This window comes from Salvia miltiorrhiza, chromosome 5 (genome assembly GCF_028751815.1).
Source record: "Salvia miltiorrhiza cultivar Shanhuang (shh) chromosome 5, IMPLAD_Smil_shh, whole genome shotgun sequence".
In the NCBI taxonomy this organism is placed as follows: domain Eukaryota; kingdom Viridiplantae; phylum Streptophyta; class Magnoliopsida; order Lamiales; family Lamiaceae; genus Salvia; species Salvia miltiorrhiza.
Window position 1 is genome coordinate 25,121,573 of NC_080391.1, and position 71,921 is coordinate 25,193,493.

Consider the following 71,921-nt stretch of genomic DNA (forward strand, 5'->3'; position numbering starts at 1 on the left):
CCTCTGCTTAGGAAAGGCGCTGCCATGGATGTGATCCATAAGAATAGGCAAAAGCCTGCTAGCTCGAGTGGCGCGGTTACAGATGATGTCTCTACCGCACGTGTCCCGCACTCGACTCGTGTTCCAGCTCACAAAAAAAAGAGGTCTGCTGAGGTTGACCTTGCTTTGTCCGACCAGGTGGACGATCATGTCAACCTGTCCTTTCCTAATGTATCGGCGCATGCCCAGCTTGGTCCTATCTGTGGGGTGGCCGAACAGCTATTACTCCCACGTGGGATTACTTGAAGAAGATGGGGAGTAGCAGTGTGGCTAGTGAGCTCTTCGATCACGCATTCTTGGTAAATATTTTCGAGTATAGATTATTTTGTTGATTTGAGAATTTTTCTAACTTGTTGCATTTTCGTGTTTGTTGTAGAGTTTGCAGAAAGCCGCATTCCTCATGGATAGAACTGGTGCTATGGAGGCGGAACTTCGTGAGTTGAGGGCCGAGCGGGAGAACTAGAAGTGAGAGATGGCGGCCGTCAAGAAGACGCGTGATTAGGCCCGTCAAGTTGTCAAGAGGTTGGAATCTGCCAGATTGGAGGATGCTCGCCGGCTGGAGCGGACTGCAAGGATCTCGAAGCTAAGGTTGTTGCGTTGGAGCAACAAATCCTTTATAACAGCTGTGAAACGGAGGTCCGCGTTCGGGGCGAGATGGCCCTGGCATACCTGGAGAACCAGCCCCCCAAGACTTGGGATGTCCAGCAGTATGTGAATGAATTTAACGAGTGGAAGGCTGGCAGGGAGGAGCAAGAGGCGGAGCTAGCTAGCAACTTAGCTGGGATGACCACTGAAGACGACCATTCTCAGACGGGCGAGTGACTCTCTTAGGCGGAGAAGGGATTTTGTTGTTTGTTCGCTTGTTTTTATTATTTTCTTACATTGCACTTATTTGAGACTTGACTATTTATCCGGCCTTCTGTGTCGGCGTATACGTGCTTTATATTCAGCTTGGACTTTAGACCATTGGGTCCTGTTTGAGCAACTTCTATCTTTATATTTGAAAAACTCTTGGAGAGTTGAAACTGTCGACCATTTGTGATATTTGCCTTCTTCTATAAATCAATGTGGTTTGTTGAAATCTTGTATAACCATTTTACGTATAAATCCGTTAAGAGCATACATGCACCTTATTGAAATCACAATTTCAATGTCGCATGGATTGGTACAAGGTAGCTTGTATACTTGAAAAAACATCAATATGTCGAAGAGATGAATGGATGCAGCTTGTCCTTCACACCTTCATTTCGTTGCACCAACCTGGACCGGATGTTGGAGAGTTCATTATTTTTTTAGCAAGGCCAGGCTAGATTTTGATTTTCTTTTGGTTATACAAGTTAGAATCGATTGACCTTGGTCAACTTTTGATTGTGTTTGACTTGGGCGAATTGTGCCCCATCTTGGTGTGTTAGTTGATTTAATAATTTCATTCAATATGCCAGCTTAGGATTTTTGAATCAAAATATGGAACCGTAGAACTGTTGGCTCTAATTGCCCAAGTAAAATATATGAAACTGAACCAAGTTGGAATTCATTATATTTGGATCGTACTAGCTTCGACCGGCTGTGGCTAGTACAAATGTGAACATTTGAACAAGTGGTTAATCCTGACTTTATAAAAGATAAATGTTTACAAACTTCTTCTATCTCGTTGATTGCTCCAAGCTGGGTGGTTCATTCAACTAGATGGCTAGGGGCCAATGGTCTTGAATTTTATGTTGTGCTGATGTTTACTTCCTCAATGATACAGGTAGGTTTCGACAATGTAGACGAGTCATCGTTGGCGACTTGTGTCTCGCAAAGTGCTAGCATCGTGGAGCAAGTTGAGACACGTCAATTTGAGGTTGGTGGCTGCACTCCGGAGAGTTGCCTAGATACCTCTTGCGAGGATCAAGCTAAATGTAGTTCTTGAGTCGGACTGGGCTCCGTAGAGCCATGCTCCGTAGAGTTGCCTACATACCCTTTGACGGGATCAAGTCCGATGTAGTTCCGACTTGGCCTGGGTAAAATTGTTAGTAACAGTGTGGAAAAAATTATAGACTTAACGAAAGGATAAACAATCAAATGAAAAGTTTAAAAATGATACGATCGAAGATGGATGGCATTCCAGCTATTGCCGATGTCGCGCCCATCTTTATCCTGCAGCTTGTAAGCGTCATTGCCGAACACCTTGGTGATCAAGTATGGACCTTCCCAGGTTGGACCCAACTTGCCAGCTCCGATCTCCTTGGTGTTTTGAAATACACGTCGGAGTACCCAATCGCCCCGCGTGAACGATCGAGTGCGAACATGCCGATTGTAGTGTCTGGCGACACTCTGCTGGTAGGATGCAAGTCGTAGTCTTGTTGTATCTCTCTTTTCATCCAGTGTGTCAAGTTCGTGACATATTGCTTGGTCGTTCTGGCTCTCTAAGGCGATCTCGGTCCGGGCGGTGGGTACTTTGCTTTCGGTTGGAATGACTGCCTCCATCCCGTATGCTAGTGAGAATGGAGTTTCTCCCGTCGAGGTTCTGGTGGTCGTTCGGTATGACCAAAGCACTCCAGGTAGTTCGGCGGCCCATAAGCCTTTGGCTTTTTTTAGCCTTTTCTTCAAGGTGTTTATTATCGTCTTGTTGGATGATTCAGCTTGGCCGTTCACCTGGGGATATCTAGGCGTTGAAAAGCTGAGCTTGATGTTCCAAGATTCGCAGAAGTCTTGGAAGTCGTTGCTGATGAATTGGGAGCCGTTGTCGGTTATAATCTCCGTTGGTACTCCATATCGGCATATCACATTCTTCCATATGAATCATTTCACCTCTTTATCCCGGTCTTTGTGGAATGCTTCGGCTTCTATCCACTTGGTGAAATAATCTGTTACGACCAGCATGTACTCCAGTTGTCCAAGTGCCTTGGGTAGCTTTCCCACGATGTCCATCCCCCACTTCATAAAAGGCCACGACGATGTGACTGAGATCAATGGTTCAGGTGGAAGGTGAGATAATTGGGCGAACCGCTGGCACTTGTCGCATCGTTTGGCGTAGTCGGTCGAATCTGACTTCATTGTGGGCCAATAATACCCACTCGTTAAAGCTCTGTGAGCTAGGCTCCTCCTGCCAGAATGATTCCCGCATTCTCCATCATGTAGTTCGGCTAAGATCATTTCTGCTTCTGCATGGTTAATACATTTTAAATATGGACCAGAATATGATCATTTGTACAACTTACCTCGGATGATGGAGAATCGGACAGACTGAGCTTTTACTCGGCGTGCTTCATTCTTGTCGTTCGGGAGTATGTCTTGCTCCAGGTATTCTAGTATCGGGGTCATCCAGGTACGTCCGTCTGATATGTTTGACACCTGTTCTTCTTCTTGCTTCCAGACTGCCGGCCATTGAAGGTAGATAACCAGAATGGTTTTGGAGACGGTAGTCTGGATGGAGGATCCCAGGTTGGCTAAGGCGTCTTCGTGGCTATTATCTTCTCTTGGTACCTGACTGACTGTGAATTCTGCGAAGCCGGACTGCAATCACCTTGATTAGGTAGGCTGTCATCTTGTTGTCCCGAGCCTGGTAGGTTCCTTGCATTTGATTTACTACCAGTTGAGAGTCGCTAAAGACGTTGATCTTCTTGGCTCCCAACTCCTTGGCCAAGGCAAGACCGGCTAGCATTGCTTCATGCTCGGCTTCATTGTTGGTTGCTTTAAATCCACATCTGACTGCTTGTTCCATTTTGTCACCTTGGGGTGATGAAAGGACTATCCCGAGTCCACTTCCATGTCTGTTACTCGACCCATCCACGAAGAGCTTCCACGCCCCTAGCGCTTCGTCCTCAGTGAGGCAACAAATCTATTTGTCTGCCTGTATCGAAAGGTTAGGCGTAAAATCATTTATAAAATCGACCAATACCTGTGATTTTAGTGAAGTGTGCGGCTTGTAAGATATGTCAAATTCGCTTAGCTCGACCGTCCACTTGGTTAGTCTGCCGGACAGCTCCGGTTTGTGAAGGATGGCCTTCAAAGGATATGTGGTGAGGACCACTACCGGATGGCACTGAAAATATGGACGGAGTTTCCTTGCTGCATGAACGAGTGCTAGGGCTAACTTCTCCAGCAGGTTGTATCTTGTCTCCGCATCTAGTAATGATTTGCTAACATAGTAGACTGGTGACTGCTTGCCCTCATCATCACGAACTAGGACCGCGCTGACTGTTGTTTCTAACACGGCTAGATACATGTATAATATTTCACCGTCTTTTGGTTTGGATAGAAGTGGCGGCTTTGTTAAATACTGCTTCAGCTGGCTGAGTGCTTCCTCACATTCCGGTGTCCATTCAAACGTTTTAGATTTTCTCAACGTGTTGAAGAACGGGTGACATCGCTCTGATGACCTTGAGATGAACCGGCTAAGGGCCGCCACCCATCCTGTAAGTCTTTGCACATCTTTGATACATGTTGGAGATGCAATTCTTTGTACGGAATTGATTTGGGCCGGGTTGGCTTCTATTCCTCTTTGGGTCACCATGTAACCAAGGAATTTACCTACAGTCACACCTAATGAACATTTAGTCGGATTAAGTTTCATGTTATACTCACGAAGTATATTGAAGGATTGTCGGAGGTGGTCGATGTGATCTTCTGCTCGTAGGGACTTCACAAGCATGTCGTCTATGTAGACCTCCATTGTTCTTTCCAATAGTTCTTCAAACATCTTATTGACCAAACGTTGGTAGGTTGCTCCAGCATTCTTCAGTCCGAATGGCATATATTTGTAACAGTAGATGCCTATGTTGGACATAAATGACGTCTTCTCCTGATCGTCGGGATGCATCAGTATCTGGTGGTACCCGGAGCACGCGTCCATGAAGCTAAGTAACTCGTGCCCGGCTGTAGCATCGACAATCATGTCTATGTGGGGTAATGGAAAAGAATCTTTAGGGCACGCCTTGTTCAGATCTGTGAAGTCTATGCACACTCGCTACTTCCCGTTCTTTTTCTTTACGACAACCACGTTGGCTAGCCAGTCTGGGTATTGAACCTCTCTGACCAGTCCGTTGTCCATAAGTTGCTTGATTTCATCGTTGATGACTTTGTTCCTTTCTAGGGCGAATTTTCTTCGCTTTTGCTTCCTTGGAGGGTAGTCGGGATCGACATTCAACCTGTGCACAATAATATTAGGATCAATACCAGTCATTCCACATGGGACCAAGCAAAACAATCATAGTGCTCAGAGAGAAATTGAAGGAGTCTCTCTCCGAGAGAGGGTTCCAGCTGTGCTCTAATCCGGACTTTGTTGTCCGAGAAGTCTGGATGAATGGAGACTTCATCTAACTCCACTGCATCAGGTTGGTCAGGCTGGACGGGCTGACTTGGTTGGGGGTCGGATGATTCCTTTTGCTGTAATTGCTATAAGACAACTTGCTTTGCTTTCATCGTTGTTTGATAGCACGATCTGGAATCCCTTTGGTCTCCTCGAATCTCCCTTATTCCCCACTTTGTCGGGAACCTCAGGACTTGGTGGTAGGTGGATGGTACAGCCTCCATCTCGTGTATCCATGGTCGACCTAAAATGACATTGTAAGCGGATGGAGAATCCACCACTAGGAACCGCGTGCATAGGTTGACCCCTTCAGCATAGACGGGTAGCTCAATTTCACCAAGCGTGCTTTTTTGCTCTCCGCTGAAGCCAACGAGAACGGTCATCTTCCTTATGATCTTAGTTTCGTCGATTCCCATTTCCCTGAGAGTAGACAAAAATAGGACATTGGCAGAACTACCATTGTCGATTAGTACACGCTTGGTTAAACAGTTTGCAATACAAATTGAAATTACTAAAGCATCATGATGGGGATTAAGTAGCCTGGTGGATTCGGATGTGGTGAAAGAGATGGTTTGTGCCGGCTGGATGGTTGCGTTTCTTTCGGCTTTGCCATGTTCAGCTTGTAAATGTCCAGCCTGCCTGGTGTGTCTCCTAGCTGCCGAGTAAGTGATTCCACTAACTTCTGATCCGCCAGTTATCACGTTCACCGTTCGATCAGGTTGCGGTGGTCTAGGTGGGGTGACATCTGTGTTACTTTGCTGACGATCTTGGCCTTGTTGCAAGGTTCGACATCCCTTGTCGGTAAGGAGGTCAGTCAGGTGACCTTGCTTTAGTAAGTGCGACACTTCTAACTTCAATGCGTTGCAATCTTCTGTTCGGTGTCCGTGATCAGCGTGGAAATCGTACCACTTTAACTTGTCCCTCTGATCAGCTGGTGTCCTCATCTTTTCTGGCCATTTGACCTTGTCTCCGAGACCCTTAAGAGCTTCGACCGCCTCGGCTGGTGAGATAGACAAGTTGTATTCTGGTATATTTGCCCTCTCATGTGGTCGTGACTCATAAGAGTGGTCATACTGTCTACTTCTATATTCTTGTCGTGGGCGTGGGTAAGGCTCAGACCGCCTGTCACTCGTCCGTCTATCTACCCTGGAATCTCTTCTAGTATGTCTGCTTGGTGAAGATCGATGATGGCTGTATTGATCTTCCTCCCACTTGATTTGTGCCCATGCCTTGGCGAGGACGTCTTCCATTGTTCTATAAGGATATTTGGTGAGGTCTTTGTAGAGGTCCGAGTCGGGCAGGAGACCCTTTTGAAAGACGGTGATCGCTGTCTGGGTGCTGCAATTTGTGATGGACACCTTCTCCTTGTTGAATCGACCTATGTAGTCTCGAAGGGACACATCACGTCGTTGGATCACGGCGTAAAGATCCTCTGATATCTTTTCAAGTTTCTTGCTACTAGCATATTGCTGCACAAATATATCGGTTAGTTGAGCAAAACTTGAAATAGAATAATTGGGAAGGTTAGTGTACCACTAGAGGGTCGGTCCTGTCAAACTAGAACCGAACCCCTTACACATGCAGGCCTGCCTCAATTCACGAGGAATTGCGGCAGTGAACATCTGTTGCTTGTATTGAGCTATGTGGTCGGTCGGATCCGTTGTTCCATCAAACATTTGCATGCTTGGAAAGTTGAACTTGACGGGCATTTCAACTAGAGCAATTTCATCCACAAATGGCGAGTCGGCGTAGCAATTCTCTGAGCTTTTGTGGATGGGTGCCAGGACACCAGGAATTCGTTGGATCAAGGCCTCCATTTCGGCCAACTTTCTTGCCAGGTCCTTATCTCTGATTGCATACGGGCCGATCGCGGTTGGTTGGGCGAATTCATTTCCAAACAGCTGTTCTTGGGTGATCTCCCTCTGACTGGGTCCGTCCACCTGTTGGTTGGCTTGGCTTGGCACGACCGCCAGGTTGGGCCCCAGTATAGTAGGGTGTGTGCCTCCTATGACGGCATTGCTCATTGCTATGCCCGGGGTGGTGAAGTTGGTTCGGGCGAGTTGTCCTCCGATGGTGGTTGTTCCATCCTGTCGGAGTGTTCCTGCATTCAAAGTAGCACGGCCTGGATCAGTCAGGTTACTAACGACATTGCGATTTCTTACCGAAGATGACGGATCCATCATGAGATGGTTGGATCCGTCCTTGCGAGTGATCGGTGTATCTCCCAGGGGTTGCATGGAAGACACTTGGGCTCGGAAGCCGGGAGGTTCGATGATCTCGATAGGCTCCATGGCTTCGAGACGGTCATACAAGTTGGCGTTATCCTTTTCTAACTTCTTGCACCTCTCTCGTTCCTGATTCATCTGTTCAGTTAGTGCGGCGATCTGGGCGGCTAGGTCAGCCTGAGTAGTTTGAGCAACCACGTAGGGTGCGTCAGGAGTTTCAGATCCGTCGCGACCGTCAGACATGATTGATGCTTGTAGAGATCTACGGAAAGTGCGTTGATTCGCTTGATTGCTAGGGCCCCACGGTGGACGCCAAATTGTAGAGGCAAAAATCTACAATTGAGGATGACGTCTGCACATTCGGATAGATCGGGAACTAGTAACCTGTCAACACAAGAACACGTAAGAGCCCTAGGTTGAGCACCAGGAGGGGGTGTCGACCGTAGAGCCTCCGACGCTCAAGTCAGTAACGGAATAGCGAAATAGAATGATAAGCAAACTGAAATAAGAGAGGAAGACAGGTTGAAACGCATGGTTATTCCAGGCTGTAAGCGGCGTCGGAGGGTGGAAACGGTGACAATGTGTTGTGATAATGGAATATAGGAGGCGGAGATAGGCCAAGTTGGCTAGGCGGCGGAGTAGAGAGAATTCAAGGAGTCGAGAGCAAGTAAGATTTTTTCTTCTCCTTACTATGACCTAGTCAGGCTGTTTATATAGTGGACATCCGGCCGCTAGGGTTTCTACAGTCTGGCCTCGTCAAGGCCCTTATCTCCCAGGTCGTTGCGATTTGGACGGGATCACAAAGATTTACCCGTCTGACCGCATGAGCTTGGTGGGAGACGTGTTTTAGGGTTTGACGGCTGGGCCTTGTAACTTTGTCATTCTAGGCTGACAATAACCATTGGGCCGTATGCGATATATCCAGCTTGGTTGTGGACTCAAGTCGGTCTATAGCTTTCCATGCAAGATGGACCAATCTGTTGGACCAATTGGACTTTTTAGGATCATGCCAGGTTGGCGAACTAATTTGATGGGTTTGGGCCAAGTGAGAATTATTCAACCGAGCTGTTGAGGCAAGTTGGACTTGAAGTGGGGTAGTCGTCCTGGGTCGGTCTAGATTGATCTTGAGATAAGTATAACTTGACTTATCAGGCTGGGCAAACAAGTTTTCTTAAGTAATTGGGTCAGCCCCGTTACTGATCCAAGTTGGTTCGAAGTTTGTCGGGCTGGATTGACCGGGCTGTTTAGCTTTTTGTTCCAGCCTGGAATGTTAATTGGGCTTGAGTCAAGTTGACGAATTTTGCCCACTATATTTTATAGGTTAAGCTTTGGTTTTATTTTAGCGCAATCCTATATATATTTATATATATATATATATATATAATTAAATATGATTCACCTTTTGATTTTATTCGATTTTTACAAAACTCAACCGAACCGAATTGAACTGAAAAATTGAATTCTTTTGAAAAATCAAACTGAATCAAATCGAAAAAATCGAACCACATTTCAAAATTTTAGTTTGAATCAGTTCAGTTATTCGATTTCGGTTATGTTGCTCATCCCTATGTACAATGCAGAGAGCCTTCTTGAGACTTCTACAGAGATGAGCCTTTCGTTAGAACCACCCTCTCTACAATGGAGACTTTATAGAGGGGTGTATAAATGTTAATATTATTTTGTAAAAATTGAATTTTAGATAAATACTATTAAATTTTAAATTACTTTTTATTAAATTTAAATTCAAAAATCATAGTAATTAAATAAAAAAAAATAGAAATTACAATAAACAATAATTAAAGTAAAAAAAAATAGTAAAAATTATATGTTGGGTCCCGGAAGGTCACTGAACTGGTGTATGCGGGGGAGGGGGATACACCAGTGAACTATTTTTAAAAATCTTTTGCAAAACTGAAGTGAGTATCAACTAATACTGAAAGAGTATAGACTGAAGTCAACAGTCAAAGATATTTTAGTTTAGAAAGAGGTTTAGACTGATACTGAAATTTGATTTCAATTCAGGCACAGAGCATAAATTGATAATCCACGTAAGGTTTCAGTCTAGAATTTGAAATCAGATGAGTGTTATAAATCTTACTGACTATCCAAGGATTTGTTAGTTAGACTGATAATACCAACAGCGGAAATAAACTTTAGAAATAGCCTTTGTGATTAACATTTTGTCAGCTTTTAAGTTTCACTTTTCAGTTAACTAGTTTCAGTTAGATAAGGAGTTTGAACACATCAGAAGAAAAGAATTAACTAAAAGTGACAAACAACACATCAATTTTTACGTGGTTTGGAAAACAAGTTCCTACGTCCACGGCCAGCTGATCAAACTGACAATCACTCTGGGCTTGTGCTTACGGGTGCACAGCAAACCTTAAACTGAAACAGCAGGGTTTCAGTGTCAATACACTGGATTGAACTTCTCGTCTCCTTCTCAACTCGCAGTTGCAAAGACAACAGACGTCTTGCTTGCGGGGGCTAAAAATTCTTAAGTTCGGACAATAGTCTAGAACTCTCTCTCTCTCTCAAACTCTCTTTTCGCTCTTTTAAAAAGGGTTCGAATAACAACTAGATTACTGAGAACAGACTCTCAGTAATCGAAACTTAGGCTAAAGGTTTATAATGAAATTGCCTAAGAATGTAAGAGAATTTAAATAAACAATAAACATCTTGGAACTTCAGTAAATTGTCTATTAAATATCATTTCATTACATTTTAAATAAAAATGACATTAGTTTTTTATATTGGAGGTGAGAATTCACATGAAATAGCTACACCACTTGAAAAAAATTATTACTTGTGTTTGTGTTTAAGTGTTTGAGTATTTTGAATTTGTGATGGTGAGTGGTGGTCGGTCCTCATATATATATATATATATAGAATCACTATTTTAAATTCTTCATTTAAGATCAATTTCAAGGAAATTAATTGCATTTTATGTGAATATACATATTGATATTTCACATCATATTTTTCATTTATAATCAATGATTTTTTTTTTTTAAATATGGCCAATCGACCGGCCGGCCAGATGTTTTTCACGGCTGACCACGTTTTTTTTCTTCAAAAGTTTGTTTCTAGTGCCAATAAGAAAATATTAATTTTTAATATTTATATTTGATTGATTAGGGTGTTTTATTAGTTCATCTACAAAGGTTTGATTTAATTAAAAAATAAACAATCATAGTGTCAATGGATCATTTTTTACTTTTAACAAATAGTATGCACATTAAATATTACGATGCGTATAAATTATATTATGCGCATAAATCGTATTATAATTATAAACATACCATTATGCGTATAAATCGTATTATGAACATTTTCCTTTTATAATATTAAAAGTTACCAGTACAATACAAGCTAGTTACCTATTAATATTGATATTAGTTTTAAGTGTTATTTATAAAATAATATCATAAATTGCATAAAGCATAATTGTATAATATACTATTATACATCAAATAGTATTATGTGCATAAATAGTATGCACATTAAGTGCTCGTTTGGTTCAAGTAGAGGAATGGAAAGGGAATGGAATCAAATAAAGGAGTAGAATGGTAACAATAACCATTATTTTTATTAAGTGTTTGGTTTAACAATGGAAATGAAACATTAGTGAGGGATTCCTTTTCTTTTGTTTCCCCTCTATTTTGAGGGGTTACAAATTGGGTGATATGATTACCCTCAAGTAAGGGTAATGATTATCTCATTATCCAAACCAAACAACAAGTAATGAATTCAATTACTTGATTTCTTTTCCAATCTTTAAAAACATCCAATCAAACGTGAGCTAAATATTTACAAAACGATGCGCATAAATCGTATTATACACATAATAGTATTATGGGCATATTACTTCCCGCATAAAATAAGGTTTTTGTCAAATAAAACAAATGACAAGCATCTCTGTACAATGAAGTTTTCAAATTTAATAATCAAACTCTCAATGACTTGTACTTCTATGACACAATCACAAATTTTACATTCCAGATAAATAATACTCCCTCCGTCCTTATAAAAAAAGTATTTATTTATAAATGGTACGAATTTTAATAAAGTAATTGAATATGTTGTAAGTGGAGTAAATGTATCACTTTATTGTAAGTGAAAAATAAACTGAATACATTTTATGACAACAGAGGAAGTAAAAAAGATAAAAATGTATGAAATGTAACAAATTTAGAAAATGGGAATATTTGGCACCAAGGGCGGAGCTAGGGGTGGGATAGGGGGGTCACTGGGCCCTTGAGATTTTAAAAAATAGTAAGGGTATTTTCGCAATTTTATATTAAAAATAAAAGAAATAGGAGTATGATGTTATCTTCATCATTATCGTGTTGAGCTATTTTATATTATATTCTGTATTTGCACTATAATTTTCAATATTTAGTAATTTTATTGCAAACTACGTCGTAATATGAATATTACGTGGATAACTAATTCACATAAACTTCAAGTCAACAATTCGATGACCGAAAAAAATGGGGGGACGAAATTGCGAAAAATTGAAAAGATGGTGATTTAATTCGTCACATTTCAAAAGTCACGTAATTCGAAATAGTTCATTATTTTATTTGCCAAAACCCCAAGTTTTATCCTTATTGATTTTTTGAAGTTGTTTTATATGAACTTGAAAATATGTTTGAAATATATTTTTTGTAATTTAAATGATATTATAATTACGTTAATGATTATTATTTATTTTTAATTTAATTCATTTTATTTTTTTATTTTTTCTTTTTTTAATAATTTAATTCAAATTTTTTTGTAATCCCCCTAAATCGAAAGTCAAATCAAAAGTCTGGTTACATTCACAAAAATGGGTAATTTAAAAAGTTCTTTTTTTTTGTTCAAGACATAGTTCAAGTGGTAAAATTGGGGCATTATATATTAAAAACCTCTTTCGATAAAAAAAAAAACTCTTTTTCTTTCTTATTAACAGATTATTTATCTTATTTAATATATTTATTTCCTCAAAATTAGGTGGAAAAATATTACATGATGCACGGTTACTGTGGATGGCAAACTGAAATGGACAGAAGTCTACGCTTACTATAAATATGATTACTGTGCAACCTGAAGAGTGAGCACTAAACACACTGAGCTCAAGCAATTGTTTCCCTTTCTTAGCTTCTGTTCGATAAATGCGCTCCATTTGAATCGGATTCCAGTTGCATCGTGGAATTCGCATATCGCCTTTTTATCTAGGTTTAATCCGACGCTTTCTTTGAATCCGAATCGATCGGCGAGCTGAAACGATGGCGTTTTGGTGGCCGCTGGTGGTTATCGCCTTTGCCTTCGCGATCTGCAAGTTCCTGCTCATGCTCATTCCGCCAAATGTGCCTTCGATCGACGTCGACGCCTCCGATGGTGAGTGTTCATGCTTGATTTTATCTTTGATTTTGGTGTTTTTTACTCGTAGTGCTGTGTTGTGCGCGGAGCTAATCCCTTATGCACGGTTTTGTGGTGGCAGTGCTGGACGATGGGAGTCAGACCAAGGAAAACAGCTTCATCTATGTAAGTTTTACATATGACGTCGCCACCCCCCCCCCCCCCCGGTCCGCACCACAATAGTTTATTAGTTATTTGTATTTTCCATTAATATGTTGCTGTCCACTTCTTTTAGTGATTGATTTTACTGTCAAGAGATTCGATATTTTCTAAGGTTTTTTGTGGAAAAGAAAATCAGATTAGTTTCTGAATTTGAAACCAGAAAATTGTATTTACTGATCTTTATGATCAGAGAATATTCTGGCGGTTCAGAAAAATCGAATTAATATCATGTAAATATCATTTGAGGCAGTACCAGACAGACTTCATGTATTGAAGCCTCAGAATTATTTATAAGCAAATATTCCAGCTAGACAATTGTTTATCATTTCTCAAAATTTCTTCTGAATTACGAATGAACAACAGAGGAACTGTATTTACTGAATTTCTACTACGCACACTTGTGTTTTGGTTCTACACTACATTAGGTTGTGCCACTGGGCCTTCATAATGTTCGAAATATTTATTGTGTGTTGTTGAATTTGAGTGATTCTGACTGCTGCCATGCTATACACTCAAACATCAATTCTCATGTAAGCTGTCAACCTATTGCAGATTCCCTCAAGAAGACAGACAGATAAAGTCCAATGCTATGAGCCTGCAACAATGAAATATCTTGGCTATTATCCTGCATTGAAGACTGATGAGGTTGTTTTGTCTGGATAGTGTTGACTCCATTGACTTCAATGTTTAATTTAGACACTTCAATTCATATTGAAAAATGTGAACTGTTGAGTTTTTGGCCCTTCTACTAGAATATAAACTGCTAATTGCTAAAAGAATGTGTGGATTTTACTGATCGACTTTGACTTGAGTCATTAACAGGCTCATACATACACAGACAATTTTTTTTAATTGAGATTAGCCTTCCAAGTTCCAACCTAGTGATATTTACTGGAAAACTTTGAGCTTTTGTATTGTGAAATTGTTGCCTTTGCTGGATTATCTTGTTTGTATTCTTCGTTAGATGTATAAAAACTTGCGAGCACATTGCAGCATAATAAATGTTTCGCTCAAATTGACCTAGTGAAGAAATGTGCTTAGGTGAAGGAGCGTGTAGCACAGGCTAGGAAGGCTCAAAAGGCATGGGCGAAAAGTAGCTTCAAGAAAAGGCGCCAGTTTCTGAGGATACTTCTGAAGTATATTATTGATCACCAGGCACTTATATGCGAGTAAGGGCTCTTTTCCAGCCTTTTTTAAACTGATACTGATGGAAGTTAGAGCTTTGCAATGTTAATAGGAATTTGTTAGGATGACTGCATCTAAAATGTTGATTGGATAATTCGAATTGTAAGGTTCTAATGTGAGAAGTCAGTTAGGCTTGAAGTGAGAAATATCCTTTTCAAAACAAATTCATCAGTGCATAAGTGAGAATATAAGGAAAATTGTTTCTATTTTAAAGAAGTTGTACATTATAAACTTGTTTCATCGAGGATATGATGTGGGCTGTGAATTTGTTGGTGAAGTCTATTCTGTGAACTTCACTAAGAAAATTGAATAGCTCTGACTGCTTGGAATCTATTTGCTCTTTCTAATTTCAGCATTATCTCAGGGGAACCACAGTTCTGCTTTTATCTTTACTCTTTTTCATTGTTTCCTGTTTCTCTATTCTATGAACTTTATTACTTACTTGTGCGACACTTCAAATAGAGTTTCTTCACGCGATACTGGAAAGACCATGATCGATGCTTCTCTAGGAGAAATTATGACTACCTGTGAGAAAATCACTTGGCTTCTAGCAGAGGGTGAAAAATGGCTAAAACCTGAATATAGGTACATTACTTTCCTGTTTTTCTTGCTTTTCTGGGTAATAATTAATGTATCAAACTCTTGCTTCTCTGGCGAAGTATTAAACTTGAATTGTCTCATATTAGGGCTTGATGGTGATCACTTGATCTTGCTTGACACTGTTACTTCTACAATCTTTTTATGGTTGCATGATTGTTCAACTATATTCATATGTTCTGACCATCCAATTCAGATCTAATGTTAGTTTAAAACTAAGGTCCTATGGCTCTAAGGCTCTTAGAGTTTTCATTATCTTACTGGTATTCAGGAGCTTAAGATCATCCATTTATATTCCATTTTTAAATAATAAATGCAGGTCATGTGGAAGATCAATGCTTCACAAGACAGCCAAGGTGGAATTTCATCCCCTTGGTGTTATTGGGGCCATTGTTTCATGGAACTATCCATTTCACAACATATTTAATCCAATGCTTGCAGCGGTATTCTCAGGAAACAGCATTGTGATTAAGGTATTTTCTCTTTTCGTTTGATTTTCGAGTATGTGTATTTCTGTCACATATTCCAAGCTTCTGAAGTGCTTGTGCATCTATTACTTCCTCGTTCATGGTTTAGAAACTTCCTTTGAAAGCACTAACTGATTTTATCTAGATTCTGCTACTTTTGTTTGCTAGTCTCAAGTTCTTCCATTACTTGTAGAATATTTTTTTCACATAATCAGAGTAGGCTCCAACTCCCCAGATGTACAGAAACTTTAATTATAATTAAAGACTTTCGCCTGTAATTGTAGATTTTAGTTATCATTCCTCTGCTTCATGGGTTTCTTCATAGTTTGTCTGTATAATTAAATGGAAGGTTTAATATTATCAGAGTGAGTCCACCTAGGACCCGAAGGACTGATGTCAAAACTTCGATCTAGTGCTTTATTACTTGCCTGCACAAAAATTTACTTCCTCCTATAAGGGGACACAGCTGATTACAATATCAACGCTACAAAACCTCCTTATCAAAGACTTTCTCTTGAGGATGAGGGTTTTATGCTGTAGGTTTCAGAACATGCAAGCTGGTCAGGATGTTTTTATTTGCGTATAATCCAAGCTGCCCTCGCTGCTGTTGGAGCTCCAGAAAATTTGGTTGAAGTTATTACAGGGTATGCTTCTGTAACTTAGTATCCTAGAACAAGCTTGTTCTTGGTTAATTTAATGTGGATTCCAATTTCCTGCCAGGTTTGCAGAGACAGGCGAAGCTTTAGTTTCTTCAGTTGACAAAATGATATTTGTTGGATCACCAGGTGTTGGTAAAATGGTTGGTATCTCGTGAGAAAAATCCTTAATATGTAACAAAACTACATCTATTCTCTTAGCCAGATATGTATAAAGTTATTTACAATAACTTAAAAATTTCTCTATCACCATCATCATCATCATCATCTTTGTTGATACTGCAGATAATGAGAAATGCTGCAGACACACTGATACCAGTTACCCTTGAGCTTGGCGGAAAAGATGCATTTATTGTTTGCGAGGATGTTGACGTGCCACATGTATGAACAAGCAATTATTTTGCTCTAGATTTAAGCATTTAGCATTCACAATAAATTAAACATCTTGCACCTGAACCTGCAGTATGCAAGAATTTAATGAGCTATAACTTTTTTAGGTTGTTCAAATTGCCGTAAGGGGCGCTCTACAATCAAGCGGCCAGAACTGTGCTGGGGCTGAGAGGTTTTATGTTCACAAAGACATTTATGCATCATTTGTTGCTGAAGTTGTCAAAATTGTAAAATCTATTACTGCTGTAAGTCCTACATTCCCTTCAGTCATGATTGTCTGTGATATCAAAATCAATTACCACTTCACCACAAACATAAGTGTGATTACCATCAAGGAGAAGTACTTCTCCATTGATTGTTTATTAGTTCGACTTGTATGTCTGATGGAGAATCTTCTTTGCAGGGCCCTCCACTTGTTGGAAAATATGACATGGGAGCCATATGCATGCAAGAGCATTCTGAAAAGCTTCAGATTCTGGTGAACGATGCCCTCGAGAAAGGAGCTGAGATTGTTGGTCGAGGAAGTGTTGGGAATATCGGTGAAGGGGCTGTTGATCAATACTTCCCTCCTACTGTGATTGTAAATGTCAACCACACAATGAAACTGATGCAAGAAGAGGTACTATAATTTCATAATAGTTAATCATTGGACTTTTCTGAATTAAAAGGTGTGTTGATGTATTTTAAAAATTGTAATTCACACGCAGGCTTTTGGACCTATTATGCCAATCATGAAATTCAGTACTGATGAAGAGGTAGTCAAACTTGCTAATGACTCGAAGTATGGACTTGGTTGTGCTGTATTTTCGGGCAGCCAGCGGCGAGCAAAAGCAATAGCTTCTCAAATACACTGTGGAGTTGCAGCGATTAATGACTTTGCGTCATCATACATGTGTCAGGTAACACTATAATCTATAGGTGACTGCATTATAAATAAGGACATACTAATCTGAACCCTCATCTGCATTTTTGTATTCTGGGGTGTTTCTTTTGAATGATAGTATAGATAGATTATAACATAGCCTAACCCACAGATGGATTGAACACTTTTGAGCTTGTTCAATCGTGTAATCGTTCAAATATATACTCAATCATATGTATTGTCAATCTAATCTATCCTTCAAAGTACACACCCCCTTATAGTTCGTGCCACAGTGGTTCAAAGTGCAATTTTTGATGTGGTTTGGTGTGCCACAGTCCCTTCCATTTGGTGGTGTAAAAGACAGTGGGTTCGGAAGATTCGCTGGTATAGAAGGGCTGCGCGCTTGCTGTCTTGTTAAGTCCGTAGTGGAGGACAGGTGGTGGCCGCTTGTGAAAACCAAGATACCAAAGCCTATTCAGGTTAAGATTGAAAACCAGATTTTAGTTGATATATTTATTATGGTGGTCTTATTTTAACTTGTTTGTCAGTACCCCATCTCGGAGAATGGGTTTGAGTTTCAAGAATCACTGGTGGAAGCACTGTATGGTTTGAATGTGTGGGATCGTCTACGGGCATTGGTGGATGTGCTGAAAACCCTTTCTGAACCCAACGCTTCCAAGAGCAATAAAAGAACGGACTGAACTCACTCCAGAGGTTTGTCTTAAATCTTCGCCGTGAACCACTTGCTCTTTCTTAACATGACTCAGTTTTGCTGCTTGTGACTAATTTTTAGTCTGTATATTCTGGCACTCATAAAAAATGCTTGCCTCTTCTAATAACTTTCCTTTAGGAGAATGCATCTCGTTTTTCCTCTGTTGCTATTTTTCAGTCTCTCATTGTTAGTTTTTTTGTTTTCTTTCTTAAAATTTCAATTTCTTGTATTTTAATTTAACTTTACAATTATTAATTAGGATTGATAATAATTATAATTAGGAATTTAGGATTGATTATATCTAATTAATAGTTAGCATTTAAATTTTAGTAGTAGATGTTTACTTTTCATAATTCATAAAATTTATGGTTGAGTTTTATCGTCATTATTAAGATGTCTCTAATCTCACATTTTAGTGGAATACAAATTAAGTAAAATTAACTCAAATAATAAAAATGGTCAAAAGCTTGGAAATATCTCAAAGTTTTAATTCAGTGAAATACAAATCAAGCAAAATTAATTTAAATGATAAAAATTATTTAAGGGCTTTCATATATCTCAAAGTGATTTAAATATTATTTTTATCTATCTAATTTCAAAAATAAGTGCTCCCTTAATAGTTAATTATAAGGATTACTTATTCCACAATAATAATTATACCCCTCCGTTCCGCAAAGCTTGATTGTCTCATGTAACTTGATCAAATTTTTTATATGGTATTTTTTTTTTCCTTTATTCATCTTTTCATTTTTTCACCTATCACACTTAACACACTAAATACTAGCTCCTTAAAATTTGTGCTAAAAAAAAGTGATCAAGTTTCACGGGACGGAGGAAGTAATATGCTCATCTATCAGCAAAAAGTGAAGCTTCTTTTTTACCATTTTGATCAATTTACAACAAATGTAGTGTTTTCATTTTATAAGCATATTCTTATATTTTCAGCTAATTCATATTCAAATTACCCAAATAATTTATCTAACAAACTATTTAAAAATTATGGATATTTCTCGTAAAATATACTCCCTCCGTCCGCGATATTGTTTCCACGTTGTGAACAGCGTGAGTTTTAAGAAAAGTGGTGGATAGAAGTAAATAATAGAAGATATTGTAGTGAGTGGAGTTTGGGTCCCAAAATAAAGGTATTTTTTAATGAAAATATAAGGGTAAGAGAATAAAGTGTTATGTGTACCTAGGGGTGAGCATCGGTTCGGTTCGGTTCGGTGCAAAACCGAACCAAAAACCCAAAACCGAAAACCGAACCGATCCTAAAAAACGGCACCAAACCGCACCAAGACAAAGTGTCAAACCGAACCGGCAAAATTGTCGGTTTCGGTTCGGTTTTCGGAACCGATACCTTTTTCAATTGGCCGATTGGCCCCGCACTGAAAGGGAACGCCGAGAAGGGGGATGCGTCTGGCCGCCGAGAAGTCGACTAGGTTGCCGCCGGAAGAGGGACGCCGGCGCCGCTGGAAACTGGAAGCCGAGTCTTGGCAGGCGAGCCGGCGACGCGGACGACTGGAGTAGGCGACGCGGACGTCTGGAGTACACGACGCCGACGACGGGCGAACGGCGGGCGGACGCCGGAGACTGGAGAGAGAGGCTGGAATGGAAGGGAGTGAGAGGCTGAAAGTCTGGAACTGGAGTCGGCGACGCGACGCTGACGACGGGCGGACGGCAGGCGGACGCCGGAGACTGGAAGGAGAGGCTGGAATGGGCTCACTCCGAGGCTGGAAGTCTGGAACTGCCGAACTGGAGGCGAAAAATTGAAAAGGAGATTGGAGAGTGAGAGAGCGGCGCCTAGGTTAGGCAAAAATTGAAAAGAAGCTACAGAGAGAAGTCGCTAATTGAAGAAGATAGTGTTTTAATTACACTTAGGTTTTCTTAGATAATAAAATATATATTATAAAATATAAATATTTAATAAAATATTATTATTTGTCGGTTCGGTTCGGTGCAAAACCGAACCAAAAACTCAAAACCGGCACCGAACCGAAAATTTTCGGTTTTTAATTTCTAAAACCGAACCGAACCGACCACCAATAGAATTGGGACCGAACCGCACCAATATGGTTCGGTTCGGTTTCTGCTCACCCCTATGTGTACCCTACAATTATAAGTGGAAGTGGAAACGATATCGTGGAGGAGGGAGTATGAATTTTCAATATTCTGATTTTTTTTCATGGCTTTAATTTTTTTTTTAAATACATAATAAAAAAAAATTCCCACGAATATCAAATACTTACTCCAAATAGAAACTGAGTTGGACGCTTGAATTTTCAAAGTGGCATAATTGTCGGCGAACTAAAATGTTGTTTTCAATTCTATGAAACGACATCGTTTTTTGATGAAATTATATTTGAGCATCTTCAAATAAAAAAATTAGAGGATTCATTAGTCATTTCCACCAATTTAGGGCTCTAAATCAAGATAGTCAACAATGCAAACTCATCCTCAAATTTCCGAATGGCGCCCAAAATTCAGCAACGATTTTGCAAACACAAAAGAGGAATTTTGACTTAGGTTATTTCATAGTAAGAGATGGATTTTAAATTCTTAGGAAACAAAATTATTTCATTTAAAGCCTATACGACATCGTTTTATTTGTGATCACTGTGACAATATGTTGGAACTATTATTACATCTCACCTTTAATTTCATCAGAAAGAGTCATCATGGGAAAGTTCGAAAAATCAAAAGGTGATGTATTTTGTTTTCAAAAACAAAAGATCATGAGAAAAATAAAAATTTATTGAAAATCATGTGTTTTACGAAAAAAATCTCTAAAAATTATGTAATAAAATAATTTTAGTGAACTCCTTTTCTAGTTTATATACTCCCTCTGTCCACAATAAATTTGCTACAATTTTCTTTTTGGTCCGACCACAAAAAATTTACCGCTTCTATTTATAATACTCCCTCTGTCCCACTGTATCTGACTCTTTTTATTTTGGGCGTTTCATTGTAAGTAAGACTCTTTCATTTTTAGGTAAAAGTTTTTCCCTTTAAACACCTTTTCACTTTTTCACTTACACACAAAATACACCTTTCTTAATTCCCGTGCCCAAAAAAAAAGTCTCACTTACAGTGGGACGGAAGGAGTAGTAAGGTCCACTCATGTCCACTCATATTTAAAGTGGGACCTTCACTTCACTAACAATTTTCCTCATATTTTATTAAAACTCGTATCATCCAAAATGTAGCAAATATATTGTGGACGGGGGGGGAGTACAATTTATTAAAATTCATGTCCATTAAATCATAGCACATTTTTGGCAGACAGAATGTGTGATTTTAAAACTTCAATTTTTAGCAAAAAATATTAATTATGCCTTATTATATCATCAAAAAGTTTTCGTTCGTTGCCAACTCGTTTGCATACATATAGAGAAACATTGATCGATTTACTCGCAACACTTGATTGCGCGAGTAACTTCCCAATCAGCCGTGCTTTGATCTTGCGCCATAAATCCTTCACACCGTTGTTTCCTCCTGCAGTTGACGATTGCTATGACGAACTTTTCCTGTTCGAGTGACGACGGATACATGATTTGTTCCTCCTGTATAAATGAATCGATGGCGAATCATAATCAGAAATGGAGATATATTACTATAATTCCGAATTTAGATGTTAAATTTACTCTTTCTAAAAGCTTCTGATCCCATAAAATAACTTTCTCAGTCAAATGTATTAGACATTTCAAGCGAATAAATGAAGGCGCAACAAAAAATTCAGTGTCAATTTTACTTTTACAATTACATGTTTTTAAATTTCTTATGAAAAAGAGAGGATCTTAATTTTGGGAGAGTGAGTATTACATTATCCGGTCTAATACAATCCTAGTCTATTATTCCATCGGTCCCATCCAATTTGACTTTTTTTTTTATGATAGTTATTTAGGAGAGCAAGATATTAAAATTACAGTGAAAAAGTGTGTAGACTCATATTTAAGGTAGTGTAAAGAGTAATACTCAAAAAGAAAATAGGTCAATATGTGATCGACCTAAAAAAAATACAAGACAAGTCAAATAAAATCGAGGAAGTATCATTTTAAAAGTGTATATTCTTACAATTTTTTTATATGCCTATAACATCCTCTCCTTTTATTTTATTTTTATTTAATTTTATTTATTTTTACTTTTGATCTGATAAACAAAAATTTTAAAGACAACATCATAAGACACTCAAATTCGAGACCTTTAACCTTAAGTATTAACCGTTCTACTATTACACTAATACACGCACACCCTAAACATAATTTTTATGAGTCACGGACTCACACTTACTATTTAGTTAGTTCCTTAAAAAAATTATTAGGGTGTATACTTTTTTTATATAAATTTATTATGAGAAAATAAACAATAAAATGAATCTTTTAAACTTCATTCTTTTTCTCCTCATTTTCTACAAAAAAATTCACTCATTCTTCTTTTTCACTTTATTTTTTGTGTTATAATATTATTATCACTCCTTAGAGTGAAAAAAATAATGGAAAATGATGAAATTTCAATTAGTAAAAATCGACTAATTTAAAGAGAGAAATTTTATTATCTCTCATTTTTTCATAATAAATTTACAACAAATAAAAAAAAAAAACATGCCCTTAAATGAAAATTTACTCAAGACTTGTATATGTATATATTTTGTTACCTCGGGCAACTGAGCGAACTCATCGGGTGAAATCTGCAGTAGCTCGGCAGCAGTTTGGCCTACACACGAAGCGAAGACCTTTCCCGTCTCATCCGCAATAGTAACTTCCAGACGGAACGTACATTCCACTTCGCCGTCGCAACCTCTGCCACAGAATTTGCATTCAACCTCTACATTAGGTGCTTTCTCAACAAGATGACCACAAATTGTGTGCATAAATCTCGTATCCACGTGGCAATGTTCGATCTGATCTAGCCACACTCGACATACCTGAAATATTATGCAAATTCAGGCGAATGCTATTGGGTTGTTAACATGCACAAATCAAGTTAAAATAGCGGCTCCAAGAAGATAAAAGTAAAATGTAGTAATCAAAACAAATAAAAAATGCTAGGAAGATATTGGATGAGATGCAAAATGAAAAAGGAAACGCACTTGCACACCCCTTGTATGGATGGATAGATCAGAGAGGGACAATAATCTGTGAAGAGTTGGCGTGTTGAGGAAAGCTAGCAAGCAGCTCAAGTTAAAGAATGATGATCCACCACTATTCTCATACCATGATAATTCAAGACTGCAATGATTATAAATCATGATATGATTAATAAATGTTTAAACAAATTGAAAAGAAAAAGGGAAATGGTAAGCAGAAAGTTTGAACAAAGTTCGTGAATGGTCACCTCTTTCGCGGAGTAAGTGAAGAGCTTAAACCAGATATGTAGACTGTGTGGCCTTTCCCTAGTTTCCCAAGTGACCTAAAAGATAATTAAAGTATAAATTAGGTGAGAAAGTCTACCTATTCGCTATTTATATAAGTTACTTGAAACAATTAAGATCCATAATCAGTTAATCACTATATCTTATAGGTTAAGTACTTGAGATTCACAAACTTTAGTTCAATTTTCAAATCAGAATATGAACTTTAATCTTTTCAATGTCATTCACCTATATTCGGAATTCTTTCCCCTAAAAAATTTGAATAGACTTTGCTCAATCGCAACAAGTACTATATTTTCGATCCAAAAATTTCTGAAACCGACGCTGAATTTTAAAAATTCATGTCAATGTAATTGGATCATTTCCCAACAATCCAGCATTATCCTTGTAGTATTGAGACATAACTTTATATACCTTTGCTTACCAAGATTTTACAAAGTGTAGCTTTGCCCATATTGCTCCAGTAGCATCTTCAATCCTCAGAGAGAAAATGTCTTTAGATGCTCTTATGTCTGTAACAATACCGTATATGCTAATCCCCATCATTTTATCTCGTAGATCAACAACATATGACTGCAAAACTTCAAGAATTGAGAGGTTAACAAAACATTAGAATAGAAACAAAGCATAGTGCATACTCCCTCCATCCCAACTTTTAGTATCCAATTGAGAGTGGCACGAGTTTTAATAAAGTGATTGGGTGTGTTGTGAGTGGAATAAGGGTCCCACATTTTATGTGAGTGTTACAATAATTAAAGTGGAGTAAAGGTTTCACCTACTTTTACTAAAAATAGAAATGGATACCAAAATAAGAGACAACCAAAAAAGGAAAGTTGGATACTAAAAGCTGGGACAGAAGGAGTACTGTTTATTGCAGAAAAATTATCCACCTAAACCGCCTAACATATGAAAGGATTGCAGACTTAAAAGCATCTTTCGAGTATAAGAGGTATGAAGTTGATCTTGTTGAACTTGAAACAATATTATGCATTAACCAATTTTTTTTTTGAGGGGATAAGCATTAACCAATTTAATTAGTCATCCGGCAGCTCAAAAAGCATTCTTTTCATAGATAATTATGATTTTTATCTTATGGAGAGATAGTAAATTTTTGATGAAATGGAAATAAAATCCAAATGCGATTGGTTCAAAATCAGAGACTCAAAAGCTAAGACCTGATCATAAATGATGCATTTTTCAAATATCGGAGCGATCTATGATTGTCAACTGGTCTTCATATGAGATGGAGAGGAGCCTTACTCGAAAGGGGTAATTGTTGAAGTCAATGGAACCGTGAGAATCACAAGGTAACGTCACTTGAGAAACTAATGGTCCCTCGCTCAAATTTGAGGAGTTTAGCAGTCTTGATCCTTGAAAATGGTTCTGTGTCAGTGCTACGGAGACCTGATAAACCCAAAAAACCAGTCACCTATTGCTCGAAGAAAGCAGTTTGAAGAGAACGGGGATGTATGGATTTTTCATTTCGTACTTGTTCTTTGTGCGAAATAATAGGCACCAAATATAGCTGAGTCGCACTACCATATTCCAGGCAAAGTTCATTGCTTGTTTCAAGGGAACTATTAATGAATGGCTTATCCAACGCAAGCATACTTCCAATGCTGCATGGAGTACGAGGAAACTAGCTTGTGTTAAAATGAACAAAAGAGCGTAAAATAATATCAAAGAGAGAGAAGAACTAATTATGAAGTGACTACTAGCAAGGGGGATCAATTTATGATATACCTGAACAGATTGGCAATGAGTACCTGCTCTCCCCAGAGAGAAAAATTTAATCTCACACCATCATTATCAACAAGAGTAATTTGTTTCCTCTGTAAACTGCCATATTTACCCAGGACTTCCAATGGTCCTATATGTTCAATTCTGTCCAAAATTTAAAACATGAGGCTTATATATCATATTAATAAACATATACTGCAAACTCTGCAATTTCATTAGAAACTAAGAAATGCTCATTAACTGTGACAAATTAAGTGTCAGGTTCATTATTGGCCACATCTTTTATACTGATAAATGTTCAAATACTTTACTATAGCACAGTCAAAAACTTGAGACAAAGAAACTAGTTTGGAAGTTCCAAAGGATCTTCAGAATAGACAAAGACCCAATTGTACTAGCTAACTACTATATTACCTTGCATACAGTGAAAGCGAGGCTCCTTCATTTACTTCATCAAGAGAAATTGAAGAAAACGAATCAGCACAAAATTGTGCTCCAAGAAGCATGGCATCATAATCTTCATCCTGTATCAAGGAACTAGGTGCTGATGGCAATACTTGTAGAGAAGTACATGAGACTATAAATTTTGACTAAACCACTGTAGCGGACAGGATAGTTTTAGATTCTTCATAGCCATGGATAGATATTCCAGCATTTTTATTTGTTTCCTATATCCAATAAACTTTTTCAAGTATCAAAACAAGAATTAAATTTGTTTTCATAATCTCAGAGAGAAGCATTGAAAGATATCAACAAACATAGTAGGATTAGTCAAGATTGATTTTGAATTTTTGATAATAGAGGAAAACTGGAGTCCAAACCTACCTCATCCAACAGTACAACAAAATATTCAGTAGGCAAAAGGCGTGGGCATCCTGAACTCCCTGCGGAAATCCGAAGATAGCACCCAGTCAAGAGAACTTCCCTGCCTTTCTTCAGAAGACCAGTTCTCGGATCAGCAATATTATAGAACCTGCCTTTGTATACAAAGTGAGATCATTCGCATAGACAACATTTAACGCATAAAAGTAACATGCATTTGCTTAGTGTCTGGTGAATTCTTCCACATATTTTCACTTTATTCATTTTTACTCATTTCCTACTAAAGATTTTTGGCCGGCATAAATTACTTCTGAAGGGGAATCGATAAGCAATACAACTAACCAAGAAGCCTAAGAAGCAAACTCATTAAGAGTTAAGAGAATACATTATTGCAAGAAACAATAATTATATGTCCTACCGTAAAAATTAAATAATATACATCACTTGCCAAGGGACTTGTGCATTAACTAGAGTAACAAATATCAGCAAAGCAATTTACAGAAAACTGCATTTTGAGTTCAATAGTTCATTATCTATTAAAATTGCTAGCATAATTGGAAGAAAAAAAGAATCAGCTTAACTCTCTTATCTTTTTACCTCCCATGAAGATACAGATCTATAGTGTTGGAGCTCCAGATATCACCCAAAGTCAGCATGCAAATATCTGTTCCTGCAAAGTTGATCATGGAAATGGCAAACCAGTTAACTCCACACAACAATCTAGTGTAGTATATTGAACTAAGTTTGTGATTCAATGTATTTCTCAGGGGAACCAAACAACAAATGCAGACTGGATATAGGCACAAACATGTTGTTTGTCCCATACTAATATAGAACAAAATGAGACATGCAACATACCTGGGAGAACAAAAGCATCAACTATAATTGCTTCAATCACACTGCTCAACTGTAAGAATTTTTTCTCATATATTGAATCAATTGTAATAGTGTTCGCTAGCTTCCCTCTCTTGTGCTTCTTCTTCAACTTGGCAATAACATCAGACTGTTTTTTCGGAGCTCCACTTTTGTTTTGCTCATTCCAGGCCTGGACACACTCAGCCAAATACAAGACAGATTATGTGAATACGTATTTTGATGTATACATGAGACATTATTCAACTTACTGAATCATGACAATAATCCAAGAATTTATAGAAGATGAATCACTGCAGCATAATTACTAGACCTAATAAGACTCCTTTAAATGAATAGTCAGAACAGAAACTCCAAAGAAGCAAAACATATACAAGATTATCATTATTAAGTTCATGATTTAGGAGATGACTACATTTAACATAGCAGCATTACCATTTCCGGTGAAAAATATATACAAGCATAGGCGCAATCACCATAGAAATAAGAGCAGCAGACAATCAAAACAATAGACCAGTCTACAGCTCCACGATAACTCACATAATCAGTAATAAAGATATTCCAACATTCAAACATCAATTAACTCGTTACCCATACAACAATACATTCCGATCTCTTCACTTTTTCACAATTAGAACCTACGTTCCTATACGGGAAACTAATCAAATAAACACTTCTAAATATCAAACAATCGTGATCAAAATTCAAAGCAATTTTCACCAAAACTGGTAAAACACTTATACCAGAGAAAGCTCAGAGAGGAGAATAGCAGGCGTCACGCCGCTCGAATACGCGACACAGGTTCTGAGAATCCGAGTCGCGATCCAGCTCCAGCTCGGACACCGCATGGGGTCTTCCTCCTCTGATTGACCAGCAATCTCGTACAAAATCGATTTAGCGTAGTCGATGAATTTAAGAAACGGATCGTCTTCTTCGATAGCATCCGATCGCTCGATATCCATCATAGTGGGCTCGTTCTCCCTCGTGAAGTGGTCCATCACCTCGTCATTCGGAGAGCTCATTTTCATCAGACCTAAAGAGAGCAAGAGAAAGAAGCTCGGAGCCCTAGTTGAAATGGCGGGTTTTCTGAATTTTGTAGGTCCTCTTTTAGCGCGGGAGATCTTCACTTATTTATATTGCAACCTCATTTGAAAGTTGAAACACAACAAAACCCCATGCTTCTTTGAAATAAAAATAAAAATAAAAATAAAAATATATCTACATCGTCTTTATATTTCATACATAAATCGCCACTCAGCTACTGTTAGGGTGCCTACAATGACAGGTGCAAAAATTGGAGTTCCAACTTTTACACTTATATTAATGTTAAAAAATGAAAGTTGAAAGTTGGACATAAATGAAAGCCAACTTTTTTTTTTCTTGTTTTGGACCTATACTAGTATGTCTATTCGTGCGATGCACGACAAACATCAAAATTAAACGATATATTTAAATAAATATAAATATTAAACATAATCAAAATATAAATTTTCAATTTTGTGTAACGCATAATGATAATTATTTTTACTAAATAAATTTAAAAATTGTATGATAATGAAAATTAGCATTACACATTTTTATTATAGAGTATTACGCATCATAATAATTAAATAAATAAATATTTTCATATGCAAATATAAATAAAAAAGTTGTAAACTTTTAATGATAAAAGAGAAAGTAAAATATTTTAAAATTTTCATAATTAATTCATTTTTAATGACTTTTAATGATAAAAGAATATTTTTTCATGAATCAAATTTGATAACGTTTACAAAATAAATAAAATATAAAAAACAAAAAGAAAAAAATAGTTGAAAAATTGGTGGAAGACGAGAGAGAAAAAGAGAGGGAAAAAATAGATGGAAAAAACTCATCTTTTATATATTATATAGATTGGTTGTGTGTTGTAGAGTTGGACCCATATGAAAATTGTGTAAGAATAGGATGTATATGAAAATTAATTTTATAGATTTATTATTGGGAAAAAAAAATAGAATAAAAGTTGATGATTTAAATGTTGATGTGCCTTTATAAGACTCATATGAAAGTTGGATTTCTGGGTTCTTGAATGTAGGCACTCTTAAACTTGTGCGTGTGATCGCCAAGCGTTAAGAAGTTAATGCCTAAGGCCAAAGGTCTTGGGTTCAAGTTCCCTGTAACGCGGCCTTTTAATTTCTTTATTTAATATTGTAAATTTATCAAAAGAAAAAGATTGACTTAAACTTTATATAAAACAAAATTCGAATTCATGATATTTTAAATTATAGAATTGTATATTTATATTTCGATAAATTTATGGACTTACAAAGTGCAAATTTAGAGCGATTGTAAAATAAAATGGCATCATAAAATACTTGTTTAATTTTGAACATAGTAACTAGCACAATTGGCTGATATATTTAAATTTGCACTTTTCAATCATGTTGATTTTGGTGAAGATTTTGTGATTGCTCCATTTTTGTTTCTTGGAGAGTATGTTCATTTTCCGAGAAAAGTACTTCCCCAGAAAATTCTCTACAAATTGTATAGTACAAAATTATCACACAAGTATACCGCAAAATTTACAACTGATCTACGCATTATGAACAGAGAAACCTGCAAGCAGTCACTCCTTTGGCACTGCTGGGGCATTCTTGCTCTCTGATCTTCTCACATTTGTGGCAGATTTACCACTCTTCGACCAAGACGATGACGCAAATCGAACCTCAAGATTCGAAGGATCCAATGACAGTTTCTGTCGTACAAACTCATCCAGATTAAAACCACTTCCACTTCCAGCTGCATTACCCTCACCATTATCAGCAGAAACTCCTCCAAATTGTTCGTTTGCAATGCGTTCCTCAGCAGTGCTGTCGCCTTTCTCTAAGTTGAGAAGCCTCTTTATGCTGTCTACTGCTGGATCAATGATGTCCAGGAATCCCATGATCCATGAGGCATCGTCCACAATCTCAGTACGCTGTTGCAAGCATCAAGAATCAAGCATTACCATCTGCAGCAAAGGTTGTGTGAAGAGGGAAAAAAGGGTGGTTGTAGGAAAATGGCTTGCCTGCTGGAAGTAGAGGTTGCGGATTTCCTCTGCGCGTATGGAGTTGCCTTGATCTTCTTCTAGAGACGCCCACGTCATCCATGTGACGTAGCTTTGGGAGTTTATGTTGAGGGAAGATCTGAATAGTCTCCTTGCCGCTGACAGATTGCCAACTCTTTGTTCTAAGACACCCCAAGCCTGTGCTGGAGCACGTGTTTCTTAGAGTAGTGAAGGGTGTCTTGCTCCACACGTGGGGTTGGAAGCACGATAAAGACTTGGAAAGCAATTAAAACTATGCAGGTAATGAGTATCGTTTACCTGAAGGCAGCGAGCAGCGCTTTCAGTGGTTGAATCTATTGATAGTGCCTTTTGGTAAAGCTCTCTAGCCTTAGCTAAGTTTCCTTCTTTCCACTCCATCCAACCCCAAGCCTAAGAACACGCACACACAAGAGAGTGTCATGGACTAGCTGAAGTCTCTAATATGTTGTGTGTGTGTGAGAGAGAGAGACAGAGTGAGAGATGGACTAGTTGAAGTCTCTAATATGTTATGAGCCCATACAGAATGTGGTAGTGAGACAAACAAATATCAAATGCAGATGTCTCCTATATTCTGTCCATTAAATCCAACCATAAGCCTAGGAAACATACAGACATGAGAGAGAGAGAGAGAGAGGGCATGGAATAGTTGAAGTCTTTAATATGTTGAGAACACATACAGAACGTGGAAGCTAGACAAACAAGAATCAAATGCAGCTCATAGAAAACATATAGTTCGTATTGATTCTGCTATGCGAGAGAGAGAGAGTGCGTGTGTCATGGCTAGTTGATGTCCATTATATGCTGTGAAGAAGGTCGAAGAAAAATAAAAACCAGTTGCAGTCAGAGGCTACGTTTAGTCTATAGATGTATGCTATCCAGCCAAGGAAGAATGAACTAGGCGCAGGTGTATGCCATGTATGTTAACGAACCACAGGCTTTCAAAAATTTAAGACAGCAAAATCCTCACAATCCACACGGGTTGATGTCTCGGATCCAGTTCTGATGCTCTCTTGAAGAGAACGCGTGCTAAATTTGCAGTCGAGTATCTGTATTCTAGTAGTGCAAGTGACTGCAGAAGCACCGGATCTCTCGGATTCACAGCATGTCCTATCATCAGAAGCTTCCTTGCTAAATCTAAATTTCCTAAATTAGCTTCAAAGACTCCCCAAACATGCCACGCGAACCTATTCTTGGGACTCGACTGAACAGCTTTCTACATTGATTAAAAAAAATCAAACAAAATTCTATTAGACAGAAACGGAAAGTTCTTGAATAAGCAAAAAAAATCAAGTGCTTCTGAACAGCAGACCTCAAAAAGCCTTCTTGCAGCGCGGATATTCTCCTGCTGTGCCTCAAGCTGTGCCCACGCCTTCCACGACGAACACAAGTTTAAGTGATAAAATAGTCGGCAAAACCATCAAAGCAGATATTCTTGAAAACTTACTAGCCAACTAGCACAGCTTCTAGGATTGCACTTTGTTGCCTGCTTGAAGAGATATCGAGCTTGTTCATACCGTTTTGATCTAACTTCAAGAAGTGCGAGTGTTTGGTATATGTACTCATTTCCACCACAGAACTTGAGGGCTTTGCCAAGAAGATGCCTTGCTTTCTTGATATTTCCCTCCTTCATCTCCAAGACTGCCCATCCATGCCAGGCCGCGATGTGCTTCTTGTCAGCAACTGTGGAAGCATCAAATAGTTCTCTAGCTCTCCTTATGTTTCCCATCCTACTCTCCAGAACGGCCCAACACTAGTACAGAACAAAAAAACTCGAGTTTTACTTTAAATCAATCATGTTATGTTGGCTTCCAACTCATCTACTCACCAATTCTAGGCATGCACTAAACACAACATACTTGGATCTCTCTCTCTCTTCATTCTTCTTCAAGAATTTCTTTCAATATGCTTGTTTACCCACATTAATTCTTGGTATAGACTAAACAATACATCCTTGGATCTCTCTCTCTTCTCTCTCCATGTTTCATCATGTATGATATGCAATTAAAACATTAGAAATTCTTTCAATATGCTTGTATATCCACAATAACTCTTGGCAGGGACTGAACACCACATCCTTGGATCTCTCTCTGCATGTTTCTTTCATGTACGATATGCAATTAAAACATTACAATCCATATGCACCTTGCATAGTTGCATGCAAGAAGCACAAATGTGGACTAACCTTTCAACTCTTACTCAACTTATCTACTAGCAAATTCTTGGCAACGATAGATACCCTAAAACAGAATTGCACTTAAACCAACACCAATCACGATGTTTCTTGGAATCTAAACTTAGTAAGAAGAGAGCATTACCAACCTGCCAAATGTATGAATTTTCTCCCTGTGTAGCCTGGCATCCCTTTTCGTATACAGCTCGGGCTTCATTCATTTTCGACTGTTTGCTCAAAGCCTTCCCTAGTGCCACATAGGGTCTCCCATCTTCTGGCCAATAGTTTATACACTTCAAAAAAACCACAAGATCACACATCAATATAAGCAAAACAATCTCTCCATAACAATTCAAATATATCATGCATAGTCATAAATGCTGCAAATACTTTCACAAAAAACTATGAAAAGCAAACAAGTAGCTCTTAACCCAATATTGATATATCCCAACTACAAACAAACTTCAAAAACGACAAAGTTCTCACACACACCACATACAATTAGTGGTGAAATCGAACCAATGTCTACCTTCCTAAGTATCTCCTCTGCCTCTTGAAACCGATAGTTCCGCACCAAAAGCTTAGCTTTATACAGAGCCAAATCCAAATTCACCAATAGGAGCTTCTCCTCGGAGCCAGACTCCAGAATCTTAGGCTCAAAAATCGGCATCTTCTTCGCAAATCGCGATAGCCCTTCATCGACTTTCGAAGAAGCTGCACCCTCCTGCAGCTTAACCCCACTCCCACCATCCTCTTCTGCTCTCCCTTCCTCCATAACCGGCCTTCGAACAACGAGCAATTCCTCTAGGGACTTCTTGGCCTTGATGATCTCCTCATCGAAACCATCTCCATATTCCTCCATTTCAGCTTTCGATGCAGAGGTTTGAGGGTTTTCTCGAAGAGCTGGCGGAGATGATGAGTCATGAGAATGTATGTGGAGCAGAGTACGGTGTGGTGGGGAAGAATTGGGAGTTTTTAAGGGTGTGATGAGATGGAATTTTGAGTAGTTCGGGTTTTGGGAAGGTGAAAAGAGAGTGAATTTTGAGCTTGATGAAGAAGAAGAAGAAGAGAAGGTACTCATTTCTCTTTTCTCTTTCCTTTTCTTTTTCTTGAGTGATTTAACAGATAAAACTGTAAGCTTTCTTCATGAAAATGTGTTTGGGCGGAGGAAATTTTACTGAGTGGCCTAAATTCCCTTATATTTTAGTAGAGAAAAATTTCAGTGACAGAGATATGAACCCACAGAAAAATGAGGAAGTTTTTTGCTGAATGTAGAAGATGATCAAAGAGCATACTCAGCTGGTTAACATGCTCATTCCTGAGAGAGAGAGAGAGAGAGAGAGAGTTGAGAGTTGTGAAGAATGGGGCTTATGGGAATTTCACAGGAAAGAAGCCATTGGTTAGGAATTGGCCACGTCGCCCAAACTATGGGTGGCTCAGACTTTTATCTGAGAAGTAGATTTTCTTTGCCACGTGGCAGTCCTTTGTTGGATGATGTAAATATAAAAAAATGATCTTTCCACCTGGCACTTCAGCTTTCTCAAACATGTACTCCCTCCGTCCGCGAATTAAAGCCCCATTTGCCTCTAAATATTTGTCCGCAAATTAAAGCCCCATTTGCCTTTTTGTACCCTTTTACCCTCCCTCTTTACTTTAAATTACTACCATTTGCCATTAATTATCCCACCTAATTTTTTAACCTACTTAATTATTCATTAAGTATTCCTCCTTAATTAAAGCCCCATTAAATTTATGTCTATCAAATGGAATTCTAGAGAATTCCACATTTCGCAGTTGCCTCTCTCTCTCTACCAAACCCTTATCTTTTTCATCGGGTTCTTCTCTCTTTGCATCGTCTCTCTCTTGTTCTTCCTAAATCTACCATTGTTGTGTTACTCCATGGATCATCCCTTTGAAACTGAATCGATTGTGCCGGAAACCCCGGCCTCTGATCTATGTGAATTGGCGCCGTGGTTGATGGCTGAAACCGAGCCGCCGGGCCTCCCTCTCTCTGAATCGGAGAAAACGACGTCGGTATCTGAAGCGGCGCCGTGGTTGCTGCCGGATACTGAAGCGGCTCGTCTCCCTCTCTCTGAATCGGAGCAGATCTCGCCGGTAGCTGAAGCGGCGCCATGGTTGCTGCCGGATACCGAAGCGGCTCGTCTCCCTCTCTCTGAATCGGAGCAGATCTCGCTGGTAGCTGAAGCGGCGCCGTGGTTGCTGCCAGATACTGAAGCGGCTCGTCTCCCTCTCTCTGAATCGGAGCAGATCTCGCCGGTAGCTGAAGCGGCGCCATGGTTGATGCCGGATACTGAAGCGGCTCGTCTCCCTCTCTACTGTCTCTCTTGTTTTTATCACACCAGCCAATCCATAATTCAACATCATTATTCTTTTCTTTTTCCGTTTCATCTTGCCTTACGCGGTTAGTTTTTTCCTCCTTTTCTTCTTTGTTTTTTGATGTGAGAATTCAGTGATTAAAGTATTTTTCTGTACGTAGATGGACCATTTATTTTTGGTTGACTTAATTTCATGAATTTTATTTTTCAGTGTTTTTTTGAAGAATTTGTTTGTGATCGTCGAGTTGCTTTGATGATCTCGATTTTTTTTTTCAGAATTTTCCTTGATCAAAATCAGATCCTGTTTTAGCGAATTTTGAGTTTTTTTACACTGCGTTGGTGCCTCTGTTTGTGTTCTTCTGTTGTCTTTAGCGGAATATGTGGTGCAGTTGTTGATCGAACAGATTATGTGGTGCCTATTAAATTTTGAATTCTGCCTATTAAATTAATTAATCAATGAAACATAAAATTAAGACTTAAATTGAAACATAAAATTAAATGGAAAGCTTAAAGTCAATAAAGTAAAAGCATTCTCTTAAGTAAAGATTAGCAAAAAGTAAACAACTACCCTTATCTTTTACCTACAACACCTTTTTCAGCTTACTTAGTCTCCGTGCCCAACAGTAAATGGGGCTTTAATTCGCGGACGGAGGGAGTAGCTTTTTTTTTCTTTCTTAAATTAAACGCGGTAGTCTTTTGAAAAGGAAAATAGTCATATGTCTACTTTTTAAAAAATATGCTCCCTCCGTCCATGAAATGAGTACCCATTTGTGGACGGCACAGATTTTAAGAAATGTATGGAGTGTAGTGTGAATAGTTTAAATGTCCCACTTTTTTAGTGTATTAATTAGAGAGATGTGTGGGTCACATTTGCCAAAAAGAGAAATGGGTACTCATTTCGTGGACGGACGAAAAAGGAAATACGGGTACTCATTTCGTGGACGGAGGGAGTATATTATTACTGTTATTATTAATTCATAAATATAAATTTATAAATATTTAATTTTTTGGTATCTGAAAGTCAAGTAAGATCGTGGACCGTGGTAAATATGACAAGATTTATGTTTACGTGGTTTCAGAAGGTAAAGTCTATGCTAAGCTGAGTTTTCTACGCTCCATCCTACGATTGCGACACGTGTCCTCATTCTTTGAACCACAACTTTTTACTTTTGGGCCCAAAACTCGGACCGGTTTAGCAATAGCACTTTGGGCCGTGGTTTCTCATCCTTATACAGTTATACCAGTCTCGATTGCTACGCTGGTATCCGTACCAGCATTATTTTTCATCCCATTAAATTTCGACACGTCACTTAAAATTTTGTTTTGCTTCTTCCCATGTTACAAAGGAGACGTTAACTTGTTCACCATTCTTCCCAGGGTTCTCCAGTATTGTGAACGTTTGAGCTTCTTTTTTTTACCCGAATACAGCCGGTTCCTTCAATTCCTATTTTGTGTTTTTACCACTTTACTAAAACCAGCTGTATGTACTTTTAAGTTACCTGAAATATAAATTGGCGACAACGGCCATGGTCGTGGCAGTGGTCTGCCGCGTTGTTCATCGCCGGTGAAAGAGACGGCGACAAATTGGGGATTTTCGACTTTGCTCGATTTAAGAGAGACAGTCGAGGCGATGGCGACGACGACCATCCGAATTTCTAGTGATATTACCGGCGGCAGGAGTGAGATATGTAGAGGGGGTGGAAGAAGGTTTTGTGTGTCTCTCTTCTTTTGCTGAATTTTGCAGAGAAAGGTCGAGTGAAAGAGATGAGTAAGAAGTTTCTTAATAAATTAAAGCCGACATTTATATGAACTCAGTTATGCTGAATCATGTATTATTTAAGTGATGACTTAATTATGATTTAATCAGGCTTAAATTGGTGATAGTTAACATAAAAGCAGTATTACTTACTTGACTTAAATGTAAATTATAAACAAAGTTACGTAATAATAATAATAATAATAATAATAATAATAATAATCCATCCGCCCCACTATAAATAAGTCTCTTTCTATTTTGGGTGTCACACCATAAGTGAGATTCATTCATTTTTATGTAAAAATTTTACTTTTTAAACACATTTTCATTTTTCCACTTACACACAAAATACACGTTTTTTAATTCTCGTGTCCAAAAAAAATGATCTCATTTATACTGAGATGGAGGAAGTAATTATGTACTATAAATATAAATTATTAATTAAATGATTAATAGCATGAAAGGAATTTGCATTAAACAACTTACAAATAAAAAGTAGTATTAATGATGAAATTGTCTTTCATAAATGAATCTCAATTTGATGAAATTGTTTCACAAATTCAAATTGGGGATTTCACTATTAAGTCTCAAATATCATTTGCATATCATGTTATGCACGAGAAACGTTTTTATATTTTTATATTTATATATAATTGATATCAACTCAATTATCATATTTATAAATATAATTGATATCAAATCAATTATTATAATTGATTGTATTGAAATACCTCTTGTGACTTAAAAAAAAAATGAAAGTAAGATAACATGAAATCGAATTGAGGATAATGAAATTGAAGTAACATTACATGAAATCTAATTAGGTATTATTAAATCAAAGTAAGCTTAGTGGAAATCGAATTGGAGATTATGAAACCGAAGCTTGATTAGAAGAAATCGCATTGGGGATTATCAAATTGAAGTAAAAATAGTGGAAATTGAATTGAGGATTCTCAAATCGAAGTATGATTAGTAGGAAATCGATTGTGGGATTCTCAAATTCATGTATGATAATTGATAAGCAAAAAATCATTTGGGGATTATGAAACTGAAGTACAATTAGTGGAAAATCATTTGAGGATTCTCAAATTGAAGTATGATTAGTGAAAAATCATTTTGGGATTGTGAAATTGAAGTATGATTAGTGGGTAATCATTTGGGGATTATGAAAAATGATGTATGGTTAGTGGAAAATTATTTAGGGATTCTCAAATTCAAGTATGATTAGTGGAAAATCAATTAGGGATTCCCAAATTGAAGTATGATAGGTGGGAAATCATTTGGAGATTATAAAATTGAAGTATGATTAGTGAAAAGTCGTTTGGGGATTAAGAAAATGAAGTATGGTTAGTGGGGAATCGATTGGAGATTCTCAAATTCAAGTATGATTAGTAGGAAATCATTTGGGTATTATGAAATTGAAGTATGATTAGCGGGAAATCATATGGGTATTCTCAAATTGAAGTAAGATTAGTGAAACATTATTTGAGGATTCTCGAATTGAGATAAGATTAGTGAAATAAATCGATTGGGATTATGAAATTGAAGTTAGATTAGTGAATACCCATATGATTTCCCACTAATCATACTTCAATTTTCTTAATCCCCAAACGATTTTCCACTAATCATACTTCAATTTCATAATCTCCAAATGATTTCCCACCTATCATACTTCAATTTGGGAATCCCTAATTGATTTTTCACTAATCGTATTTGAATTTGAGAATCCCCAAATAATTTTCCACTAACCATACATCATTTTTCATAATCCCCAAATGATTACCCACTAATCATACTTCAATTTCACAATCCCAAAATAATTTTTCACTAATCATACTTCAATTTGAGAATCCTCAAAATCTACTGTTAGATATTTTCAAAACGCCATTGATGCCCCGAAGGAGTGAACGTCAAAGATCTCCACAATTAGGTTGTTCTTAGTTTCGGTGATCTGGTCGTATGTTGTGCTTGCATTAATTGCGTTTTTTTGTTAGTGGTAACCCAGCCGCGGCTAAAGTTGCAAAAATAAGAGCTTGAATACCGTAATTGGATATTCAAGTGGAAATTTGCCAATACCTCCGGGTAAATTGAGAATACCGTCGAATTAAATTGAGAATACATCCGGGTAAATTGAAAATATCGTCGGGTAAATTGACAATACCTTCGGGTAATTTGAGAATACCGCCGGGAAAATTGAGAATACCGCCGGAAAAATTGAGAATACCGCCTGGTAAATTGAGAATACCGCTGGAAAAATTGAGAATACTGAGAATACCGCCGGAAAAATTGAGAATACCGCCGGGTAAATTGAGAATACCGCCCGGTAAATTGAGAATACCGCCGAAAAAATTGAGAATACCGCCGGATAAATTGAGAATACCGCCGGAAAAATTGAGAATACCGCCGGAAAAATTGATAATACCGTCGGAAAAATTGAGAATACCGCCGGATAATGTATACATTGTCAAATTTAGATTATCAATAGTTAAAATACCAATTAATTTTATTAATTAACAATGAATATAATAAATTCATCACAAGATGTAATAAAATTTAAAATTTATTTAATTTGATATATAATATACAAAAAATAAAAATTAAATGAGCAAGATGTAATAATTTAAAATTTTAACATATTAAAAGTTTATATTTTAATAAGTGATAATTTTTCCTTAAATTGTTACCTATAAAAACGAAGTAAATTTTTAAGTGGTAATTATGATTGGACACAGATTTTAAGGTCTTTCTAAATAGCTTTTATTCATATTTTTATTTACTACAATCTTCTGATTATTTTGTGTTATAATTATTTAACTCAATTGCTCAAACGAATCAAACAACTATACGGGATATACACGGTAGGGGACACAATATCTTACACAGTTTACTATACAGTAAAATGACATAACCGTGTAAGTAAATGTGTAGATGTTACCTAATCGTATAGTCAACTGTGTAACTAAGAACACCAACTTTAGAGTTTTTTATTAAAAAGAATTTTCGATAAAAATTCAACACACACCTTAGATCATGTTAATCAATATGTTGGAAGTTATAATTTACCACTTAATTATATTTCATTTTCTAACAAATTGGTAATTAATAATTATTTGAAGTTGTAAGTATTTGAAAGAGTTAATCTTGCTTCAATAAATATCTTCAATATATTAGTGGAGATATAGGTAATAGTATAATTATTAATAATTGATGCACAATTCATACTTGTAATTGTTTATCATAATCATCAACTTTAATGATGTATACTTATAATTATTTTAGGCTATCCATCCACGTCAATTGCTCAAACGAATCAAACAGCTATACGGAACATACACGGTAGGGGACACAATATCTTACACAGTTTACTACACAGTAGAATGACATAACAGTGTAACTAACTGTGTAGATGTCACCTAACCGTGTAGTCAATTGTGTAACTAAGTAGAATTATTAGTTGAACTTCAATTGGGGATTCTCAATTTGAACTTGATTAGCGGAGAATCCAATAGAGAATCTCAAATTTGAACTTGATTAGTGGAGAATCCAATAGAGAATATCAAATTTGAACTTGATTAGCGGATAATCTAGTTGAGAATCTCAAATTTGAACTTGATTAGTGGATAATCTAGTTGAGAATCTCAAATATGAACTTGATTAGTGGAGAATCCAATAGAGAATCACAAATTTGAACTTGATTAATGGAGAATCCAATAGAGAATCACAAATTTGAACTTGATTCATGGAGAATCTAATAGAGAATCTCAAATTTGAACTTGATTAGTGAAGGATCCAATAGAGAATCACAAATTTGAACTTGATTAGTGGAGAATCCAATAGAGAATCTCAAATTCAAGTATGATTAGTGAGAAATCAATTGAGAATTCTCAAATTCAAGTATGATTAGTGGAAAATCGATGTGGGATTCTAAAATTCAAGTATGATTAGTGAAAAAGTCATTTGGAATTCTCAAATTCAAGTATGATTATTGAAAAATCGATTGGGGATTCTCAAATTCAAGTATGATTAGTGAAAAATCATTTGGGGATTCTCAAATTCAAGTTTGATTAGTGAAACATTCATTTGAAATTCTCAAATTCAAGTATGATTAGTGGAAAATTCACTTGGAATTCTCAAATTCAAGTATGATTAGTGGAAAATCGATTGGAGATTCTCAAATTCAAGTATGATTAGTGGAAATTCCATTGGAGATTCTCAAATTCAAGTATGGTTAGTGAAAACATCATTTGGAATTCTCAAATTCAAATATGATTAGTGAAAATCGATTGAGGATTCTGAAATTCAAGTATGATTAGTGAAAAATGGATTGAGAATTCTCAAATTCAAGTATGATTAGTGGGAAATCAATTGGGGATTCTCAAATTCAAGTATGATTAGTGGAAATCGATTGAAGATTCTGAAATTCAAGTATGATTATTGAAAACTCGATTGAGGATTCTCAAATTCAAGTATGATTAGTGGGAAATCAATTGGGGATTCTCAAATTCAAGTATGATTACTTGATTAGTAAAAAAATCAATTGGAATTCTCAAATTCAAGTATGATTAGTGAAAAAATCATTTGAAATTCTAAAATTCAAGTATGATTAGTGAAAAATCGATTGAGAATTTTGAAATTCAAGCATGATTAGTGAAAAATCAATTGGGGATTCTTTAGAACATGCTAGAACGTGCTATAATTCACATATATTCCTTATTACATAGCTTTAAATTATAAAGTATGCTACAACATGCTAAGAATTTACGTGTATTATTGATCTCCAATTAAATGATATAATACTCAAATTTATATAAAACATAGCTCGAACAACATAATAAAAATAATAATTGAGCAAATTGAGATTTAATCTCATCAAATTGATTCTCATTAGTGTCATTAGTGAAATTTCACATTCGAATTAATCTAACTAATCTAATCAGTTCCGTATAACATAGCTTGAGCATGCTATTTTGAATATTTTATTTGATGCTATGATGTTTATTGTTCATTTAATTTTTTTCTTGAAGAAATAGAGCATGTTTTAAATTTAAATTAAGGTGTTGGGCGTTCTTTGTCGTAATGTGTGATACTATTCTCAATATTATATCTATTCATAGTCTCAAAAAATATTATATATATTCATATAATTTTTAAATTTATTTTCAATCTCACTAATAACTTATAATTATTTTTGCATTTACAATAAAGTTTTATATAATAATCAAATAATAATAAATATTTTTATTCGTGTGTCATGCAATGTGGCCAGTTATACTTTAAATCTCACTAAGTATGTTTAAGTTTTATTATACCTATCTCTAACTATAAATATATTTAATTATTTAATCAGTTTTTTTGTAATTTAATTCGGAGTACATCCATAGCATTTCTTTGTCATTGAAAATTGTGCGTGAAATTCCAAAAGTAAAAACAGCTGTGGGTCCCATTTGAAGAAAGTGGTATAATGAAAACAGAAATTGAAGGAACCGGCAGTATTCTTAAAACCGGTCGGTTTATATTACTTTTCAAAAAATTTAATGGTTTGGTCAAGCAGAACACGTGTAATCATCTTATGATGGGAGTGTAAAAAACTGGGTGTAGGATAGACTTTACCGTTTCGGAAAATTACACAAAAATCCCCTTAAAAAAAATTACAGAATAATCAGCCGTGTCTTTTTTTTTTTTTTTGAAGGGAATAATCAGCCATGTCAGATTCGCAGCAATTCAACGAAGCTTTCGAGTACCAAAAAATTTATGGGATGATAAATTTACCATGTGAGGGTGCGTTCTTTTTTGTGGCAAATTTATCATGAGAAAATGAGGGATAAACAGAATTTCACTCTTTAAATCCTTCCTTTCTTTTCTCACATTTCATACTTGACCCTTACTCATTCCTCATTTACACTACCAAGAAGGGATAATATTATCCCTTCAAAAATGGTGTGATAATATTATCCATCATTTGTAGTGTAAATGAGGAATAAGTAGGGGTTAAGTAGGAAATGTGGAAAAAGAAAGGGAAATTTAAAGAGTTAAATTCTGTTTATCCTTCATTTTTCCATGATAAATTTACAATCAAAGAGAACGCACCCTGAAACAAAACAAGAAACCTCTGCTTACATTTTCTGTTTGTTAAATACTGCCTAAAGTGTAGTAGTTGAAAGCCATGAATATAACTACATTCTCAAAAAAGCCATGAATACTTACCGATTTTAAGAGTAAGTAGTACAAGTTAGAAGCCATGAATATAACTACATTCTCAAAAAAAAGAAAAAGATTATAACTACAAAACTCTTGCACATAAGAGTTGACAGCGTAAAATTAGCAGTACTATATATTCCACTGAAGGAGACAACTCACTCTTAATTCCCAAGACAATCAGCAAAAGCAGTAACATTTGATGAAGTGATTATTATATATGTGAAGTATAATCAAATTGCGACTCAGTTACTGCAGCAAAAATTTGTATTAGAAGTAAGCCTGATCTAAGTTCCAAGCCATCTCCTTTTTCTAGCTGGTCTTTCTAGCCTAGCCTCAGCAGTCTCAACATTCGAATCTGGCAGCGGGGAGAAAGTCTTCTCACCGTCCCTGCAAACCTTCTCACCATCCCTGCTTGTCGTGACGGGCTCCTTGAAACGCTCCCTTCGCCTCTCCATTTTCATTATAATCTCCTTAATCTTCTCATCATCCAATTTCTCAACCACTCTGTTATCATTTGAAGTAGTTTCCGGGTGCCCAGAAACATTGATCTGTGATTCATCTTCATTCTGAATTTCTTCAGTAATGATCTGGCCTTCCTCGGTGTTCAGAGACTCGTTCTGGTGGTTTTTGGAGAACTTACTTTGCTGATTTCTGCCGCTAAGGCTAGCATTTATCTCTCCTTCATCAGTTGGAACAGTCTTCTCTGGTTTGAATTCATCTGTGTCTTCAGAATTATTTGGTTCCTTGTTGTCAGTCGATCCCACGAGGTCACACTTACCATAGTATGTATCTTCTCCGGCTTCTGTGGTTCTTCTTATAGAGGACTGCAAGGTGCACTGCCACAAGGGGACATCAAAATCAAATGTTCTACAATATATAGTGAAGAATGATGACCGAATCGTTCAGAACAGATGATACAGATCATTCAAACTGAGCAAAATATCATTGAAAAGTTACGGAAACTACAGATACAGCTATAGAAAACAATTTGAGATAAAGAGAAACTATGGGAACAATCAGGCATCCAAAAGAGCAGAAACTAAATACTCAGGATGCCTTACGTAGCTACTAATTGGTCATTTGAAACCACAAGGGAGAATTCAATTGATAACAAACAAATCACATGCATAACCCCAAAGTAAATAGACCAGTTTCAGAGACCTTGTAGGTTAACATCAACAGTGCAACAAGCCTTATCAAGATAAGAATAAGAAAGAATCAATTCTCATTATCTTAGATAAATTATGCAGGTGAAGCTTATGTACATAACTGTGGTATTTACCATTTGATCACAAATGTGAAACTAATGTGGTTTTCAATTATGCAAATTAGAACAAACTAAAGTTATTGCCTCATACAGAAGAGTGGTATGGCGTTTCAAACTATTTGCAACATGTAAATAAGACAACAAATGTATAATCAGAAGGCATTGTGGTTTATGAATACTATATAACAGATGAAAACATAGATAAGACAACTCATAGATCTAATGAATAAAATATAGAAGATGCTGATTCTATTTCAAGAGAAAAAAGTTGGCAAGGAGAAAATTTCAAAATATTTATCGTACCGTGTAAACTTATCGATGCAAGTACTAAGCACACTAACAACATCCAACCTTCTGCCAGAGAATTAACCATTTGGAAGGAGTGGATATGAAAGAAGACTCAAGAGTTCCAAAAAGAATATGGCAGCAATAAGGCAACTATCTGGGCCCAAAAGGGTGCTACGATTACAAAGGATTACATGCTACAAAATCAACCAGATCCAGAATTTACACGCGAACCCAATTAGATGTCATTGATCATAGAATATTCAGGTCATTTGCGATAAAGTCAAATAAGCAATTACACCAACACCATGTGCCTGCATATTAGATTCCTCAACATAAATTACTGATAGTCTTCGAAAAAGTTGCAGCACAAACATAATTTTGAGAGCAAACATATGCAATGATTGAGGGGAACACGGTATAAAATATGCGTGCCCTACAAATAGGGGGCACTAGCTTATATTTAACAAAATGGTACAGTGAATTGACCTCAACTTCCTCAATTTTACCTTTCTGCCCTTAACCACCAAGCGATCAACTGAATCTTGGTGACTCGGATGCCTCTGAGCATGACTATTAAGTTTGGTGGATTTATGACACCCGTCAAAATGATTACTGTTCTCTTCTTCTCCCAATATATTGGAGTTCCGCCTCCTCATTTCTCTTTCACTAAGTTCCATAATACGACAAGATGCAGGTTTACCATCAGCCTCATCATTCTTTAAAATTCTTTTAGATTTATGGGATCGCTCCTCAGAGCCGAAGACAATACGGTCCTGCTGCCTGGACTTATCTACATCTTCCTTCGGAAGGAATACTTCAGAATGTTGATTGCGTCTTCTCCCAACAAAATGATCCTCATATCGAATGCTTTCTCTTGTGTAATTGGTGTTTGAAGATGGTTGGTAGTCTCTTCTTTTGACATGAAAATCCTCAGGAGAACAATACCTGAGGTTTTCTCTGGGGACAAAAGTGGCGACATCAGTATCATACTGATCACACTCTATGCGCATTTCTCTCCGTGAGCACCTGATGTTTCTTTGAGCAACCCCCGTTTTTGGTCCAGAAGCTCCTAGAAACTCCCCCCTGCCAGAAGCGTAAGGTTCTTCAGACGGATAAAAAGGAAAAGGTTGATGTTTGATGTTCCTCCTGTCATTAACCTCATTCTCAATATAGCAGAAATTTTCTGAACTATTCAAAGGGCTATGACGTCTTCTATTGCCCTTTGAAGAGCTCTCCACTTCTCTTCTATCATGAGCTACATCCCGATCATATCTACAATCAAGATGATCTCTATCTCCGCCACTACTAGGGCGAATTCTTCTTCCTTCCACATATCTGTCATCATAATCATGTACTGGTGGCAGACAGTCTTGTCTGGTTCTCCGCCTGAGACGTTCACCTTCTCCTTTATACAACAACTGTGTACCTCTGTGGTCAACTGTAGAGGAGTACTTTAGTGATAAGTTCCTTAACCCCTCGATATCACCCTGAAACTGATGTCTCCTTTGATTATGATATCTATAATATTCCGAAGATTCATAATCCATCTGACTACTTCTCTTGTCAAGAAAATTTTTTCTTTCACTAATATTGTGACCATCAAGGGGACCTGCTTTGTACCTACTATTTGGATTGTCCCAGTATTGGTTTTTCAAGAATGCCTGGCCCATATGATGATCAGGCAAACGTCCACCTGAGTAAGTCAGCATTCTTTCTGAGTAGCTGCAGAAAGGAACATCAGTCTCATTAATTTTGAGATCTACCATTGCTCTATGTTGGTTAACATGTCTGTTATAGAGATGCTTGGCATCAGTTGCATAAGAAGCATCCTCATCGGCTCGGTTTTTGAAATAGGGCATATAATTAGATTTCTTGGGCTGATTAGAATGCTTCCGTGTGCTGTCTTGCCGTCTCTCATAATATCCACCATCTCTGGTACCTCGTCTGACACCACGGCTTTCAGAGTGTTTGGGAGGATGATATTTGTGAGTGATTGGATCTTGTGATTCACAATGTAAGCTAGATGAAGAGTACCTTAAACGCTTAGGGCTCTTTTCAAAATATCTGCTACCGTATGCAGCACGACTAGGAGAAGAAGGGTATCCTTGGCCACGCTGACTCCAACTGCTTTTAAATGCATCTGGTTCTCGTGCTGATGACACTTTATTCGATATGCAACTTGCTTTTCTTCTATCTGTATCATCAGAAGTTTCGGATATCCCATCTGAATCACATTCAGAGACTTCACAAGGGCTATCCTCCACTGAGTCGGATATCTGCACACTTCCACGCTTATCCAAATCCAAGGGCACAGGATAGCTCGCTTCTGTATGCCTGGAGATGTAATCAATTGGGCAGGAAGTTATCATTGTTTAGAACATATATTCATGAAGAATGAAACACAATATGCAAGGTAGATCAATAAGAAAAATGTGTTACTTCTCCTTCTACCAAACCATAATCTGTATAATCTACAATTTGAACATTTCCATATTAAAGATTTCCAACATTCATACTCATCTCTGCTTGCCATTCAACATAGCCTTTGGCCAAGTGGTAATCACGAAACCAGATAAAAAAAATTGAAGTTTAAATGCCATATGCCTTGAGTGTGTAACCATTATAAGACAATACAAAAACATCCTCGTAAAAACAATTGAACAAAGCTCTATTGGTTGCAATACATATGCTGCTTCTCAACATTATCCAGAGGAGCATATTTAGAGTGATTACAACATCAAATAAAAATCAAAGTAATGCAACAGCACCATCAGTGAGATTGGTTGAAGGGAAGACCTTTCTGAGGCAATTTCTGGTCCTCCGTGTTTCCTTCCATAGTTAGGTTGGTTATCCTCACTACTAAAGAAAGGATTTCTGTCATCAGAGTCCCCTTTCCTGCATGTTCTGCGCACTTGTTGTGTCGTTTCATGAACTCTCTTCGTCTTAGAATTCGAGGAATTATACTGCAAAATCTACAGTCGAAATCCATGTAATATACTATAAGCATGACATAGAAAATGGTGAAACTAATTTGATAACTATCAATAACTGTAGAGGAATCAAAATTCACAATTGATGAGTTGATGACCAAACTAACAATCTCCCACTCCAGTTTCAACTCTAGCAACAAGGAGAAGCACACAAAAGATCATATGTATACTACAGTCGAACACAGACCAATCAAAGACATAATCCATTCTTATTACTTCTCAATCTTCTCTAACAATTCTAAACCTTAATCAATCAACTTAAACCCAAATAAGCAACCACAATATAACCAAACATTTAAACAATCAACAGAAATATAAGTATACAACACAACCTTTCTCTGGGACTGGGAGCTGTAATCCCCACCATTGACGGTCTTCTCCTTTCCAGATATTTCTTCATATCTCTTACGTTCATAATTCTCACCTACTTTTCTCTCAACTTCATCATAGCCATCACTAGCCAATCGGTCCTCGCTATCTCTCTCACTCTCACTCTCACTCCAGCTCGTGCTCCCGCTTTCACATCTATCACCATTCTCTACAGGCAAATTTCTCAAATCACCACAGCCACCGGCCTTCTCCTCCTTTGCCTCCTGACGTGCGGCATCACGCTCCTCAGCTGCCTTATTCTCTCCTCGCGGGGCATTTGCGGAAATACGATCGCTCCGTGGGGGCAATTCTGTCGACCGATGCAAAGCGCTGATTGCTGAGCTCGCCTGTACCTCAACGTCAGCATAAAGGTCGCTGAAGTCATCATCGTCGAATTCCTCCATCGCGAAAATGGAGGCGAATAAAATTAGGAATAAGAGGGTTTTGATAAACCCTCCTAGAAATTTGGGATTCCTAAAACCCTAGAAGCAGCTCTTGACATTTTGGCATTGAAAAGGGTTTGTGTTTCTCTTTTTATCTTTTTTTTTTTTGAAAATGGCATATAAGTAACTTTATCCCAATTCACAATCTATAGTATATTAAAACATGGGTTAATGTACAAATACATTTCTAATGTAGACACCCCTAGAACGTATACCCCCATACTTAATATTGGATCAAATAAGTCCCGATGTCTCAAAATCGGGACAATTAAACCCTCCCCTGAAACGGCGTTACACGTCCGTTACTTATTTTCCATTCTTCTTCGCCAAGCTTCGGAAATGGCCTTCGGTCATGCTTTGCCTCGTTTGCAGTGTCTTCTCCCCCTATCTCTCCATCTCGCTCGACTCTCTCCACCACTCATCTCCACGCCGCGCGCAGTCATGGCTTCATTGATCCATTCGTTTTTATTTTGTGAATCTTCATTTTGATTTTTGGCACGGTGCCGAACTGGTTGATAATCAGGGTGAATGGATTGTCGTTATTTCTACGATGAGCACAACCACATCCATTCTCAACAACTTCCGATCCGTCGAATTAACAACTAGCTTAGAGAGAGAGAGATATGTAACTAACTGCAAGCCGCCAACAACCCCGGCAAATTCGAATTAGAATCCGACGGCAGATTTGCAACTCTGAGGAGAAAGACTCAAAATGGGAGGGCCCCGAATGGGAAGCAACTTAACACGAAGGGTGTTAAGAAATTGGGGACGACTTCTTCTTTGAAGATTGAGAGGGGTAAAGTGCAGAGTGTGACCGAGGAGAATAGTGGTGAGGCAAGATTTCTTGTCACGGCGGCTACTCGCCTGAATTAAGGGGGAAGAAGATTTAAGGATTTCTTATAAGTTGGGGATTTTTGTTACTTATGTGAAATCAAGATACGAGAGAAAAGAAGAAGAGATTGGAGGAGAGGATATGGTGGCACGACGGCAACACTGTTGTTCCTGCGACCATTGTCACCAGCGAGTGGTGGCAGATGGAGTTGGGGAGAAAGAGAGAGAAAGAATGATAAACAAAAATTTAATAAGTAACGGTCGTGTAACGCCATTTGGGGGATGATTTAATTGCCCCGATTTTGGGACATCGAGGGCTTATTTTATCCAATGTCGAGTATGGAGGTATACGCTCTAAGGGTGTATACATTAAGAGTGCATTTTCACCTTAACCTTTAAGAAATTAAGAGCATTTCATTCTCCAAAAAATAAATAATAATAATAAGAGTATTTCCAGCCCTAGAGACCCTTTGCCTTTTGGAGGCTTTAAGAAGCGATCCCCACTTTAAAGCCTCTAGGAGTGTGCAGAAATCGAGCCAGCCAAAAAAATTGACTGAAAAAAGGCCGAACCGATTGATTTTCGGTCGATTTTTTTGTTTTTGCTATGGTCAATCGGTTCGGCCCATTTTTTTTTCAGAAAAATTGGTTTTTTCGGTTGGTTCGATTTTCTCAAATTTGGTCGGTCGAACACTGAACCAATCGATAATATATATATATATATATATATATATATATATATATATATATATATACGTTCAATGTAGACCACTAAATATTCAAAGAACAGAGACCAAATATGATGCAGCCCAAGGTTCATCGTTAGTGCAAGAAGTTTGGAAGCAAGAGTTGATGAAGAAGCCAATTGGAGATGGTGGAGTTGGCGCGTTGGATAGCCCACGTTTGATTAATCTCATTACGTGCATTTGTGTCGAAGTTGGAAGACTTTATTTATTTATTTTCAACCTTGTTATTTTAGAGCCCCATAGTTTAGTTTATTATGTTATTTTCGAAAATTAGGGAATAAGGGCCTTGTTTGGTTGATTAGTTTAGTTAGGGTTTTTATTTAAGTTGTTTCCTTATTAGATTAGGTTTAGTTTTTGCCTATATATATGACTTTGTTGTGTTGGACGAAAATTAACCCTATTATTAATCAAATTTGTGAGTTTTATTCTCTCTTGAGAGTTTTCAAGTTCTTCTTGATTTTTCCAAGATGAGTTCAATTATCGGCGTATCGACGAGTCAACCAATCATCGTCTGATGTCATTCATCGTCCTCGAGTTGCTGCGTCAACATCACGTTAGGGTATAGGGAATTCGTTTCGCCTATATCATTATGTGGGTTAGATTCAGAGGTTTTGGGATTTTCATTATCTGTTCCATCTACCGTTCGTTCTTCAGTCTTCCGCTTGCGTGTTCGTTTGAACGGTCTGGCAAGGATCGTATCATTGGCACCAGAGCCGCGTTTCGTATCCAGGTTTTTTTTTTCTGTCTTCGTGTCAAGGGTAGACGTTTTTAGGGTTTCGTTTTCTGTTCCGTTTGTTGCGTTTGTTTCGTTTCGTTTTCTGATCCAAGTTTTCCTTTTTCAAGGATTATGATTTCCGTATTTCAATAATTTAGGATTCCGTTTCGTTCAAGGGTAGACTTCTTTAGGGTTCTGTTTCTGCGTTTTCCATATTTCCGCAATTTAGGGTTTCGCCTATTTCAATTTTAGGGTTTATGTCATTTGATCTTTTCCGTGTTTTCCATATTTTTCCCTGCAAGATTTTCATCCGAATTTTAAAGTACCATAACATATACACCCATACACATCCATAATCCATCATCGACTCAAACTGGTCGCCATTTTTTCATACTTCATTTTTTTCGTTTCGTTCTTGAGTTTTTCAGAAATCGTTGGTGTGTAATTTTATTCATTTGTTTCCTTAGGTCGTGTAGAGTCTTTTGGGTCATCTTCTGTGTGCAGTTTTTTCGAATTTCGATTAAATCTCGTAGTGTTTTCTGGGTTCCTTGGGTATTATAGAGTGTGTTGAGACAGCTTTTGTGCAACACGTTTCTGAGTTTCCAGCTTCGTTTCTTTGTGCCTTTTCGTTTTCGATTTGATGAACGTTCATCAAACCCGTTGAACATATCAGTAATTCCGCTGAACATTGCGCCGCCTTCGACTGCCGTGTAGCAATTTTGTCACAAATTCAAATATTAGATATTCGAACTTCATAAAAAACTTTCTATTTACTGGTTTAGAGATGTAATATACGATATCTTTTAGAGATGTCCTATACGATGTCACAAATTCATTTTTTGCTCAAATTCTAGTTGACGTGGCAAGTCGAAATATCAACGTGTATTCATCGAATGTTTTAAAAAATGATATTGTATACGACATTTCTAAAAGATATCGTATAAGACCAGGGACGGGGCTAACCTACGGAAGGCCCGATGCGAAATTTAAAATTGGGTCCTTTTCCGTAGCTAAAAATGAATCAAAAATATAAAATAATATATATATTTATATATTAATGAACGATAGTTTTTTTTTTATCTAATTACACAATAAGCATGTAAAAACTAAAACATTCACTTGAAAATTCCTTGTAAATTTTTGAAACAAAATCACTAATAACACTTGAAAATAACTATTAACTAATTTATTAAAATATAATTAAAAATTTCACACAATGACACAATCATAAGATTTACCTAATTACCTTGTGTTTGTTGTCTGTTGAATGTTGACTGTTAAACGAGAATAGATAATTAGAGCTAATGCTTTTAAGACTTGAGAGAGAGAGAGAGAGAGAGAGAGAGAGAGAGAGAGAGAGAGAGAGATAGTAGAAGAGAAAATAGGAGAACATGAAAAAACTGAGAAAGAAATGTTATCTAATCTTTCTTTATATTTACAGAGGTGGAATACGTAAAGTCTTTTTATTTATTTTTGGTAAAAAAAATATATTTATCACAAAATGATATACTATTTTTTTTTTTACGTCAAGGCCCAAGTTAATGAAGAAATTATATCTTATTTTCTAATTTCACACGCCACTTAATGAAGGAAAAAGGCCCCAAAGCAGTAAAAATATAAAATTGGCGCTCTCCATAATCGAACCCGCATCAACTTGAAGAGAACATCTTTCCACTAAACTAATTAATGAAGTTATTTATTTTTCAACTATTTAAATATATATAAATACAAGAACCTATATATAATCGGGGGTCCTGTGCAATCGCCCACCCTGTACACCCTCAAAACCGCCACTGTATAAGACATCTCTAAACCCGTAAATCATAAGATTTTTATGGAGTTTGAAAATCTAATATTTGAATTTGTGATAAAATTGCTACAACGTTAAAGTTCATGTATTTTTTTACACATTTCAAAGTTCATGTGCAAAATCAAACTACCCCCAAAGTTGGTGTATTTAGGCGCCAATAACCCTTTAATTCAATACTACTTCTCCATCCACAAAAAATAGTTTTAGAAAAAATAACACGATTTTCAATAAAAATAATTAAAATTAGAGTTAGGCCCATGTAAAAAATATTGTTCCTCTTATGCTAACGTATGAGGCCTTTCCCCTTGGATTTCTAATCCAAGCATGAACAATAAATCCATATTACTAGAAAATTTGCAAACCAAAATTCATCCATTGACTGACTAGGTGCGCTTGAAAAGTTTTGAGGTATGTTGTGCGTGATAACTATAATAATTGAATGTGTTTCTTCCCTTTGGATGATGGTAGATTTTGTAATGCCTTGGCCATTTCTAGTTTCGGCGTTTGTTGGTAAATTTTAGATTCCTCGTTTTGTCTTCCTACTGCAACTTGTTTTATCCTTCGTTTTGTCTTTCGTTTATGCAATCGCCCAAACTTCATCCACTTATATTTTTGTTGTTGATATTAGTTATGCCTTAAATCTAGCTGCAAATATATGCACACATGAGTCTCTTGTTGCACTAGCAACATTGATTAGTGTTTTTCTTGCATTAATTTATTGGATAATAAATCAAGAAATATATAAGTATTTCCAATTTCTTAGTTTTTAATACTTCCATATATTTATTTGATTAAATTTCTAGCTTATTCCTTTAAATTGTTGGTACAATATTTAAAGAAGGGAAGACCGAGTCGAACATGGGTGAAACTAAATGTTTGGGTGGATGAAACTTGTTTTAAGGTTTTTAAAATTGTGTTCTGAAACTTTTTTTTTTTTACTTTTTTATCTTCTTGATAGAATAAAATATGGGTTAATGTCGTGAAAAACCATGAACTTTGGTGCTATTTTCAAACTTTCCATGAACTATTTTTTTTATCCAATTTTCCATGAACTTAAACACCCGAACAATTTTTCCACAATTTTCAAAAAGCCCCAATTAGAGTGCTGACATGGCACTCTTTAAGTCACCTGAAAGATGACATGTCTTCGCCGGCGACATTAAGAAACGACGTCGTCTACATTGGCATCAAACTACGTCGTTTTCTTCAATTTTTATTTCCTACATTTATTTATGTCTACATTTGGGGAAATTAAGAAATCACTTCCCCATTTCCACGATTGAGGGTTTCAGAAGAATCTGATGAATTTCTCGCCTTCTTCATCTTATGGCGCCACTTCTTCCATGGCTACACCTGATTCCCTCCCTGAATGTACGTGCAAACTTCGAGTGGAGATGAAAACGTCGCGAACGCACCTCAATCCTGGGCTAAGATTCCTCAGATGCTCCAACAAAGAGGTGATTGTCACGTTTTTTTGTTTTTGAGTTTATTTCTGTTCTCTCTTCTTCCTTAAAGCAACAATCTTTGTTGTTGCAGAAACAATGTGGCTTCTTTGAGTGGGTAGATCCTGAAATAAAGCCTAGAAATCAAGACAATGATGCTGAAAAATTGAACTTCTGGATTGGAGAATGCTATCGCCTGCAGAAATATGTGGAGGAAGATATGAAGCGAATTAGATTGTTGGAGGATGAAGTGAGACTCCTCAGAATGGAGAAGGTTAAGGGCAGCAAGAACTGGAAGAAGAAGGTGTTTGTTTGTGCTTGTGTTGTTGGAGTTGTTAGTGTGGTAATTCAAGCATTTGTTGCTTAGGGTATAGGGTTGATGGTGTTTTGTTTTCATTCCTCTTGTAACAACCTTGTAATCTCATTGGCAATGGTAATGAGAAGTAAGTTTATTTTCAGAATTCTGTGCAAGAAATCTTCCACATCAAAAACTGATTACAAAACATTGGCAATGTTCAAGAAATGGAATAACATAACTGATTATGATATTTATACCATCAAAAACTGAGACAAAACATCTTCAACATCAACAATCCAAATTCAAATTGTCTTAATCCATCTTGAAGAAACAGAAACATGAAAAGTTTGTACATCAAAAACATCAAAAACACCAAACAACATCAAATGGACAGATGGACAGCTCATCTCCTCTTCAACAATCCATCTTCAAGTGTTGGTTTGGGATTCCTGTGTAGGGCCTTGAATGGACAGCTCCTCTCCTCTTGGGATTTGTTGCACATAACTCCCACTTGCAATATAAGAGATCCCTGTTTCTTCTCCAATGTAATGACCTATTCCTTTGCTTGCCTACTTTGCCTGACATTGCTTCTTGCTATCATATACTCTTCATCTTCTGACCCTAGCTCTTTATCACCTAAAGAATCATCTGACTCTACGTCCTCTTTCTCACTAAATTGAGGAACATAATCATCATCATCTTCATCTGTTTCATGCAGCTCATCCATCAGCACATCATGCTCAATCCTTGGCTCAATATGCACATTCTGCTCTTTCACTACACTAGCAGGCTCTTCCCTATCAAACACCTTCTCTTTCCCTTTGGACTGATTTACCTTCCTCTTCCCCTTCCTTAACTCAATCTGCACATTCTGCTCTTTCACTACACTAGCAGGCTCTTCCCTATCAAACACCTTATCTTTCCCTTTGGACTGATTTACCTTCCCCTTCCCATTCCCCTTATTACTACTACTCTTAGTGGTTGTTATAGTCTTCGTAACTGTCTTAGTAACAGTTTCAGATTCAGTGACAGCCTTCTTGACCTTTCCCTTTTTCCCATCATCCACATAGATACTCACACATGTAATTGTAGATGTACAACATTGTATCATTTGCATTACCTGCTTATCATCACACAAATCCATAAACACTAAAGTTCTAGGAACCTTGAAAGCTAAACACCTCCAAGAAGTATACCCAAGCTGCTTGATTTCCTCCTCTAAGTCAAAATAACCAAACCTATCCTTATCTAAACCGAATTTCCCCAAAACTTCACCACCTGAGTACAATCTACTTGCGCCTAGGTGGACAAACTTCCCACCATGGTGAATATACAAGCCAAATGAGTCACTGCGCAAATTGAAAAAAAGGAAATTCAATGTGATGGATGGGCAAGAAGAAGATTCAACTACATAGTAAATCAAAATCAAAGATTCACAGCAATAGACAAGTAAAGACTCAATTTTTTCTATGACCTAAGGGCGGCAAAAATCTATGGGCGACAAATTCTATACAGGGGGAAAGAGAAATACCTATCTCCCATTTCGCGAAATATCGTCGTCAATATCTCTTACTTCGTCTTCTTCTCGGCGCCTCACTCGCAATATCTCGTCGTCCCAAGGTCAAATTCTCCCATAACAGTTGCAGTCAAGATTCGACAATGGTGAATGTAAGAAAATGCGGTGAAATTAGGTTAGGGTTAATATGATTTCACCCCAGCAAAAGAAACGGCGTCGTTTGATGCGAATTCTAGCTCAAACGACGTCTTTTCATATACTTTATCAAAACGCCGTCGTTTCGACTAATGCCACGTAGGCGCCACCTAAGACCGGACAATCACCGGAGTTGAAAATTGTGGAAAAATTGTTCGGGTGTTTAAGTTCATGGAAAATTGGATAAAAAAAATAGTTCATGGAAAGTTTGGAAATAGCACCAAAGTTCATGGTTTTTCACGACATTAACCCATAAAATATTGAACCAATCGGTTGACATTCTAGACATCTAGCGAGTGTGGATGTGTATAACTCTAAAGTAATAATAAAGCGTTGAACTAGAGATCTTGCTATTTTGTGAAATCTACTAAATGCCAACATTCTGTAAATTTTCTCAATAAAAGATTCTTGCAGACAAATTGTTGAATAAAATTGTTTTAAGAGATAGTATTTCTCAATGTTACAAATTTCATTACCACTTAACCTCGTTTAAATGTAGAACAAAAAGGTGCTTATTTTTTCTCAATACTAATCTCTTAACAATGATCTAAAATTCAGATTTATAAAAATAAATTAAAGTTTAAACTATAAATTAAAATTTGTTAAAAGCTTGGAATATAAACTACAGTTAATGCTTTCTTACTCTCAAGCGAGGTTTGTGTTTTGAGTTTATATATGTTTTCTATTTCGCTTGTGCCTATCTGTTGAGTATAATTACATGTGCATGTTTGAGGATAATTGTGTTTGAAGTGCGTACGTGCGTGTGATGAGCTCAACTTTATGTTCGTTTTTATTTTTATTTTTATGTCTAGATATTGTCTTTTTTCTTTTTGTTTGAGTCGTATGTCTGGGAGGACACATTAGAGTAGGAATGGTCTTTTTGGCAGAGCAGGTGCATGTACGAGCATAATGTTGTTATATTTTGCGAAAGAGGTATGCTTATCAAATCAAGGCCATTTAGAACATTAATTAAACGATATAGCATGAAAGTCAAAGTCAGAGATGAAGCTGCTCAAATACTCCAGGCTTTTTGACCAAAGTGTCACGCCAAATCCAGTATTGGACGAAAGGTCCAGGGCAAAAGCAAGCGCAGTAGCAGGATGCAACATAATAAGAATGTGGAGGCTTGGTACGGGCGAAGGTGATGGATATCCTTAAAAGGACAAATAAGGTCAAAATTTAAATACCTTATCCCTTATGATCATATTAGCTCAAATTAACCTGAAGATTGGGCTTTAGCGTGCATGACGCGTGACGATAGGGGCATTATTGCTTTTGACCTATAATCAATGGATATATGCATGTAGTGAATATAATTGCACTTTTAATTGAGTGATTATTCATGTTTGATTATTCGAGTCTAAATTTGGTTATCTATTTAATTTAAGTTACTTTTCTGTTTCAATTCATTTATCTTTTTTGTTTTGCATACGAGTAATTATAGTAGTAAGCAAAATTCAAAATCTCTTTAGTAACACTGTGATATGGAAAGTTACAATCAATTTCATGTAAAACTGCTTCAGTTGCCGTTAATTAAAAGTAAGTTGTGAATATAAAACTATAAATTTATTTGCGTGAAACTAATCGAGGAATTCGTGGTATATATTGCAATACTCCAAAACTATAGTACTCCCTCGGCCCACAAAGAGTGTGTGGTGGAGTGGATGGCACATGTTTTAATAAAAAAAGTTAAAAAATGTGATTTTAGTGTTAAATGGTAGTATTGGGCTTATCGAATCTATATCTTTATCTTTATATATATAAAAAGCAAAGTAAATATAATTTAATTTAATTCGATTATAATTGGAATTGGAGTGAAAAAATTATAAACCATTTAGCAAAAATCGTGGAATCCATTTCCTACAAAACCGCATTAGTGGTTTATTCTTCTTAATGATATAGACTATAGTAACTCAATTTCAATCAAATTGTGTAATTTAGAGCCGCCACTTTATTAAAATATCAAAATTGATTAGTATTATATTTTAAAAGAAACTCAACAAATTTAGTATTAATAATATTAATGTAATTGACTCTTTTAAAAAATAATGTTAAATAATTGAACTTCTAAAGTGCCTTCAATTATTACCTCTCAAAACAAATTCAATTTTAACATTATAATTCAATTTCTCCCTCCATTTTTTTCTTCCATTTTTTCTTTCTCTTATCCCATCAATTTTTCACTATTTTTCTCTCTCTTTTTTTATTTTAATTCTTTTCTAAATATCGTCAAATTTGATTTATGAAGAAATATTCAATACGCATCCTAGGTTTAAGTTATCAAGAGATATCAAATCATATATTTTTAGTTTATGTTACGAAGGGAATTAGAAAACAACGATGATATAAAGGATGTTGTAAACATTTATGTTGTCTATTAGTATTATTTTAAATTCATAAATATTAAAAGGTAAATTTTAATATTATTATATTTTAACTCCATAATCTAAGTGTATCGCATAGGTGGTATATTATATACACATATATACACATAGAAGAATATGTAAATAGATTTATTTTTTAAGAAAATAAATTCAACTAGAAGGACATTATTGAAAGTTTACATTTAAACGAATAATTATAATTAAATTATTTAATCCACAAATAACCAATTGGAAGTGAAGTGAAGTTACCTAATTACTCCTTTTATAAACCGCAAAAATTTATAAACCAATTGGAAGTGAAGTGAGTATTGTTTTTATTTAATTAAATATAAGTTTTTAAACAAAAATTATTTTTGGGGCCCCCATTTTTAATAACAAAATTGATTATTATATTTCTAAAAAATTTCAACATATTTAATATTAACAATATTAATGTAATTGACCCTTTTAAAAAATAGTGTTAAATAAAATATCATGAAAGGACCCTTAATTTATTATTAAATTGGAATTTTATTAAAAAAGAAAAGAGAAAAAACCTAGAAAGAACCCTTGAAAGCACAAGAGAGCAGACTAAGGGCCGAGCCTCATTAAAACCTCTTTAAGTAAAACCCAACCAGGGAAACCTTAAAGAGGAAAAAGAGTGCTCGTCTAAAGGACGCATCGTTCATAAGCGGAGATGGAATTATTTCAGAAGTTCCGGCCTCACCATCACCCCTAAATAATCCCGGCTTACGAACGCAAAAAAACAAAAAAACATCAACAAAAAGCACAAAGCAGAGAAAACCGTGCCCGACAAAAAAACGAAGCAAAAGCGCAGAATAAAAAACCAGGGAAAAACAAACGCACAAGGACCACCCACCCCGATCAGCCCCCAAAAGCTCGATCAAATTCTTCCTTAGAGAGAAAACCAAGTCCAAAACCGCTAAGAAGACGATATTCTGAAAATTACGCTCATAAAAGAGCCGGAACCAACGCATCACCGACCAAAGCTCGTTGTCCGAAGATATTCCCCACCGATGAAAAATGAAAGCTTCCATCGTGAGGCCACCAACATGGCAAACCCAACTCAGCCTCAATCCCGAGCGCACCCGAAGATTGAAAAAAGACTAATTGATCGCCCCTAAACTCCACACACCGCCAACAGAAGCCCGACATAAACTCCAGCTCAACGCATTCCAAGTGTTCGAAGAAAGACTCAGCCCGGGAGAAACAGAACAACACGTACAATCCACCCTCTCGCCGTTTGGATCAATCGGATTATAGGCCCAGAAGCCGTTGCAAGAACAAGAATGCAACTGACAAACCCCAACAGCAGCCTTGCGATCGATTAAGCAGAAGATCCGCCTGGAACTTGACGTCCAAAACCAAAAAACAGCAGACCCCAAGAACGAAAAAAAGAAGGCAATAAAGACCAGGGGAACACCACCAAAACAGGAAGTAAAAGGCTCATAGAAGAGCCGGAACCAACGCATCACTGACCAGTTCTCGTTGTCTAATAAAAAACTCCACCGATGAAGCAAATCATCCATCGCAGAGCAACCATCGGGGCGAGCATGGATCAGCCTCAATCCCGAGCGCACCCGAGGATTGATAAAAGGCTGACCAGCCGCCCCAAACCACCACAACCCGAAAGAGCACCTGCTGAAAAACCAAACATATAACGTGCTCGAAGAAATGACTGAAAGATACACCCAAACAGCAGGATGAACCCAAACAGTAAGCACGCTCCGGCTGTTATCCAAACGGATTAAAAAATCAAGAAGCCTAATTCTTAATACGAAGATGACTGTGAGTAGACATATCCCGTTGAACCGCATTTTTAATAGCATCAATTTCATAAGGCCACCATCCTTCATCCCGGCTGTTATTAGCCATAATATCAGCAGCGCAATTGCCCTCACGGAAGATATGAGAGACCTGCAAATGAAACTCGTGAAGGAGACGAAGAACCTCGCGCCAAGCAGCCATATACTTCCAAGGAACGTTACTAGACCGACCACCCAGGATTTGAACAATATATGTGGAATCCGTCTCCACCCAAAGATGTAACCAACCTCTTCGATGTGCTATCTGAATTGCATGAATAACAGCTAGAAGTTCTGCCTCAAACGCATAGCCAATATTTCCCTTAACATGAAAGCATCCGCGGACCCAAGCCCACTTATCGCGGAAGACTCCGCCCGCAGAAATCTTACCGGGAGCACCGAGAGCCGAACCATCCGTATTAACCTTTATCCAATGAGCACCTGGCGGCCACTAATGAACATTAATAATATCCGGCGGTGGCGCAGTCCTAGAAGAGATACCAATAGCACGGATAATAGTGTAGTCGGTCTAATTATTATGAATATGTCCCAGACGAGAGAAGTTGGCCTCAATTTCCAGGAAAGCCACACGCACAGTATGCAGAATTTTTTGTCCATTCCATTTCATATCCTCAAAGATGCAATTATTGCTGGTAGTCCAAATAGCCCAGAGCAGAGTAATAATGCCAGCTTTCCAATAAACCCCGACTTGGGTGCTGAGTTTCCGATTCCAAGAATCCACAAGCAGACTATAAATATCCGGGAAGTCGAGAGCCTGCTCATAATGAAACCAATTAAAGAACTCCTTCCAAACGTGCGCCACCTTGTCGCAGCTCCAAAGAATGTGATCAGCCGTTTCAGGATGATTGTAACAGAAAACACAAAAATTGGGCATGATCAAACCTTGACGAATCAATCTATCATATGTAGGCAATCTATTATGAATAATCCGCCAGCAAATCAAGGAACGACGCGTAGGAATGTACCGCTCCCAGATCCACTTACCCCAAGTGACTTTAGGGTATTTATGGCCCAGATACGAGAAGGCAAGCTTAGCAGTGATCTCCCCATGTAAGGCAGGCTTCCAAAATCGCGTATCGTCTTCATCCCCAATCGGTGTGAGCAAAATATCACAAACAATATCCGGAAAATTGTTGACAAACTCCTGAGTAAAATGCCATATGCCCTCAAAAAAATAATCCGCAACAGACTGGACAAAGGTCATATAAGAGGGAGCTCCGCATTTGGCAGCTATAGAGTAGCCCATCCAATCATCCATCCAAAAATTAGTGCGATGTCATGTGCCAATTAGATTATAAGTGTTATCAACAATATCATCAATCTCCTCACGCACGCCAAGCCACACCGAGGAAGAGGCCGTAGAAGCACGAATACGACTCTGATCTGTGAGATAACGCCTATGAAGCAAGTCATATCCAAAGTCCACCCCTTTAATGATTTTCCTAGCTAATTTCATGAGGAAACTCCTATTTGAGAAGCCAAAAGAACGAACTCCCAGCCCTCCTTCTTCCCAAGAGGCGCTGACCCTATCCCAACTGACGGGACAAATCGCGGCCTTTTGAGTGTTGCCCGTCCACAGAAAATTGCGACACTTTCTGTCCAATTCTTTAAGAAGCATACGAGGCCAACTGTAAACCATCATAGAGTGAGTTAACGAACTCTGGATGACCGATTTAATAAGGCAAAGGCGACCCGCCATAGATAAATTGGCTTCTTTCCATCTAGAGAATTTATTAAGGATGCGATCATGAATAGTTCTCAGATGATTGGCCCGAACCCGACCAAAAAACAGAGGCACCCCCAGATACACAAACGGAAACGAGCCCCGAGCGAATTGGAGAATCCCTCTGATGGCGCGCTGATCTTGAGCAGGGATTTTGTCTACGAAATAAACACAAGACTTCTCAGAGCTGCAATTCTGACCTGAAATATCTCCATAATACGTCATGATTTTCTTAATAGTTTGAGCATTGGCGATCGAAGCTTGACAAAAAAGGAGAATGTCATCTGCATATAATAAGTGAGTAGGGAAGGGCCGATTAACAGCCATTCTCATAGGCGTGAGATGTCCAGAATCCACACAGTTATAGAACAACTTACTAAGCACATCCTCCGCTATACCAAACAAAATGGGAGAAAGAGGATCGCCTTGCCTGACGCCTCGCGAACAGGGAAAATAACCCCAAGTACGACCATTGCAAAGAATGGAAATGCGCGCAGAGTTAAGAATCACCTCAATCCACTGAATAAAACGATCATTGTAACCAAGAACCCGGAGCACATTAAGGAGAAAATCCCATCTAAGAGTATCAAAAGCCTTTGTAATATCAATTTTGCACGCCATGTTACGACCACCAAGCGATCGTTTCATGCAATTAACACCCTCAGATCCCAGAATAATGCAATCATGAATAGACCGTCCTTTGATAAAACCAAACTGATTATGAGTGACGGTATCGGCAGCAATCGCGCTCAAACGAGTAGCCAAAACTTTGGAGATAATCTTGAAGAAGAAATTAGACATCACAATAGGTCTAAGATCCTTAACGGAGGAGATCTTATCCTTCTTCGGAATGAGAACCAAGGTGTTAGCATTACACCCCGAAGGAATATAGCAATTTTCAAAGAAAGCCCGCACCGCTTTAAGCACATCCCTATTAACCACATTCCAGCAAGTATGAAAGAACTTCCCCGAGAAACCATCCGGGCCAGGGGAGCTGAGCGCGTCCATATCGAAAACAGCAGCCGTGATCTCGTCATCATCAGGAATACGACATAACACAGTATTATGCATGTCCGTAACAACCGGATCAAGGATAGCCTCGACATCCACAATATCACTCATAGAATGATTTTGTGCATTAAAGAGCGTAGTAAAATACTGCACCACATGATCTGCAATAGTGTCTTCATCGTGAACCAAATCTCCCGCGATCATAATGCTTTCAATATTGTGATGACGCCGCTTATAGCGAAGCATCGTGTGAAAGAAAGAAGTGTTCCTATCGCCATCTTGCAACCATTTCACACGACTTTTCTGTTGGAGCAAGCTGGATTTTTTAGTAAGCGTGACATTGATTTTGGCTTGCGCCTGCACCTCCTTGTTGAACAAATCATCCATGTAGCCATCTTCCGAAATCATCTTCTGAACATCCATGAGTTCCTGTTGATATTCAGCCAACATGACCTCCACTTTACGGAAAGTGACCTTATTCCAAGATTTCAACACATATTTGAGGCGTTTAAGCTTGGCCATAACCGTGTAGATAGGGCAAGGAAAAAAGCAATCCTGGTTCCACGAACCACGAACCACATCTAAAAAATCTGGATGAAGAGTCCACATGTGAAGAAACCTGAAAGAATGTTGTCGATGAGCCTAAAGCTTCTGGCATTTCAAAAGGAGGGGAGAATGATCCGAAGTAACCCGAGGAAGAATATGCGTGTGAACAGAGTCCCAAGGATCAGCAAATTGGCTAGAGAACAAGGCTCTATCCAGAATGGATTCGACATGACGAGGCATAAATCTACGACCAGACCAAGTGAACTTAAGCCCCGTAGAGGGAGCCTCAATAAGGTCAGAAGCCTCAATAAAGTTCCGAAAATCATGACAGGCCGTGGAATTAGGCTGACAAGAATTGAGCCTCTCATGAGATCCCTTTACAGCATTGAAATCACCCAAAAAAACCGTGCGACTATCCATATAAGTAATAAGATCGATCCAGAGCCTTCTGCGTTGAATATGGCAGTTAGCACCATGAATGATGCCGACCCTGAAAGAAAGCTGCCGCCAAACACAATCAGAAATAATCACCTGCTCGGAAGAGAAAATAATACTAACAGAGACATTTGGATGAGAAAGTAGCCATATGTTTGGCTTCATGTTATTTCTGGAGTTCTGAAACTGAGCCACCATATTCAAAGAATTCCAATAGGCAGAAGAAGTCTTAGAAAGATCAGATTTAGGTTCCAAAATTCCCAAAATGATAGGGGAGAAAGAAGCGCAGTGCTCCTTAATAATGCGTTTGGATTCTTCCGTAAAACCACGGATATTCCAAACAAGAAAATTCATTAGAATTAAACAAGGTATGTGGAGTGAAGGTCACCCTTCTCCACTTCTTCTGCCCATCTTCCTGCTGCAACATTGGACATAGTTGTAGAACTATCAGCTCGTCCCTTATCAATCACGAAATCCCTCGGAGTTTGTCCCGCATCAAACGCCGATTTTAATCTATTATTTATTAATTCCACAGATTTTGGATTCGGATTGGTTTTCTGTTCAGCCTTCCTCAAACGTCCCTTGATACTGTCGTCCATAATCGGAATTTGTTTCTTGCTTCTGCCAGCGGGCCGTCCCCGTTTCTTAGGCTCGAAAGTCATTTTGACAGGCTGTTGTATGTTGTTCGATCTTTCCATTTCAGTCAAATCTATCTGTTTCGTTTTGCCAGATGTAGAGTTGTTACCCTTAGAATCAGCAGAAGACGAGATCTTGCTATTAGTGTGCTGCTCCATAATCTTGCCTTTCAAATTCTGAGCTTCAATAAAATTGGTATCAATAGTTTCCTCCACCGAGTCATCCTCACTGTCATGCTCCAAGTGATTGGCCTCCTTAATAGTACAGTTGCTCTTTGCCACCACGATCTCCTTATCTCGAGAAACCATCATGGCTGTTACCAAATCCGGCCCATTAAGAACCAAGTTCTCACTGTCCTCACCATCCTCAACGGCAGCCTGACCCTCCACAAGAACCGCTCCGTCATCATCATCCAGGATGCCAAACTGATTGGTGCAAGGAGCGAGAGTCTGCTCCTTCTCCTTGGGCTGCCAATTGCTAACTTTTTTTGGTTGAGAGAACCCCTTGTTTCCCCTATTCTCCACAGCAGTAGTATCTTTTTCAGCAGTTTTATCATTCTTGGGACCAGTGACTTCTTGCTGCTTTGCCTTGATACGATTGCATTTATCGAGTGTCCCGTGATCCTACAATGAGAACAATAGAAAGGCAGTTGTTCATAAACAAACTCCACATAGAACGAGTTAAAATCACAATCAAGTGTCATGGATTCCACTAAAGGATGAGCCAAATCAATTTCAACCAGTAAACGAGCGAAACTTCCCACTTCCCTGTTAGCCGAGGCCCCATCAAGCTTTATCGGGAATCCCAACGTTCGTCCAATCGCAGCAAACACTTCCGGATGCCAGTATTCAACCGGCATATTATAAATTCTTACCCACACTTGACAAAGTGAAGAAATTTCCTTAAGCGGATCAAAATTTCGAATCCATTCACGAAGACGCAGAGAGCCCGAGGAAAGCTCCCAACTCGTTTTCTCCTTGGCCAGCAATTTATCGGCTTGATTCCCAAACTTCAACGTAAAATAGCCCTTCCCCATAGGTATCAGTTGCCAGTCATTTGTAGTATTCCAGATGCGCTGGAGTTCAGCTTTGATATCGTTCGTAGCCCTAGGCTTATCACCTTTGCGTAATAAAAGTCTTCCAATAACCGCATGTTTAAATTCCTCGACGTTACGATCTACGAGGGCCTTGGGTATGGAGAGGGAAAAACCAGTCCCAGTTTTCTCCGAGTTGAGAGACGTGAATTTGTGAATCAGTAGGTCTGGTTTCTTGCGCAGGTTGTTGTTAACAATTGAAGAAAAAGTCTTGCACTGATTGTGGACAGTTTCGGTGTTGTCATTGGTGATCGAGACAGTAGCCTCCTTAGCCGGGGTCAATCCGGCGTGAGGGGATTTCATGATCTCCTGCGTCGGGCTCTTGGCAGGTTGCATGACTCTCTCCAGGGGCAACGAAAAGTTGTTGGAGACTTGAGAGTATTGAGAAAGCAATCGTGCAGAAGAAGAAGAAGAAGAAGGAGGGGCGTCGTCTTCCGGCGCCGTCATCCCGGCAGGCGGCGGTCACTAGCACAAAACCAAACTTAGGGTTAGGGTTTTCTTACGTATCATCAAAAGGACCCTTAATTTAATATATGCTATGTAAAAAATGAATTTAAAATGAGCAACTTATAGTAAATGAAAGTTTTAACATATTAAACTATTTATATTATTTTTCTAGAAACTAGAAACTATATTTTAAACTTCAATAATTTTCTATATTTTTTTTGTAATTCTAATATTTTAATTTTTCAAATTATGTATTCCTATTTATTTTATAGTATTTAAATTTATTAATACGATTTCCTCAAAAAAAGTTATTAATAGGACATTATGTAATTTATCATAAAATGGTATATATATATATATATATATATATATATATATATAAAGAAGTGTGTGGAAATAAATTTAATTGGAGGGATAAAATTTAAATTAAAAAAAAATGAGGAGTTAAAAAAAATTCAAATTCAATATATTCACTTCATGTAAAGATAGAAAAAATGACGTCAGCGGATGCCTAGGGAAAACAACTGTTGAATTTATTTGTTGTTGAATATATTATATAAATAATTTATTTATTTCTTTTCTTATTTTATAGATAGAATATATAGATAGAATATATATATATATATATATATATATATATTCATTTTCAAGTAATTATATGTTACATAAAATAATACGTGAAAGCTCATTAATTGACCTTGAATTTGATATATAATACGTGAAAATATATTTTAAATAAACGAATTATGATAATTTAAAGTTCTAATACATAAATTATGTATAAAGTGTAATGATATACGATATTTATGAATTGAATTCGTTATGATAATTTAAACTTTCAACATATTATTTGAATGAAATAACTTTTTATTTTTTATGTTTTTCTTATATATATATATATATATATATATATTACTTGATTTGACTATTAATTATAATTTTGAATATGAAAGTAGTTGTTAATTTGATTTATATCATTTGTAACTTATTATATACGTGATACTATATCTTATATAAACAAATGTTATATTTTTGTATAAATTACATTGATTATATTAAAATATTAGATCAATTTGCAAATAATAAATTTGTTATTAATTTTTTTTTTTGGTTATACTAATAATTACTCTCTACGCCCACAAAAACAGTCTATTTCTGTCATTTAAGGACGTCCATAAAAATTAGTCTCATTATAGTTTTGGAAAGTTTGCATCACATGATGGATTTGATGGATCTTTTTCTTCACTCACAATATAATTAATTATCATTATTTACACTACTTTTTAAGTATGATCATTTATTCATTCACAATACACTAACTATTTTATTAAAATTTGTATCATCTCTTTCTATGACTATTTTTTATGGACGAAAAATATATAAAATATATACATAATTTATGCGATTCTAATATCACAATCCCCGCGCATAGCGCGGGAGATACACTAGTATATGTAAAATGAGAAGTAAATGTAAATAAATTCAATTAGAAGGATATAATTGGAATTGAGAAAAAATGCACCCTACTACCTAATACTAGCTACCGAAAATATTGAAGAAAAAAAAACTGTCAATAAAATTTATTTCTATACATTTTTTTGTTGTCATTTAAAAAGTGACTTATAATGAAAATCTCAAGCCCATTTTTTCTTCTATCGGTGCTGTTAGGATTAAGGGTGGGACGGTACGGTATACCTTAATAAATTGTTCATACCTTATACCTTACCTTTACCTCCGGTACGAAGAAATTTCATACTTTTACCTACAGTATACCTTAGTCCGGTATACCTTTAATGACGGTACGAAAGAATCTCATACTTTTACCGTACCTTTGTTTCGGTATATCGTACCGTATTTCGGTATACCGCGATTTCGGTATACCGTATCATATTTCGGTATACAACACTTATAGTATATTGAATTGATAAATTTCAGTACGATAATCTCGATAATCTTTTTAAAAACCTGCTTACTTAACAAATCTAACAAGTAAAATGTCAACAATAAAACTCAAACACAATAAAATAAATAAAGTACAAAGTTTGTTACCGTCTCAACAATAATGTTAATTATATAGACGTGATAAGTTAGATGTAAGTTATTGTAGAACAATAATGTTAATTATATAATATAGAATATAACTATGTAACTCAAAATAAGGCGAATAATAATATATTATAACTATGCTATAAGCCTATAATATAAATATAAACAATACTATAATTCAATTATATTAAATTGTATAACCTATATATTATATTATGTTCATTTTTATATCGATGATATTTATATTCTCATACTTGTATATATATTCATGTAATATATAATAAACTATATAGATGTTATAAGTTAGATGATATAATAAACTATTTATTGTACAACAATAATGTTATATACTATAGAATATAACTATGTAACTCAAATAAGGTGAATAATATATTATAACTATGTTATAAATTCATGTATTATATATATATATATATACTATATATTTTTATCATTTGATGATATTTATAAATTCATGTACTTGTATATATTCATATAATATAGATTAGAAACAATAGGGCCGAATGACCCTATACAACATACAACATCAAATTTTGTCCACCATTTGAAAAAGGGAAAATTGCACCTAAATACACAAACTTTACCAAAAATTCATATTTGACGCGAAGTTAGGATTTTACATTTTAATACACCAACTTTCGTTGTTGTCCAAATTTGACACGACTTAATTCTTAAAAATTCAAAAAAACAACCCCTTTTTGTAAATAATTATACAAAGACCCACTTATGTTATAATTTGGGACATTTAGACCAAAACAAGATATTTTCTTATGATGTTTTCTTTTAAACCATTTTAGGCGCGGATCAAAGATTAAAAGAAAACATCATAAGAAAATATCTTGTTTTGGTTTAAATGTCCCAAATAATAACATAAGTGGGTCTTTGTATAATTATTTACAAAAATGGGTTATTTTTTGAATTTTTAAGAATTAAGTCGTGTCAAATTTGGACAACAACGAAAGTTGGTGTATTAAAATGTAAAATCCTAACTTCACGTCAAATATGGATTTTTGGCAAAGTTTGTGTATTTTCACGCAATTATCCCTTTGAAAAAAGATAAATTTTGGCCATTTTTTTGTATGTCATGACTATTCTACCATTCTCCCTCTCTCCTATCTCTTTGTTAGGTCTGAAGGGTTTCGAATAGGTGTATGGGGAGGAGGGGAGAATACACCTATAGGCTATTTTTCTGAAATCAGAAGGATCTCAAGATAGAGATCAAAACGAAACTTTACACACAAACTTAGACGCCTGTTTACTGAAAAGAGTTTTGACCAAACATGGTTGACGACTGATACTGAAAGACTCTTCAGTAATGAGTTATCAGTTAAGTCACTGGAACTTAACTGATGCACGTAAGGCTTCAGTCGAGTTTGCTAAAACAGAGATGTTATAAATCTTCCTGACTATCAGATGATAGATCAGTCAGACTGATAACATACGCAGCGGAAATACTTTTGTTTCGCAATAGCCTTTGTTGAGCACGTTGTTAGTCTTAAGTTTCTCTTTGCATTTAATCAGTATTCAGTTTATCAAATGTAAGAACACAAGTAGGAAAGTAAAACTGAAAGCTGTAAATAACACAGAGATTTTTACGTGGTTCGGAAAACACTTCCTACATCCACGGTCGGTTGATCAGACCAACAACTTAACTCTGCAAGTGCTTACGGGTGCACTGCAATCCGATGTTAGTGCTTACGGGTGCACAGCAAACCGAATCCGTGTGCTTAGCCGGGTGCACACAACCGAATCAACTGAAGATCCGATCTTCAGTACCAACGACTTCACTCGTGTTGGATTTATCACTCCTAGCACGAACCAGCACTAGGATCTCACGGAGTCAGAGTACCTTCTTGAACTCCTTTTCAACTCAAACACTCGATTCTATCGGTCGAAGGGAGGTTTGAAATCTTGCCAACTAAACTTCAAAGAACAAGTTCTTTGGAGTTAGTTTTGACCTAGGCTCTGGGTAAACAGGGGTTTACCTAAGGTCTAAGAGAATGTATGTAATCAGCAGTGACTGATTTTTCGCTTTGATATTATCTTCTTCGATTCAAGCTTTGGAGAGGTTAAGCTTTGGGCTGAGTAGCAATTTTGGCAGAGCTTCAGCTTGAGTTGTTGAATCGGTGAAGATTGAAGTGATCCTCGAGAGTTATTTATTGGAGAGGTCTTGAATAGATCCGTTGGCGGAGAAGGTCTTCAAGAATTCTTCCGTTGGAGAGCAATTTGAATTTGGGTTGAGGCTTCAATCTTCGAGGTTCCTTGTTTGGTAAGAACGGCTATGTTGAGGAGCAGGAGATGCGACGTCTCTGATAAAGTAGCCACCAAATAGGAATGACCTCTGCAGAGAAAGGAGGATCCTGAGATCTCTTCATTTAATGCGGCTGTACTTCTGGAGTACGTGGCTTCCTTTGAACGTTGGAAGTTCAGTCCGAGGAAGAATGTTTAACTGATACTTTACTTTAGTATCAGTCCGTTGTTTCCTCGTGGCACGCATTAAGTAATCAGTTCCGGACTGATTCTTCAACTGATACTTCAGTTGGTAACTTCAGTCTTCAGTCCTTCGTCCTTCAGTCTTCAGTCTTCAGAACAGAAACTAAACTAGAAAAGAACTCTAACACTTGAGTTCGAACAGTTCTAGTCTATTACAATTAAAGCCTATGAATTTTGGTATCATCAAAACAAGGATTAGGATATTCCATTAAGTTCCCAACAATTTCCCCCTTTTTGATGATGCCAAAACCACACAACAGTTCTAGACAATCAAAAGACTGAACTCAGAGTACAAGTTCTAAAATAGGGTGAATACTATTCCCCCTTAACAATAGAGCCTAAAAACTTGTACTTAGAGAAAGAACACAACAGTTCTAAAACAGAACGAGGAAAAGACAGAAAAACATTAATCAGAGCCTGGACAAAGAGTCATTGTCTTCAGGTTGAGATAAAAAAGAAGTTCTTTTCATTTAAAAGTAAGACTGATGAGACATCAGTCGAGGTACAGAGCAAGACTTACAAGGGAGTAAAAAACAAAACAAAAACAAACACATGGGGAAACCCATGGACTCCAGCAGTCTGCTTGGCTGCGCCTTGAACTTCTTGATTTTCATCTTCAGTCTTCATGTTCCTAAGCTTGTTCCATTCACATTTGTTTTCCGTTGACTTGAGGTCTTTACTGGAACGTCATCCTTAGAACTTCTGGTGATCCTTTTGCTTTACCATCTTCAGTCTTCGAGAAGATGCAGGGAATTACCTTCGAGAAGGTTTTTCTCTGACTTCCTACTTTCCCCCTTTTTGGCAACATAAAAAAGAGAGCTGATGATGGAAGTTATGATCGGATATGAATCAATTCCGATTCTCAAGCACTTGTGGGAGGACTTGAGAAGAGGATGAATCCAGAGATGCAGAAGAGGAAGACGCTAGTGTAGAGAAGAGGGGATGAGAAGGGAGACGGAGAAGTGAAGGAAAGGAAAGTATGCATAGCATTTTGGAGATATTCATGTAATGCGGCTATGCATACGAACCTAAGGTAGAGGGCGAGAGACAGGGGATGGTGAGGAAGAGGAGTGAAAGAAGTGAGGAGGGAGATGAAAGAAATACATGAAAAGCCTGTGGTAAAAAAAGTAGGGCAAAAGGCAGTTTGTCATACATGTAGGGAATGAATGTGGGGAAGAAAAATCGAATCAGTGACAGTCGTGAGGACAGCCACTGTCGATGATGCGCCGGCTGACAACGAGCTCCTGCTCATTGTTGTTGCACCGCATGGAAGCTTCACAAAAGATTATGATGTTTACCTGAGAATTAGGTGAAGTCCGTCTTCTTGAGACAGGTACTTCAAACCATATGGGCCGTGCATGAGGATGGAAGACACTCTCGTCGTTGGATACAAGTGAGAATAAGACAAACTTTGACGTCAGAGAGACGTTGAGATCCAGTGGAAGGGTCCGGTGAAGGCCAAGTATGTGAGCGTCATTCTCCCACTCCATAACTTTGCAGTCATTGAATTTCTCCTTTTGTCGGAACAAAATTTCTCTGCAACTTTGGGAATATTGGAAATTTTTCTCACAGTGAAGGCTGTGGAGAGTTGTTAGTTGATGCAGAAAATAAGTGAAGACATCAAGGTATAAATACACAAATTTTACCAAGAAGGAAGATGAAAAGTTTTTCGAAAACTGTGCTTAAAATGTTTTTGAAGTAAAATTTTACGTCCGTTGTCACTGCAGAGAACGGAGGCTTCAAAAGGTGAGAAGGATCATTGCATTATGTCATGTCAATGAGATTCTCAAGAAATTTGATTACAGAGGCAAAAGGTTGGAAAGATTTTTAGAAAAGATCAGGACAAGTTAAATCAGATACGAATTTTTTCTTTAAAAAAAATACTTGTCCTTCTCGGATATTTCATTTTCCAACAATCTGTTAAATATTTTGAAACAAAATGATCAGTTAGAGAAAACTTTTGAAAACAAACAAAAGACTCATAACTGAAATAACTGATTTTAAATAGTAAGTTTGAAAATACTTACTGATCGAC

The 71,921-nt window shown here is 37.2% G+C and overlaps 5 protein-coding genes across 7 annotated transcripts; 1 reads left to right on the top strand and 4 right to left on the bottom strand.

The window, feature by feature from the left end:
• Positions 1-12,643: 12,643 nt before the first annotated feature.
• On the top strand, positions 12,644-18,153 carry LOC131024231 (aldehyde dehydrogenase 22A1-like). Its single transcript, XM_057953743.1, has 14 exons — positions 12,644-12,939; positions 13,043-13,086; positions 13,675-13,767; positions 14,164-14,291; positions 14,770-14,892; positions 15,224-15,377; positions 15,912-16,015; positions 16,092-16,170; positions 16,313-16,408; positions 16,525-16,662; positions 16,821-17,036; positions 17,125-17,316; positions 17,615-17,758; positions 17,828-18,153. The coding sequence occupies exons 1-14, from the start codon at positions 12,828-12,830 to the stop codon at positions 17,978-17,980; spliced, it is 1,776 nt and encodes a 591-aa protein (XP_057809726.1). The 5' UTR covers positions 12,644-12,827; the 3' UTR covers positions 17,981-18,153.
• Positions 18,154-21,292: 3,139 nt separating this feature from the next.
• LOC131024232 (uncharacterized) lies at positions 21,293-28,029 on the bottom strand. Its single transcript, XM_057953744.1, has 13 exons — positions 27,538-28,029; positions 26,780-26,966; positions 26,519-26,591; positions 25,925-26,072; positions 25,514-25,623; positions 25,103-25,243; positions 24,849-24,978; positions 24,620-24,763; positions 23,784-23,932; positions 23,323-23,397; positions 23,078-23,216; positions 22,643-22,912; positions 21,293-21,551 (listed from the first exon to the last, which is right to left on the bottom strand). The coding sequence occupies exons 1-13, from the start codon at positions 27,820-27,822 to the stop codon at positions 21,396-21,398; spliced, it is 2,007 nt and encodes a 668-aa protein (XP_057809727.1). The 5' UTR covers positions 27,823-28,029; the 3' UTR covers positions 21,293-21,395.
• Positions 28,030-29,176: 1,147 nt separating this feature from the next.
• LOC131024233 (protein high chlorophyll fluorescent 107-like) lies at positions 29,177-33,371 on the bottom strand. Its single transcript, XM_057953745.1, has 8 exons — positions 32,558-33,371; positions 32,178-32,321; positions 31,303-31,608; positions 31,168-31,227; positions 30,826-31,071; positions 30,138-30,248; positions 29,841-30,017; positions 29,177-29,750 (listed from the first exon to the last, which is right to left on the bottom strand). Exons 1-8 carry the CDS (start codon positions 33,107-33,109, stop codon positions 29,400-29,402), a joined length of 1,947 nt encoding a protein of 648 aa, XP_057809728.1. The 5' UTR covers positions 33,110-33,371; the 3' UTR covers positions 29,177-29,399.
• A 9,053-nt stretch (positions 33,372-42,424) lies between these two features.
• LOC131024234 (uncharacterized) lies at positions 42,425-47,778 on the bottom strand. 3 transcript variants are annotated; one of them, XM_057953746.1, is made up of 4 exons: positions 47,196-47,778; positions 46,670-46,845; positions 44,380-46,207; positions 42,425-43,154 (listed from the first exon to the last, which is right to left on the bottom strand). In XM_057953746.1, the coding sequence occupies exons 1-4, from the start codon at positions 47,634-47,636 to the stop codon at positions 42,603-42,605; spliced, it is 2,997 nt and encodes a 998-aa protein (XP_057809729.1). In that variant the 5' UTR covers positions 47,637-47,778; the 3' UTR covers positions 42,425-42,602. The 3 variants fall into 3 exon arrangements, with proteins under 3 accessions (XP_057809729.1, XP_057809732.1, XP_057809731.1); XM_057953749.1 differs by having other exon boundaries at positions 42,425-43,142; positions 47,196-47,764; XM_057953748.1 differs by having other exon boundaries at positions 46,670-46,836; positions 47,196-47,763.
• Positions 47,779-54,067: 6,289 nt separating this feature from the next.
• Positions 54,068-55,320, bottom strand: LOC131025706 (uncharacterized). The gene is made up of 2 exons (XM_057955498.1): positions 55,046-55,320; positions 54,068-54,863 (listed from the first exon to the last, which is right to left on the bottom strand). Exons 1-2 carry the CDS (start codon positions 55,054-55,056, stop codon positions 54,068-54,070), a joined length of 807 nt encoding a protein of 268 aa, XP_057811481.1. The 5' UTR covers positions 55,057-55,320.
• Between the last annotated feature and the right edge of the window lie 16,601 nt (positions 55,321-71,921).

Bases quoted from the DNA above. Each gene is read 5' to 3' on its own strand.
- LOC131024232 (XM_057953744.1), bottom strand. From the start codon at position 27,822: ATGAAAATGAGCTCTCCGAATGACGAGGTGATGGACCACTTCACGAGG. The intron at 25,624-25,924 runs GTAGGTTTGGAC...TCCTTGATACAG, and splicing joins TTGTTGTACTGTTGGATGAG to GATGAAGATTATGATGCCAT. The intron at 23,933-24,619 runs GTAAGGCTCCTC...GAAGTTTTGCAG, and splicing joins TCAACAATTACCCCTTTCGA to TCATATGTTGTTGATCTACG.
- LOC131024231 (XM_057953743.1), top strand. From the start codon at position 12,828: ATGGCGTTTTGGTGGCCGCTGGTGGTTATCGCCTTTGCCTTCGCGATC. The intron at 16,171-16,312 runs GTTGGTATCTCG...TTGATACTGCAG, and splicing joins CACCAGGTGTTGGTAAAATG to ATAATGAGAAATGCTGCAGA. The intron at 17,317-17,614 runs GTAACACTATAA...GGTGTGCCACAG, and splicing joins CGTCATCATACATGTGTCAG to TCCCTTCCATTTGGTGGTGT.
- LOC131024233 (XM_057953745.1), bottom strand. From the start codon at position 33,109: ATGAGTACCTTCTCTTCTTCTTCTTCTTCATCAAGCTCAAAATTCACT. The intron at 31,072-31,167 runs GTCTGCTGTTCA...TAATCAATGTAG, and splicing joins CTGCAAGAAGGCTTTTTGAG to AAAGCTGTTCAGTCGAGTCC. The intron at 29,751-29,840 runs GCAAGCCATTTT...TGCTTGCAACAG, and splicing joins GCAACCTCTACTTCCAGCAG to CGTACTGAGATTGTGGACGA.
- LOC131024234 (XM_057953746.1), bottom strand. From the start codon at position 47,636: ATGGAGGAATTCGACGATGATGACTTCAGCGACCTTTATGCTGACGTT. The intron at 46,846-47,195 runs GTTGTGTTGTAT...TTTCGACTGTAG, and splicing joins GCTCCCAGTCCCAGAGAAAG to ATTTTGCAGTATAATTCCTC. The intron at 46,208-46,669 runs GTCTTCCCTTCA...TTACATCTCCAG, and splicing joins CCAGAAATTGCCTCAGAAAG to GCATACAGAAGCGAGCTATC.